The sequence below is a fragment of the Amborella trichopoda genome, chromosome 1 (genome assembly GCF_054954075.1).
Source record: "Amborella trichopoda isolate Santa Cruz 75 chromosome 1, AtrichopodaSantaCruz75HAP2 v2.0, whole genome shotgun sequence".
NCBI lineage: Eukaryota > Viridiplantae > Streptophyta > Magnoliopsida > Amborellales > Amborellaceae > Amborella > Amborella trichopoda.
In genome coordinates this window covers 5,450,486-5,522,574 of record NC_142336.1, presented here as the reverse complement: position 1 = coordinate 5,522,574, position 72,089 = coordinate 5,450,486, and the positions used below count along the sequence as shown (strand labels likewise).

General features: G+C 35.8%; 3 protein-coding genes, 1 long non-coding RNA gene and 2 other non-coding genes across 13 annotated transcripts; 5 read left to right on the top strand and 1 right to left on the bottom strand.

Annotated features, from left to right (window-relative positions):
* Nucleotides 1-20,806: 20,806 nt before the first annotated feature.
* Nucleotides 20,807-35,401, top strand: LOC18434920 (rhodanese-like domain-containing protein / PPIC-type PPIASE domain-containing protein). Of its 7 annotated transcripts, none has more exons than XM_006844983.4 (9): nucleotides 20,807-21,072; nucleotides 21,506-21,622; nucleotides 22,091-22,182; nucleotides 22,743-22,843; nucleotides 22,994-23,104; nucleotides 24,182-24,290; nucleotides 34,744-34,794; nucleotides 34,882-34,963; nucleotides 35,124-35,401. In XM_006844983.4, the coding sequence occupies exons 1-8, from the start codon at nucleotides 20,859-20,861 to the stop codon at nucleotides 34,960-34,962; spliced, it is 876 nt and encodes a 291-aa protein (XP_006845046.2). In that variant the 5' UTR covers nucleotides 20,807-20,858; the 3' UTR covers nucleotide 34,963; nucleotides 35,124-35,401. The 7 variants fall into 7 exon arrangements, with proteins under 7 accessions (XP_006845046.2, XP_020523301.1, XP_020523302.1 ...); XM_020667642.2 differs by having other exon boundaries at nucleotides 35,118-35,401; XM_020667643.2 differs by having other exon boundaries at nucleotides 35,105-35,401.
* LOC148783497 (uncharacterized) lies at nucleotides 29,274-31,950 on the top strand. The gene is made up of 2 exons (XR_016049726.1): nucleotides 29,274-31,313; nucleotides 31,404-31,950. It is a non-coding gene; the product is annotated as an uncharacterized LOC148783497 (long non-coding RNA).
* Nucleotides 35,402-37,568: 2,167 nt separating the features above from the next.
* On the top strand, nucleotides 37,569-37,641 carry TRNAA-CGC (transfer RNA alanine (anticodon CGC)). The gene has a single exon. It is a non-coding gene; the product is annotated as a tRNA-Ala (tRNA).
* A 106-nt stretch (nucleotides 37,642-37,747) lies between these two features.
* On the top strand, nucleotides 37,748-37,820 carry TRNAA-CGC (transfer RNA alanine (anticodon CGC)). Its single transcript has one exon. It is a non-coding gene; the product is annotated as a tRNA-Ala (tRNA).
* Nucleotides 37,821-43,383: 5,563 nt separating this feature from the next.
* Nucleotides 43,384-49,653, top strand: LOC18434921 (calcium-dependent protein kinase 2). Its single transcript, XM_006844982.3, has 8 exons — nucleotides 43,384-44,216; nucleotides 46,842-46,985; nucleotides 47,163-47,315; nucleotides 47,753-47,865; nucleotides 48,174-48,341; nucleotides 48,636-48,763; nucleotides 49,058-49,157; nucleotides 49,237-49,653. Exons 1-8 carry the CDS (start codon nucleotides 43,562-43,564, stop codon nucleotides 49,327-49,329), a joined length of 1,554 nt encoding a protein of 517 aa, XP_006845045.1. The 5' UTR covers nucleotides 43,384-43,561; the 3' UTR covers nucleotides 49,330-49,653.
* Nucleotides 49,654-50,020: 367 nt separating this feature from the next.
* On the bottom strand, nucleotides 50,021-55,450 carry LOC18434922 (zinc finger CCCH domain-containing protein 14). Of its 2 annotated transcripts, XM_088858713.1 has the most exons (4): nucleotides 54,972-55,450; nucleotides 51,778-51,847; nucleotides 51,283-51,374; nucleotides 50,021-50,727 (listed from the first exon to the last, which is right to left on the bottom strand). In XM_088858713.1, exons 1-3 carry the CDS (start codon nucleotides 55,138-55,140, stop codon nucleotides 51,317-51,319), a joined length of 297 nt encoding a protein of 98 aa, XP_088714839.1. In that variant the 5' UTR covers nucleotides 55,141-55,450; the 3' UTR covers nucleotides 50,021-50,727; nucleotides 51,283-51,316. The 2 variants fall into 2 exon arrangements, with proteins under 2 accessions (XP_088714839.1, XP_006845044.1); XM_006844981.4 differs by lacking the exon at nucleotides 51,283-51,374 and having other exon boundaries at nucleotides 54,972-55,439.
* Nucleotides 55,451-72,089: the final 16,639 nt, after the last annotated feature.

The window sequence follows — 72,089 nt, the reverse complement described above, 5'->3', positions numbered from 1 at the left end:
AAAAAGATAAGGGTATTTTTCTCTGATTTCGTCTTCTCGTTCCCAAGTCGACTCTTCTCTTGAATGGTACTGCCATAATACACGGACCAAAAGAATCTCCTTGTTACGCAACACTTGCACCTTTCTATCTAGTGTCAAAATTGGCTGCTCAATGAAGGATAGGTCCTTCCTGATCGGTAAAGGTTCATATTTTAAGATATGGGATGGGTCGGCCTGATATTTTCGTAGTGAAGATACATGAAAGACATTATGGACGTTTGCCAATTCGGGTGGTAAGGCAAGTCTATAAGCGACACCTCCGATTCTTTCAAGGATTTCAAATGGTCCGATGTAACGTGGGCTCAACTTTCCTTTCTTGCCGAATCTCATAATGCCCTTTATTGGTGAGATTTTTTAGGAAAACTCGATCACCTTCCTCAATTCAAGATCTCTCTTTCGGTTATCGGCATAACTCTTTTGCCCACACTGAGCTGTCCTGAGCCTTTCATGAATTAATGTTATTTTATCTGTGGTTATCTGGACAATTTCTGGCCCCAAAAGCTTTCTTTCACCAACCTCGTCCCAACATATGAGTGACCTGCATTTCCTTCCATACAGGGCTTCATATGGTGCCATCTGAATACTGGCTTGGAAGCGATTATTATAAGCAAGCTCAATCAGGGGTAAATGGTCATCCCAGCTTCTTGTAAGGTCAATAACACAGGCCCTCAGCATATCTTCCAAGGTTTGGATGGTCCTCTCCGATTGTCCATCAGTTTGGGGGTGAAAGGCAGTACTAAAGGTGAGTCTAGTCCCCATGGCTGACTATAGTCTAGCCCAAAATTTAGAAGTAAACCGAATATCATTGTCCGATACAATACTGACAGGAACTCCATGCAACCGCACTATTTCCTTAATGTACAACTGAGCCAGTCGATCCAAAGTGTACGTCGTGCGAATCGGTAGAAAGTGGGCAGCTTTGGTCAACCGGTCCACAATGACCCAAATGCTATCATATCCTGAATTTGTTCTAGGCAAGCCAGAGACAAAATCCATAGAGATGTGCTCCCACTTCCATTCTGGTACGGGTAAAGGCTGCAACAACCCAGCGGGCCTTTGATGTTCAGCTTTTACTTGCTGGCATGTTAGGCATTTAGACACAAATAATGCTACCTCTTTTTTCATATTATTCCACCAAAAGGTTTTCTTCAGGTCCTGATACATTTTAATACTTTCGGGATGTATCGTATAACGAGAATGATGTGCTTCTTCTAAGATAGCTTTCTTTACACTCTCATCATTCGGGACACAAACTCGACCTTTGAATCTTAGCAAATCCTCACTACAAATAGAGAATTCATCTCTTTTTCCTTGCTTCACCTCTTCTATAATTGTTATAAGCTGAGGGTCTTTCTTTTGTGCCAATCGAATCTGTTAGATTAATTGGGTTTTCGCCTTAATGTTGGTAATCATACTTACCACACCATTAATGGACGGAGTTGGATGCTAATCCACTATTTCCTCTAACAATCGCATTTCTTGGATCATTAGATGAGCTAAGACTCACGTAGATTTTCTACTTAGAGCGTCGGCCACAATGTTAGCTTTTCCTGAATGATAATGGATTGTACAATCATAATCTTTTAAGAAATCCATCCATCTTATCTGCCGCATATTTAAATCCTTCTGAGAGAAAAGGTATTTCAAACTCTTATGATCTGTGTATATTACGAATTGCTCACCATATAGATAATGCCTCCATATTTTCAAAGCGAATACTATTGCAGCTAGCTCCAAATCATGAATTGGATATTTTTTTTCATATTCTTTCAACTGTCTGGATGCATATGCCACTACTTTCCCATATTGCATTAATACACAGTCCAAACCTTTATGTGAAGCATCACTATAAATTACAAATCCCCCACTCCCCTCAAGAATAGTTAAAATAGGTGCTGAAGTTAATCGAACTTTTAGTTCTTGAAAACTCTCCTCACATTCACTTGTCCACTCAAATTTGACATTTTTCTGTGTCAATCAAGTCAATGGGGTTGCGATTCGAGAAAATCCTTCTACAAATTTTCTGTAATATCCTGCTAAGCCCAAAAAGCTTCGAACTTCAGTCACATTACTTGGTTGTTTCCAATTAACAACGGCTTCAACTTTTGAAGGATCAACTGATAGACCTTCCTTTGATATAACATGTCCTAAAAATGTCACTTGTTCAAGCCAAAATTCACATTTACTAAGTTTGGCATACAATTTCTTTTCTCTTAATATTTGCAATACCATTCTTACATGCTGCTCATGTTCCTTCTGTTTCTTGGAATAAATTAAAATATCATCGATGAATACCACAATAAATTTATCCAAAAAGGGCCTAAAGATTCGATTCATCAAATCCATAAATGCAGCAAGTGCATTGGTTAATCCAAAAGGCATGACTAAAAATTCATAATAGCCATACCTTATTCTGAAAGCTGTCTTGAGTACATCTTCACTTTTAATCTTAAGCTGATGGTATCCAGATCTAAGATCAATTTTTTGAAACACTTGTGATCCTTGTAATTGATCAAATAAATCATCAATTCTAGATAATGGATACTTATTTTTCACTGTCACTTGGTTCAACTATCTATAATCAATACACAATCTCATAGTCCCATCTCTCTTTTTGACAAACAGTACTGAAGCACCCCAAGGTGATACACTAGGCCTGATAAAACCTTTATCTAATAATTCTACCAATTGTTGTTTCAGTTCCTTAAGTTCTGCAGGAGCCATTCTGTAAGGTGCCTTAGAAATTGGTGCTACCCCTGGCAATAATTCAATGGAGAATTCAATTTCCCTGTCAGGCGGTAATCTTGGCAATTCTTCTGGAAAAACGTCGAGAAATTCTCGGATAACCGGAGTGGTATCCAAATTTATTTCTTCCTTCCTATCTTCTTTGATATAGGCAAGAAAGCCTTGACACCCTTTTCGAAGGAGGCGATAAGCTCGAATACAAGAGATTAAATATGATGGGGAGTCTTCTTTGACACCATTGAAGTAAAATACAGGTTGATTCGGAATACTAAAGGTAACAATTTTCTTATAACAATCAATACTTGCATGGTATGCAGAAAGCCAATCCATGCCTAAGATTACATCAAAATCTTGAATTTCCCATCGGTGTGGCTACCTCTAGAATGTATTCTAATTGTTCTGGTTCTACCTTTAAGTGGCATGCAAAGTGTTGTGACACAAATGAATGAGTAGATCCAAGATCAATCAAAACATGAGCTACTTTTTGGAAGATAGTAAGAGTACCTTGGATCACTGATTTTGAGGCCTGAGACCCCTTTCAAATTTCTTCACCTTTCTTGCCTCATTGTTAATCATATGTGAATTCAGTAAACTTGGCCTCGTACTGTGCTACTGTCCTATTTTCTTGGATTAATTCTAGAAATTCCATTTCTTTTTTGTCTCGAATAAAATCTGGGAAATACTTTTCATTAAATGCCTCTAGAAATACTTCCCAAGTCAAGGGTTTATTTTCTTTGACCAATACTCCTTTTGCCATTCGCCACCAGTGTTGTGCCTCACCTTCTAACATAAAGACTGCCAAGGCCACTTTCCTATCATCAAGACATTCCATTACCGCGAATATTTTCTCCAATTGCATAATCCATCCCTCGGCTTCCAGTGGGTTTACAGCACCCTTAAAAGAAGGTGGGTTCAATTTCTTAAATTGTTCGATATTACTCTCACCATTTCCTATAACTGACTGCCTGGGTGGATTGTTGTTTTCCATCTGATGTTGCATTAGAGCAACCATATTTTCCAAGGCTTTGTGAATTCCTTCCATATTGGCTTCAGCTATTCTAGATCTTGACTTTATCCCGGTCTGTACACACAATAAATGTGATTTTAAGTACATTCTTTTTAAATTTCCTAAGGATCTTAAACCTATTGCTCTGATACCATAATTGTCACACCCCAAGAATTTACAATACTGTTATTCCTGAGATGTGAGAGACAAAACATATATACATCTATTAATAGGACAAATTTACAGTGGCGTGGTCTTACAAAGTAACAAAAGAAAGCTAGCACAACAACAATATCTTCCAAGGTTGATCTTGACTAGCACTCAAAATGAATCCGCAGTTATCCTGAAAAAATGTTTACCACAGTTTGATGAGTTTGGCTACTCAGTAAGTGATCATCATAATCCTAAAAATAATCATGATTGAAAGATATCAATATTTTCCAAAATGAGATCTATTAAAAGAAATGCATCAACAGTTTCACTTTCAATAAATGCATAATTAAGTATAATCCGAGTAATTGAAATGCTTATAACACTTTTAACGGCAGTGCATAATTCAAAGGATTTCACAAAATATCCTACTGACGTCCCAAGTAGGTCACTTATATACCCCATCAGCGTCCTGATGGGTCCACTTAATCCCTATCGGCGTCCCAGATAGATCCACTTAATCCCTGCAGGTCCTCTTATACCTCACCGGCGTACCGGATGAGTCCACTTAATCCCTACCGGCGTCCCAGATAGGTCCACTTATACCTCACCGGCGAACCGGATGAGTCCACTTGCATACTTAAATTATTTCTAAATCTCTTTAAACATTCGAAAGCAGCAATATCATGTACTCAATATATCACTGAAATCATTAATATGAATTTCATTTAAGCCATTAATAACAGTCACTCTCTATAACATTTCAAAAATAACCAATCAAATATTTTGGGCTCAATTTTAGAAAGGTAGCAGTTCGTAAAGGCATTCTAGCATAATTGCCAATTTAATATGTATAGAAAAACTCTTATAAAAATTCAAGAATACGGAATTATCACAATTTATGGGATATCAATCCACAAATAAACATTTCACAACAATACTATAATCAATTGCAAAAATGTCAATTTTTTTTTAAATAATAAGGCAGTCATTTGCACATAAATTTTACAATGTCTAAATATTTAGAACGGTAGAAAGAAATATCACGATTTTACTAAAAGCAGAAATATCACATTTATTTCTAATAATTTGATAGTATCTAAAATTTTCTAACAATAGCCAAGAAAAATAAATAAATTTATTTTTCTAAGAATTTACAGCATTTAAAATTTCTAACATAGATAAAATATCACAATTTTTATTAAAAAGATTATTTTTCAAGATAATGAGGTCGTGTGCGCATAAAATTTATCGCACCTAAAATTCATGATAATAAGCAGAGATAATTATTTCATTTTATTTTTAAAAAGAATGGATTATTTTTCGAGACAATGAGGTCACTTACACATAAAAATGATAAAATAAAGATCCTAGACGGAAATATCACTATTTATTAAAAATAGATTGTTTTTCAGGAAGACGATGTCACTTACCCACAAATACTTGAGAAGGAGCTTCCGATAAAAATTCGGCTAGAGAGAGGAGTTCACTGTGTTTCGACCAGAGAGAAAAATCTCATAAGTTTTCTAGGGTGGGAGTGCTCACCTCCCCTATTTAAATTCTTATAACGTATTATTATAATATTTTATTACGCTCTACCTCATACCTGAGGTGTCGCGTTAAGCGTCTGCTTTTAACATACGAAAACCACGTCTGCTAAAGGGCGTTGCCAGCTGCAAGCAGCAACTGCAAAGGCTGCAAACAAAAGCAGCAGCAAAAGTTTAAACCAAGTAAAAAGGTTTGAAAATAGTGATGGTCCCCAAGGACCATCATACTAAATCAGACCATCACCTATTTAAAAGCATCTTTTCTCCTTTTTTTTTTTTTTTTTTTTTAATTTTAGGATTGTTACACGAGGAAAAGATTAATTCGTGGGAAAAGATGAAGACGAAGATGCACTGAAAATTTTTACCAGTAAATTATGCCCGAACTTTCTACCAAAGGTGTCAAAACCTCAAGCAAGGTGAAAAGTCGGTAAGTGACTATACTGAAGAGTACTATAAAATTTACAATAGTATGAAGATCAAAAAATAAGTCGTTACTTGAATGGTCTAAATCAAGGCATTCAGAATGAATTGGCCTTCAAAGATGTTTATAAGATGTCTTATGCCTATACTTTGGCCCTCAAAGCAGAGAAAATAGTCAATTTGGGCCTTGAGAGAAATAACTCAGTGACAAGAAACTCTACTTCAATACAGGGGCAGCAAGCTTTAATCTTTAGAAGACCACCTATAGGGCATGAAAACCAAGCCTCTCAGAATTTTTCAACTAGGCCAAACCATAATATGGGGAGAGGTGGTGTTGGGAGAGGGTTAGGAGCACTTAAAACACTCCGTGATATTATACAAATAGTGTGTTTCAAGTACCAACAGCCTGGACATATGGCATTCAATTGTCCCTCACGTCCATCCCTTGTCAAAGTTAATTTGGCTGAAGAAAATTATGAAGAAGAAGTTGATAAATGATACACCTATGAAGGCCAATGTGATATTGGGACGAGCTAGTTTTATGAAGGGACTGGACCTTTCAAAGGTGAAGTCTTAGTTGTCCAGCGAACTATGTTATCAACCCCAATACCTAACGAGGATGAGAAGTGGCTGCGACATAATATTTTTCGAACAATTTACACATCAGGAGGTAAGTTATGCGCAGTACTAATTGATGGTGAGAGCAATGAAAACATTGTGTCTAAAGAGATGGTGGCTAAACGTCAATTGAATGAACATAGGCACCCATGCCCATATCACATCTAGTGGTTCAAGAAATGAGGTGAGGTACTAGTTCTTACTTGTTGTTTAATCTCTTTTTCCATTGGTGCTAATTGTAAAGATAAAGTGTGGTGTGATGTAGCACCTATGGATGCATGTCACGTATTACTTAGTAGACTATGGCTTTATGATCATGACATGGTGCATAAAACTAGGCCAAACACTTATTCTTTTGTTAAGGATGGTATTAATATAATACTCCACCTTATGAAGCAACTTCCTACACCCAAATCCGCGGGTTCAAAGTTACTTAATGTTCAAAAACTAAAAGGGGACAGCAAGGATGTCACACCCCAAGAATTTACAATACTGTTATTCTTAAGATGTGACAGACAAAACATATATACATCTATTGATAGGACAAATTTACAGTGGCGAGGTCTGACAAAGTAACAAAAGAAAGCTAGCACAACAACAATATCTTCCAAGGTTGATCTTGACTAGCACTCAAAATGAATCCGTAGTTATCCTGAAAAAATGTTTACCATAGTTTGATGAGTTTGGCTACTCAGTAAGTGATCATCATAATCCTAAAAATAATCATCGATGAAAGATATAAATAAACTTTCAAAATGGAAGTCAATAAAAAATAATGCGAGCACTAGCATTTATAGATAACAATTTCACCTTCAGAAATGCACAATTAAACACAATCCAAATGATTGAAGTGCATATAACACTTTAACGGCAGTGCATACTTCAAAGGATTTCACAAAATACCCTACTAGCGTCCCAAGTAGGTCACCTATATACCCCATCAGCGTCTTGATGGGTCCCCTTAATCCTTATCGGCGTCCCAGATAGGTCCACTTAATCCCTGCAGGTCACCGGCGTATCGAATGAGTCCACTTAATCCCTACCGGCATCCCAGATAGGTCCACTTATACCTCACCGGTGAACCGGATGAGTCCACTTGTATACTTAAAGTATTTCTAAATCTCTTTAAACATTCGAAAGCAACAATATCATGTACTCAATATATCACTAAAATCATTAATATGAATTTCACTGAAACCATTAATAACAGTCACTTTCAATAACATTTTAAAAATAACCAATCAAATATTTGAGCTCAAATTTAGAAAGGTAGCAGTTCATAAAGATATTCTAGTATAATTGCCAATCTAATATGTATAGAAAAACTCTTATAGAAATTCAAGAATACGGAATTATCACAATTTATGGGATGTTAATTTGCAAATAAACATTTCACAACAATGTTATAATCAAATGCAAAAATATCAATTTTCGGATAATAAGGCAGTCATTTACACATGAAATTTACAATGTCTAAATATTTAAAAACAGTAGAAGGAAATCTCACAATTTTACTAAAAGCAGAAATATCACATTTATTTCTAATAATTTGATAGTATCTGAAATTTTCTAACAATAGACAAGAAAAATAAATAAATTTATTTTTCTAAGAATTTACAGCATTTAAAATTTCTAACATAGATAAAATATCACAATTTTTATTAAAAAGATTATTTTTCAAGATAATGAGGTCGCGTGCGCATAAAATTTATCGCGCCTAAAATTCATGATAATAAGCAGAAATAATTATTTCATTTTATTTTTAAAAAGAATGGATTATTTTTTGAGACAATGAGGTCACTTACATACAAAACTTATAAAATAAAGATCCTAGACGGAAATATCACTATTTATTAAAAACAGACTATTTTTTAGGAAAACGATATCACTTACCCACAAAGCTTCCGATAAAAAATTCGATTCGAGAGAGGAGTTCACTGTGTTTCGACCAGAGAGAGAGAGATCTCAAAATTTTCTAAGGTGGGAGTGCTCACCTCCCTTATTTAAATTCTTGTAACGTATTATTATATTATTTTATTAGGCTATACCTCATACCTGAGGTGTCGCATTAAAAGTCTGTTTTTAACATATGAAAACCACGTCCACTAAAGGACGTGGCAAGCAGCAAGCAAGAGTTTAAACCAAGTAAAAACTTTTGAAAATAGTGATGGTCCCTAAGGACCATCATGCTCAAACGGACCATGACCTATTTAAAAGTATCTTTTCTCTTTTCTTTTTTTTTTTGAAATGTTAGGATTGTTACAAAGGATATGAATGTAATTTATGTATTGGTTGCAAAAGAAAATTATGCACCGACTGCAATTTTTAGGTCTCTTGAACCTTTACTTGATAAGTATAAAGACTTGATGCTTGAAGAATTACCTGATGGTCTTCCTCCAATGAAAAATATTCAGCATCACATTGACTTGGTGCCCAGATCTAGCCTACCAAATTTGGCCCATTATTGAATGAGCCCCATGGAACATGAAGAGTTGCACAGACAAGTTATTGCTTTGCTTAAGAAGGGATTGTTTCGAGAAAGCATGTCATCATGTGTCGTCCCCGCATTACTGACTCCAAAAAAAGATGGGTCATGGAGGTTGTGTGTGGACAGTCGTGCCATCAACAAAATCACAATCAAATATCGATTTCTCATACCTAGGCTCGATGATATGTTAGATATGCTTAATGAAGCCAAGGTTTTCTCAAAGATTGATTTAAGGAGTGGGTACCATCAAATTCGGATTCATCCTGGAGATGAATGGAAAACCGCATTCAAAACTCGAGATGGACTATATGAGTGGCTTGTGATGCCATTCGGCCTTTCTAATTCACCAAGTATATTCATGCGCCTAATGACTGAGGTACTTCGTCCTTTTATTGGCAATTATGTTGTGGTTTATTTGATGATATCTTTGTTTTTAGCGCTAACCCACATGATCATCTTAACTACTTGGAACAAGTTTTTGATGTGCTAAGGAAGGAATTACTTATTGTGAATTTGAAAAAATGCTCATTTATTACTAACAATGTCGTCTTTCTGGGGTATGTTGTTTCATCTGAGGGAATTGAGGTGGATCAAGAAAAAGTGAAAGCCATAGCTGAGTGGCCGATGCCAAAGTCACTCACTGAGGTGATTCTTTTCATGGCCTAGCGACCTTATATCATCGATTTATCAGAAATTTCAGCATTCTAATAGCACCAGTGACTGATTGTATGAGAGCTGGAAAGTTTTCATAGAGTCTCGCTACTGAAAAGAGCTTCACTCTAATTAAACAAAAGATGATGCAAGCACCAATACTTGCTTTACCAGATTTTTTTTTAAGGTGTTTGAAATTGAAACTACTGCATCAAATGTTGGTATAAGGGCAATTATAAGTCAAGAGGGACCCTTGGCCTTCTTTAGTAAGAAATTGAATGATGCACGTAAGAAGTATTCGGTCTATGACCTCGAGTTTTATGCAGTGGTGCAAACCTTACGCTACAGGAAGCACTACCTTATTCATAAAGAGTTTGTTCTATACTCAAATCATGAAGTACTCCGGTATTTGAGTTCCCAAAAAAAGTTGAATGCGCGACATGCCAAGTGGATGGCCTTCCTTCAAAAATACACCTTTCTACTAAAGCACAAGGCTGGAACCCAAAATAAGACAGATGATGCTTTAAGAAGAAGGGTAGTGTTGTTTAGAACTTCGTCTATGGAAGTGTTGGGGTTTGAAGGGATAAAAGATCAATATAAAGTTGATTCAATTTTCAGCAAGGTCCTTGAAAGGTGTGTTGATGGGCGAGACCCTATGGGTGAGCCCCTATGAGTGAGCATCTCATGTATGATGGTTGTTTATTTAAAGATGTGCGGTTATGTATACCTGATTGCTCCCTAAGGGAGAAGATAATCATGGAACTTCATGGTGGGGGCTTGGGTGGACACTTTGGGAATGACAAAACTATAGCTATGGTTGGAGAAAAATATTTTTGGCCATGTATGCAACGAGATGTTGATCGATTTGTGACCCAATGTCGAACTTGCCAAGTATCTAAAGGTCACACACAAAATACAAGTCTTTATACTCCTCTTCATGTTCCAGATGCCTCATGGGTTGATATTTTTATAGACTTTGTACTTGGACTTCTACGTACTACAAGAGGTATGAACTCTATTTTTGTTGTTGTGGACTTCCACGTACCACACGAAGTATTGCGAATGTCTTTGTAAGGCTACATGGTGTTCTTAAATCTATTAAATCTGATCGAGATACAAAATTTTTAAGTCATTTTTTACGCACTTTATGGAAGCGCATGGGAGCCAAACTTCAATTTTCTAATGCCTATCATTCTCAAACCGATGGGCAGACCAATGTAGTGAATAAGAGCCTTGGTAACTTCTTGAGGAGTATTGTTGGTGATAATATATCTCAGTGGGACCTCGCTTTACCTCAGGCTGAGTTTGCTTACAACAGTTCAATAAATCGATCGACAGAAAAATCACCATTTGAGATTGTTAATGGGCGGACGCCTAATCATCTGTTGGACCTAGTGCCATTACCCATGTCCGACAAGATAAGTGATGATGTCAATGCTTTTGCTGAGTATATTCGAGATTTGTAAGCCCAAATCAAGAAGAAAATTGAGGAGAGCAATGCAAAGTATCAAAAAGCCTCAAATGAGCATAGAAGAGAAAAGATTTTCAAGGAGGGTGACTTAGTAATGGTGTATTTACGAAAGGAAAGGTTTCCGTTGGGAATCTATAATAAACTCAAGTACAAGAAAGTAGGTCATTGTCGCATCTTAAAGCAATATGGAAACAATGCATATAAGGTAGAATTACCAAAAGCATTGGATATCTCCCCGATATTTAATGTTGCTGACTTATTTGAGTTTCATGGAGACCCTCTAAAAGTCGCATAAGATGTAGTTGATATGATGAAGAAATTACCAAGGAAGAAAGATGATGAAATTGAGCAAGTTTTGAAGACTGAAAGCTTTCAAACTCGAAAGGGTTCCTATCGCCAATTTCTAGTCAAATGGAAAGGCAGCCCATACTCTGATAGCACGTGAATTTCTGAGCCAGAGTTTAAAAGAGCGGCTCAAGACTTATATCGCATATAGACTGAAGCCAACTCGTCGGAGTCGAGTTCCTTTCAATTGGAGTGGAATGATGCAGCCATGCCCCTTCGTGACTGGGCCAAAAAAGGGTCGCAAAACCCAAGAGAGAAAGAAAGGGCAATGACGTAATAAGAAGAAATTATTAAGGTTATTTATTAAGATTATTTTAATTATTCTTTTATTTAAGGAGTGAGCAGGGATAATTAGCAGCATGATTTTAGAGTTTATATTATGTTTATCTTGTATGGATTGGGTTAGTTTGAGAGATATAATTAAGATAAAGGTAAATTTAGAAGAGAGTTTATCTTTATCAACAATAACCAACTTGATAGGTTTTTTTAGGTAAAACATGAGAAGAAAAATGTGGCTATCTAGAAGCCCATGAATATGAGAGAGAGCAAATAGGGATTGGTGTAGAGATAAGCTTTTTATCCGTTATTTAATTTTAGTCTATTTAAAGGGACATCTCTTTTCATTGTAAATCAGTCTATGAATTGAATAAAATTTGGTATCTTGAAAGATATTGTTTTGGGGGTGGATTCCCTTGCAGACCTTTGAGATGATATTTTTCTCTTAACCTTCCTTCTTTTTATTGCCAATTTTCTGGTTTTATTCTCTCCCTGCATCAACTAACCACCCCAAAGAAATATTTTTAGGGAAATTTCATATAGAACCCTAATTCCTTGTATTATTTCATAGTAGATCCTCCTTCCGTTTTTCTTTCAAGCGGCATAAAAAAACTTTAATGATTTCACCCTACCCCCTCATCTCTTATATCTATCTTTTATTGACTTTTTATCATAAAAATTAGCCCCAACAAATCTTTTTATACCATTTTAACACATAAACGTTTTTAATAGGTAGAAAGGGAAAAATATGGTTAAAAACATTTTTGGGATGAAATGGTATAAAAAAAATTTGTTGGATCTAATTTTTATGGTCAAAAGTTAATAAAAAATTAGATAAGAGATGAGGGGTACGGTGAAATCCTTAAGGATTTTTTTATACTGCTTGAAAGAAAAACGGAAAGAGAATCTACTATGAAATAATATGAGAAATTAGGGTTCTATACAAAATTTTCTCTCATTTTTACCTCAATAACTCGCATTCTCCATCACTTTCTTTTTTGAAGAACAAGAGAGAAAGAGGATTGGCAAAAGAACTGCATAGATTTTTTTGTGGCAGTTATTAGAGTAAAGATAACAAAGGGTAAGGAAGTGAGGATGGAGTGAGATGATATATATACTTCTTAAAATCAATTATTTTTTAGGTAGGCTCTAATTTGATTGTTTAAAGCCTCGACTTTATATAAACTTTTCCCATTAAATATTCACAAAGCTATTTTAGACCAATGCAATTTATTTCCATCAATATTATGCTAATTGTAAAATTAGAATTGGAATAAACAATTTCAAAATAGAGGAGTTTGAAATATGGACCAACTTAATACTCCCATGAAAGATATTGGATCTGTATTTTATTTTGAAAAGATTTTGGACCGTCATGAAATTTCGTAATAACTACTGTCCTTTATTGGAAAATGCCAGACGATCAATGAGTTTTGTAAAAGCCCCTATCACATGTTCTAAAAAAAACTTCAGAAGTTAGAATCAAGGTTTTAAAAAAACAGATCAGTGATCTGGATCGGCCATCTCAAAAACTGTGTCAAATTAGTGGATTGATGATTTGGATAGGAGAAATGGCTGAATTAACTGGTTTTGACTTTAAAAATTTTCAAAAAATTATTAAAATTTCTTTAAAATTTAGTTTTTTATATTTCCAAAAAAATAATGGTGTTGCATTGTGATTTTTCTTTATTTTATCAAAAACATTTAAATAATGAAAACCTATCTAATGTGTGTATGTTGTCCATTACATTCATTTTGCAGTCAACAATTATTGGTCGTTTTATTAACTGTTTTATGGAAGAAATATCGTATTTAATAAAAACAAAACAATATACTTTATAAATAGTTCCTAGTGAATCCCCTTGTTTTTTCTATTAATTTTGTTTTTGTTATTTTTTTATTTTTCATGCTCTCTCGTGTTTTATGGGTTGAACATTGATGAACCATGCCCATTATGTTTAAGCATTACACTTTCAAACGCACATTGATTTGTGTTTTCCTTTTCATTAATGATATTTCTTTTTAATTTTCATAACTATCTAGTAGCGTTTCAAAACATGAGTTGAACAATTATTTTTTGAGCTTTTTATGAAACAAAAATCATTTCTTTTTTGAGATTTTTAGAAACAATTACATGTCTTTAATCATATTTTTGGGCTTTTCATACTTTTTGAGAAAAAAAAAATTTGAGAAAAAAAACATGTTAACCTACTTTGATTTGTGCTATTTTTAACATCTCATACATAATTATCCTTACATAATTTTTAGGGAAAATTATAAAAAAAACCTCAAGTATACTATCTATGCAACTTACCCCCAGCTAACGTTTCCTTTCATTTTTTTTCCCACAACTACCTTTTTCGCAAATACCCGCAATCCAAAAAAAAAAAAAAAGTAGACTAAACTACCCCCTCTCTCTCCTCGTGGCTTTTACCCACAACTCTCTCCATGAGCATTTTAAATGCTTCGGCAATGAGGACAATGTGCTCTGGCTATACAAAGACTCGCTCCGACAGTACACCTTCTAAAGCCAAAGCGCTCCGGCGGTTGGATAGGCCGCTTCGGCAATGAGGACACACGCTCTAGCAATGCAAGGACTTATTTCGACAGTACACTTTCTGAAGCCATAGCGCTCCGACGGTTGAATAGATCGCTCCGGCAATGAAGATAGGCGCTCCAGCAGTACAAAGACGCACTCCGGCAGTACACCTTCTAGAGCCACATCGCTCCGACGATTCAATTGGTAGCTTCGGCAATACGCTACTTGGGACCGCCATTTTTTATTTTTTTTTTGGTACAGGAAAGGCATTTCCATCCAAAAAATAACAATTTTTTACCTTGAGGGCTTTTTGTGAAGAAAGGTGGTTATGGGGAAAAAAGTAAGAGAAAAGGTTAGCTGTGGGGGGGTAAGTTGCATAGATAGTATACTTGAGGGGTTTTTGTAATTTTTCCTAATTTTTAATGTAATCATATTCACATAATTATATTGACATAAGTTTAACATAATTATATTAAGTTATTAGCATAGATAATATAATTAAATAAAAAACAATAATAATTTCAATATAATTATACTAATTATATAAAATTTCTTTTTATAGTTATATGTAATTAAAACTTAACTATATGTACTTTTATTTGTTTGTAAATTATTAAAAATATTATTAATTTAAAAAAAAAAAAAAATATTTCATAGATGAATTCATTTTGTAGATTAATATGTCCTTGTAAGGTATACCCACAACGGAGGATTGTGGGAGAAAAGGACACCATAAAAGGTGTCAAACAAGGTCACACATAAAAGCCTGTTGCTCATGAGGTAAGCCCGACGATAGGTGCGTACGTAAGTCGTGTAGGTGCGTATGTTGAGAGGTATGTAAGTGGTGTAGGTGGGCTGAGTGAAGTATGTTGAGAGATAGTAAGTGTTTTGTAGGTAGGCCCCACGATTGATAGTGTGTTGAGAGATAAAACATGCACAATAAGGGTGGGGCCCACGAGTGATAAGTGTGTTGAGAAATAAAACATGATAATGGTGGGCCCCACAATTTAAAAACATATGGAAGGTTCATTAAGAGCTGTTCGATTCTCTAACAAAGAAAATTGATATGGACCGGTTCGAACCTACTTGGGGAACACGGCCAGATCTTGATATATTACGGGATCTAAATCGTTCAAGATTTTTCGATCCGGATAAAAAATCAACAGATCTAAATGAAAACACCAGTTAAAATAGAATGGACTTGTAGAACTACTACCTTGATCATCTTCGCCAAAGGTCGTTCTCCCTAATAATTGGAGTTTGAAAAATTATCGAGTTGAAGTAGAATTGACTAGTGTATCGGAATTGGGAGGGGGGTGGTTCCAATTCAGGGAATCCCATAATCACATAGATAATATCGGTGTTTAGCCTTTTTTTAAAAAAATTAAATTGCAAAATATTATCCAAACCAAGTAGGCGATTCCTGAAATCGGACCACCAAATAGCCAAATGATGATAATACCCTGTTGTTTAGGGTTAGTACTATAGAGCTTATTTATTTTCATTGTGAACTCTTCATTAATGTTGCTGACCTTGAATAATCAAGGACATTTTCATCATTTGGCTCAAATGAACTAAGTGCACCAAATTGTTATGCTTGTTAAGCGTTCTCAATCTTGAATCAGGGCAATTTGGTTATTTTTACTATAATTTATGAGGTAATTAAGTATACAAACCAACACTCTTATTTTTGTATGGGATAATCTGACCTCCTTAATAATTTGTGAAGTGGTTTGAAGATTTGATTGATATTTTTCCCAAAAAAACAAACATGTATAACTCACTTTACTTTGGATTTAGAATTAATTTCATGCAAAGCAAAATGTCATTGTAACTTGCTGATAGATGTACCAGTAGCCAATGACTACAATCATCTTGTATTTCATATCCATCCGAGCAACTTCGATTGTTACAAAAGATAAGATGAATAAGGGGAAACTCAAACCTTCAAGTCTTGAGAATGATATTATTGATTTATTGAATCATTTCATTAGAAAATGTCAAGTCAGAGAGAAAATGGCATATCTACTAAAAATTGACCCTACTACAAATATCAAGATGGACACAAGCCATTTATAAAATACCAATGATGGTAAACTAAGTTTTAGAAATGGAGATCTTAGAATAGGAGGTAGGGCTGGCAATGAGTCAATTGACCTGGCCCTAGAAAACTATGGCCTGAGCCACAAAGAGGCATGAGAGATCTGGTCACCATGTCCTAAGGATAGGGCTGGGCCTGGCCTTGTCCGGTCTTTTTTTTTTTGTTTGTAGCATGGACCTCTTGATAGGGCTAGGGCTAGGACCTCTTCGGTCTGGTCTATATTGAGCTGGGCTCGAGTTGGCCCTTTAGGGACCAAGGCCAAGCTAAGGCCAACTCGAACCTAGCCCATTATTACTCCCCAGTTCAAATGGTCAGAATAAGTCATTTTATGATGGAAAGAGTTAAAATAAGGTTACCACTAACAGTAATCGCATATATCAAAATTTCGATAGAAAAAGAGTATTATGAAGTTGGAAAAACTTTGAATTTGATAATATTAATCTCGAGATGTATGGATTTCACGTCCTAAAAATAATGCATTTTGTTGCAAGATATCTAGACAATCTATTTTCAAGATTTTCAAGTGTTTATAGATCTACTTGAACAACACCGTTTTTTGAATTTTAAATTTCATAACTAGTGTTCAATATGGATTTTCAAGCCATTATAATATCTCTGACACCGAAATTTTGTATAGTATAAGAGAAGCCCCTTATATAACCTCACCTTTTTATTATTGGGAATGATGCACTAAGAAATTGTCACCTATCTCTAAAGATGTGATTATTAAAAGTTATTTTCTAACACGTAAGAAGTTGAATTTTCAAAAATTCTTGAGTCTATAACTTATTTTTTCTAGGAGATTGTATACAATGATACCATTTACCTTTGATACAAGGATGTCGCAATTACTTGCAACTATTTGATTTGAAATCAGAGAGCTTAAGAGTGTCACAAGGTTTGATAAATTTTCTTTTAAAATTTGATCTTGGTCAATGAAATAAATGCAGCCATCTAATTTCATATCCAATGGTCAAGATTAATTGTGAATACCTTATACCAAAGATAAATAATCTCTATGTGTTATTTATTTATTTTTCTAAAAGTATGAATAAAGTTGTTACAAGATCCCTTTTGAACTCCCCTACATAAGTATGTGAGTACAGGATATTTATTGAACTGGGATATAGGTAAAGGGTGCGGTTTGTATAGAGCCTAGGCTCTAAACAATCAAATTAGAGCCTACATTCAAATAGTATCGAGAAATATGGTTTCAAAATTGGAAATCTTTTTGATAGCCTTAAAATATATTTTCATCTTTATTTATAAAGTTTAAAGCAAAAAAAATAGTGTAGATCGAGAGATCTATGAAAACTTGAAAATATTAAAAATTGACGGTCCAAAAGTGCATTACAAAATACACTATTTCCAAAACTTGAAATCCATTTTTTTCTCATGTCCATGCATCTTGATATCGAGATGATGAATTTGAGGATATTTGAACATCAAAACAACATCTTCTAATGAAATTTTTGAGATAGGCTCAAGTTTGATTGTTTAGAGCCTCGGCTCTATATAAACTTTTCCCATAGGTAAAAGGCCTAACAAAATACACTTGCTTTACAAGAAAGTGGTAAAGGATGTGTGAGCTTTTGAGAAATATGCGGTTCTAGTTAAAAAAAAAAAAAAATTGACAAATTTTTAATGCGTTTTAGACAAGTGTTTTAAAACTCGGATCTGGTCGGTTTTTCAATCCACAAGCGTATTGTATTTTACACCAATATTTTAAGGAAAATGTTTATATAGAGCCGAGGCTCTAAACAATCAAATTAGATCTCACCTCAAAAATTTCACTAGAAGATGTTGTTTTGATGCTTGAATATCCTCAAATTGATCATCTCAATATCAAGATGCATAGCCATGAGAAAAAAAAATGGATTTCAAGTTTTGAAAATGCTACATCTTGTAACGCATTTTTTTACTGTCAATTTTCAAGATTTTCAAGTTTTCATAGATCTACTTGATCTAACACTAGTTTTGAAGCTTTAAAATTTATAATTAGAGATGAAAATATATTTTAAAGCTATCACAAAGATTTTCAATGTTGAAACCACATTTCTCGATACTATTTAAAGGTGGGTTGTACTTTGATTGTTTAGAGCCTCGACTCTATACAAACTGCACCCATATTTTAAAGAGAAAAGTTTATATATTAGAACTGTTGTTTTAATGTTGATAAACCCTATAATTCATCATCTCGACAACAAGATATATGAATATGAAAAACAAATTGTTTCTGAGTCTCAAAAATAGTGCATCTTGCAATAGATTATCTAGACCGTCCATTTTCAAGATTTTCCTATATTTATAGATCTGTTTGATTTTAAAGATTTTTAAAATTTAAAATTTTCTAATTAGATATGGAAATGGATTTCAAGATAATCCTAAAACATTTTTACAACAAAATTACGTGTCATGATAAAATTTGAAGGTGCACCTTAATTGGATTGTTCAAAGGTTGCGACCTTATAGAAACCGCACCCCTATTTTAAAGCCCTAATTGATCGAGTGTCTAAGAATCTAAAGTATATAAGTAACACTTTTGCATTGTAAACCGGTATTTTAAAACCCGGAGCAATGTGAATTTGACTTGCACTCACACACAAGCACGCATAGTGGAATGAGACTTTCAATATTTATGTTGCATAAGGTTGCAACCATAAACAATTAAAGTAAGGCACACTTCCAAAATTTATTATAACATATAATTTTGGTGTAAAAAATGTTTAGGATGGCTTGATAGTCCATTTCCATCTTTAATTATAAAATTTTAAATTTCAAAAATAGTTCAAGTCAAGTAAACCTATAAATACTTGAAAATCTGGAAACATACGGTCCAAACATTGTATTGCAAGATGCATTATTCTTGAAACTCAAAATCTTTTTGTTTTTAGTATTCATATATCTCGAAATCGAGATGTTCAATTGGAGGGTTTCCACCATCAAAACAAACTTTTCCAATGGATTTTTGAGGTTTGTCTTAATTTTACATTTTAATATTGCTACTTTATATAAAGTTTTGGGAAATTATAAAACATATCTTTTTGTTTTCAAATTTTTAGAAATAGATCTTAAAATTTTCAAAACCTCATCCATACCTATGTTCACCACTTTTTGTATTTTTTGACTAAAATATGCTTCACAAAAGTATTAGGTTTGTGAAGGCATCACAGTTAACTCGGAACCATGATGGTCATGGAGGGTTAAAAAGCTGTTTATGTGGGGGCTTAAGTCATCACAATTGTATTAGGACTGTGATGATGGTGCAACATTAGAACCATCAAAGTACTTACGAGTTAAGACAGGAGTAGAGGCCATCAATGCTATTTCGTCCTAATCGAAGTATCATTAGAATAAAAAAAGTATTGTTTATACACCATTTCATTCCGTTAATTGGATACAACAAGGGTAATCTGGTGCAACGAACAAGAATAGTTGGGTGGGTGGAATCTTTCTATTCTATACATAGCAATTCTTTAGCTTTTCAGAATAAATAGAATTGGTGGGATGATCACCTTGACTATAACTGATCTCGCACTACCGTGATGCCCTTCATGGTTTAATTAGAGTCGTGATAGTTGAATAACCGATCATGGTGCTTTAAATACGGTTATGTTGAACCGTGATGCCTTCACGGATCTAAGACTATTATGAAAGGTATTTTTATTAAAAAAAATATATAAACAATGGCAAAGAGGTTTTGAAATATTGGAAGTTTATTTTTAATAATCTAAAAAATTGGATATTTTTATGATTTTCTTAAACTTTGTTCTTTGAATAATATCATCAAGGGTGCACATTGTACGAGGTTCACGTTTATACCATGCAAACTTCTAAATAGCAATGCGGAGTACACCCTCATTCTCTCTCACCAAAATGTGTGCCCTTTATCACCTCTTTTTTTTATATTCTTTTCTCTCTCCCGTGCGTTTGCTTAGAGTCGTGGCTTTAAACAATCAAAATAGAGCTCACTTTTAAATAATATCGAGAAATATAATTTTTAAATTGAAAATTTTTAGGATAGCTTAAAATATGTTTTTATCTTTAATTATAAAATTCAAAGCTTCAAAAGTAGTATACATCAAGTAGATCAATAAAATTTTGAAAATCTTGAAAATTAACTGTCAAAAAATGTATTATAAAAAACAAACTTGAAATCTATTTTTAAAACTTAAAATTTAATTTTCTATTGAAATCCATTTTTAAAACTTAAATTTTAATTTTTTATTATGTCCATTAATTTTTTATTGAAATCCATTTTTAAAACTTAAAATCTAATTTTTTATTATGTCCATATATCTTGATGCATAGGATGGTTGGGCATCAAAACAACCGCTTTTAAAGTAGGCTCTAATTTGATTATTTAGAGCCTTAGCTCTATATAAACTTTTCCCCTTCTGTTTGTGCTTTGGGTCTCAATATTTGGATATCTAGTACTTACTCTCTCTATGCATACAGCTCCATGGTTCCAGCCATGTTGAGGAATCCCTCTTTAACTTTCACAAGCCTATGCCATTTCAGAGTTCAGTTTCTCTCTCTAAATTTCCCTACTTGGAGACGATCCCATTGCTCGCTGCATTTCCTGTCACCCTCTATTCACAAATACTCAATACCCAATTGCGCTTTCAGATTCAGTAACAAAATAATGGTGGGGAGTCCAAGGCTCAATCCTAGAGGTGAGAATAAATTACTTGCTCTCTGCTTTTTTCTATTATTTCTTCTGTTTATTCATCATTATATTATTCATTTTCTGATGGGTGTTTGAGTTTTTCAGTGTTGATATTTCGGTATTGTTTGCTAATTGGCACCAGTTTCTCTCTCTGAGTTTCATTATTTCTTCTGTTTCTTTATCATGACTTGCAGTTCTTTTCTTATTGATGTATGTGTTCTTCCTTGTCGATATTTGGGTATGGAATTCTGTTGCTTTCAAATGGGGTGGTGGCTTATTGTTCAATCTACATTGGGAGGGAGGGAGGGAGGGAGGGAAGGGATTATGTTCATGTTTTTTTATTTGGGTGTTTGTGTTAGAGAAATGGGGTGGTGTGTTATTGTTCAATCTACTTTTGTTCTGGTTTTCATTAGTTTTAATGGGATTGTTTGTAATGACAGTTGCTTTCAGTGCTGGGAAGTTTGAAGGACAGAATAAGGAAATACTTGTGCAACACTTGCTTGTGGGTGAACAAAACCTCGAACTTCTTCTTGAGCTTCAAAAGAGGATAGCTGGAGGTTGGGATTTTGAGTTTCTGGTATTTATAACATGAGAATTCCTAGTTTCTTTTTTTCCTTTTCACTATGCTTTCCTATCCTCATGAATCGGACAATAATATGTTATTCCACTTACTTCTATTGCCCATATGAACTTTGTTTGTTAGGTCCGTAGGAATTTGTTTAGGAGTTATGCTTATATGGACTTCTTGATGAGAGCTCCCTCTCTACAAAACAGAATTTGCTTTTCTTTTTTTTCTTTTTTTTTGGGGTAGTAAAACAGAATTTGTTTATTGTAGGTTATCTATAAAACTACTACTCATCTTATGTAGCCAATTTCAGTGACCTCGAGAATTTATTTATTGCGGGTTTCTCTCATAGTGAACTTTGCTTTAGTAAACATATTACTGGTTATTCAGTTAACATAATAAGAAAAACATATTGCTGGTTATTGCTGATATCTTTCATGTTTTGAATATATTATTGCAGGAGAGGATTTGAGTGATTTGGCAGTTGAATTCTCCATTTGTCCATCAAAAGAAGAGGGGGGAATGCTTGGGTGGGTTCAAAAGGGACAAATGGTATGTTTTCTTCAGCTATGTTTGATGCACTTTTCATTCACTCCTTGATAGAAGTATTGATTTTGAAAAAGTACAGGTTTCCAATATGATTCACATTTAATAAAATGTCTTTAGGAATCCTTTCATGCTGATAGATAAGAGAAGTATGGCTGAGAACTTTGTGAAAAATTCATTCTTCATTATGTATTTATGTGAAGTTGTGCATTATGTTTTTATGTATTATCATGAATGATCCTGAAACTTCAGTAATTCACAAAAGTCGTGTCATGCAAATCATCTTGATGAAATTGGTCAGAGACATAGTATGCAACTATGGATAAGCTCAACACCCTTGATAAGGTAAACGGGGTTTCTTCTGAATTCAAGACCCTATTTCATCAAGATGATTTGTCCGCTATGTCCATTCAACCTTAGACTTTGTTAATTTAAGGACTGGACACGTGCAGCATGCATCTCACTCTTTTTCTGCGTGCATTAATGTCTGTACAAATGTGCAGATAGCGATTGATTACCATGCATACATGTATTTTTTTAAACAATTCCTCTGCAAAATTTTGTAGGTGCCAAAGTTTGAGGAGGCTGCATTCAGTGCACCCCTTAATAAAGTAGTTAGATGCAAAACAGATTTTGGTTGGCACTTGTTGCAAGTGTTATCTGAGAGGTCAGTGAGTATCTTCCATTTCTTTCCTTAGAATGTACAATTCTTGTAGTTGGAAGTGTTGTGCCTATTGAAGCGACTTCTCAAGAAAAAAAAAGAAGCTTTAGTGTCTATTATTTATTCCCTCTTGACATAAAACTTCTCTATTTCTAGGGAAGGATCCCTGCTTCAAGACATTGGGCCTGAGGAATTTCATCTGAAAATGGAAGAACAAGATTTCATTGATGAAGCTCAGCTATTGGATGTTCGAGAACCTGATGAAGTGTACGATTATCTTTGTTCATAGTTTTCTTTGTTGTTTGGCAGAAAAAGCACATTCTTTTTTTCTCTCTCTTTATACATATATAGGGTGCTGTTCGTATAGAGCCAAGGCTCTAAACAATCAAAGTAAAGCCACCTTCAAATAATGTCGAGAAATGTGGTTTTAATACTGGAATTTTTTGTGATAGCCTTAAAATATTTTTTCACATCTAATTATAAAATCTGCAGCTTCAAAAATAGTGTAGATCAAGCAGATCTATGAAAACATGAAAATCTTGAAAATCGACAGTCCAAAAATGCCCTACAAGATGCACTATTTCCAAAACTTGAACTCTATTGTTTTTCTCATGTCCATGCATCTTGTTGTCGAGATGGATATTTGGGCATCAAAACAACCTCTTCTAGTGAAATTTTTGAGGTAGGCTCTAATTTGATTGTTTAGAGCCTTGGCTCTCTCTCTCTCTCTCTCTCTCTCTCTCTCTCTCTCTCTCTCTCTCTCTCTATATATATATATATATATATATATATATATATAAATGGAAGAGACTACAAAATTCCTATGGGCGAAAATGGACAGTATTTTCGCTCATAGGCTCGGCACCATCCGATTTTTTCGGACGGCGTGGATTAAAGACCGTCACGGACTTAGCATGTCTATGGCTTGACTTTTTTTCACAAATTTGAAGCAAAAAATATGGGGGGACTTCCACGGCTCCTGTAGATCTGTGGCGGTTTTTAGGCAAAACCTTCACGAACATAGCATGTCCATGAAGGAGGTGAAATACTGTAGCACTTCTCTTATAGGCAATTTTGAACAGTGTTTTTCCCCATGGCGGTTTATTGAATGGAGCCGCAACGGATGGAGCATGGTCCATTGCAGTTTCCACATGTTTTTTGACCGGAACAGACTACTATGTCCGTTGCAGTCTTTTAATCTACGGCGGCCGGAAAAATCAGACAGCGCCAAGCCTATGGGCGAAAATATTGTTCATTTTCGCCCATAAGCGTTGCATAGTGGCTTCCATATATATATAAATATATATTAAAAAACCTGACCTTTACATTTTTTGCGATATGCAGAGCTCAAGCTTCCTTGCCAGGTTTTAAAGTCCTTCCACTTCGCCAATTTGGAAATTGGGGCCCAGAGATAACAAATGAGTTTGATCCCAACAAGGATACTTATGTTCTTGTAAGTACTAAGTTTCCTAACTTGTTAGAAAAATTTCTTATCAAAGTGTATTTATAGTTTCCCTTCATTAATGGTACGACCATGTGGTGGCATATTTTAAAACTATAATAACGGCTAAACAATCATGACAAAGGCAAAAACATGCTCAAATTTCAAGGACTAGTGGAGAGTAAGCTGTTGTCACAATGGCTGTGTAATTTTCTTGTTTATGAAACCATGCATGTGTGAATACCTTTTTGTAGCCTTGTATTCTTCAGGTGTCGATGATCCGTTTACGTTTAATTGTATATTTGTAGCCAGTTGCAAAAGTAACAAGATCCCATATTGCAAGAAGTGATGTTTTCTTCAACCATGGATGATTTCCTGTAGAATTGAGACACAAATTAGCGAATAATTATTCTTTTATGTTTCCTAGGCAATTCAAAATCATGGCATTGGCTCCCAAATGGAAGTGATGGATATAATCTTGTAAAGACTTGAACCATTCTTAAATGAAGTCTGAAAATATAAAAAGAATATTAAGAAAAGGTACGATGGATTAATATGATGCTACCTCCAACTGATTTTCCTAAATGGTCTATTCTGGTCATAAACCAGATGATAGAAGGTTTATTGTTGGTATGTATAGTGCTTGGTCTTATCCCCTTATTGATGAGCAATATTACATTTGATGCTTAGAGACTTCCAACACATCAGCTTGGAAACTTCGCAGTCTTAAAAATACTAGATCACCAGGCTAACCCACCATTCTGATGCCAAGAGCATTGGGTAGGGCGAGAAATTCTTGTCAAAAGGAGAGTGCAACAACTACGAGAAGAGCTCAGAAACTCAAGAACTCGAAAATTCTTACACAAATACAATAAGAAGTTCAAAATTCGCCCCCCTATTTTCAGCCTACATATGACGCAGCAAAAATCATGAGAGAAATGAAACTAGATATAGAAGAAGCGATTCAACCACAAACACTTAGCAAAGAACACACCAAAACCTTCAGTCAAGAGAGAGTACTAGCAACATGTCACCTTTTTCTAAGGAAAGCATGATCGTGTTTCTTTGTTCAATAGAAGTCTAAATTTTGTCCTATATGAGTGGTCTCATTGCCCTTTCAATTAAAAATAAATAAATAAGTAAACCCTCTTTCCTAAACTCACGGAACTCGCCTCCAAGCAAACCTTTCATCAAACGCAAACCTAATCTAATTCCCACCTTCCTAGCCCTTGTGCCAGCAACCTGCATCGAATCCCTTCCAAGGACTACGTGGTCTGCAAGTAGGAAGAGAAGATAAAACTAAGTAATGATGCCTATACCCCTACAATTAGATAATGACTCACTTCAACAAGTAGTATCAAGTACCAAATACCATGCCAGAACTTGACAACACGAGTTTGGAGCATTCTACTCTTCAAGAATCTTCTTATCGATTACCCTGAAGTCAAGTTTTGAAATCCACATACTCTCTGATTGAGGTTTTCCCTCCCCTTTGAACAAGAGACTTCTGATATTTTCCTCACTGAGTCTTGATGACAAAACATCAAACATTTGCTGCACTTCATCTTTAGGTGCCTGTGGAATTTGTTGTTGCGTGTCATCAGTCCTTCTGTGTCTACCCTGGTCACCATGATACTCATAAAGGTCGACCATATTAAAAATGCAAGATGCATGAAGGTCCTTTGGGAAATCAATTTTATAAGCATTGATTCCCATGTTCTTCTGAACTTTACATGGTCTTACCTTCTTGAACATCAACTTATGAGGGTCCAGTTGGAAATCTTTCTTCTTGCAAATAAACCATCACGAGATCACCAACTTGATATTATATTCTTTGACCTTCAATGGGAATCCGCGTCTTTCTTATGTTTTGCATTACTTTCTTCTATCTTCTCATACACAATACACCTGTTTATGCTCTGGTGCAGCGTAACACCTAGTGTCATTACTAAGGTAGGCTTCAATTGGCAAAGGCACCAAATTAAGAACCTGACTAGGTTACATAGATAAGCTACCAATAGTTCAATTTTGGGAGTTAGTACAAGTCAACTCTACTTATGCTAGCAATTAAATACCATTGGCTGGTCAGCTTCCCTACTAGGCATTTAATAAGTTGCTCTAGCTTCTATTCACCGCTTCTGTCTGTCCATCAATTTGTGGATTATATGCATTGCTAAATTGAAGCTTAGTACCAAGTCTCTTTGATAGAACCCTTGAAAACTGGTTCACAATCACATGCACGGTCTGAAGCAGTTTGATTTGGGTACTCCATGGACACACTCAATTTCCTTGAAGAATAGGTGTGGAATGTAGGTGCCATCCGTGGTCTTCTTGCAAGGAATAAAATGAGTCATTCTTGAAAGCAATCTGACTTCAATTAGGACAAGAATCATAACCTTTAGAAAGCCCAAAACAAGAACCATACTAAGATCAAAGCATCACTAATGGCATGTAAAACCCGTATTCTGAGCTTGATCACACAACAATTAACAAATTGGCATCTGTTGACATAACAATGAACATCTTGGTGAAGCACAGGCCAAACTGTTTGTCTTACCAATGCAACCATCTTAGCTCACTTGTTTGTCTTACCAATGCAACCATCTTAGCTCACTTGAAATGGCCTCTTAGGCGTCCCTCATGAGGCTCTTTCAGTACCTTCTCAAGCAAAGAGCCTTTGGAGTCCACAAACATGGCCAAAAGAAGAGATATCCATCATAAAAACCTAGCATGTTGATTGCCCATTCCCTCGACACACCTAATAAATAGGTCCAATATATGGATTAGGGATTTAGATCATGAGTTATAGGGGATCTAGATTCCCCAGCATTATAGTATCTTATAGCAGTATGATATGGTATTGTATAATAGTTATTATAGTATATATTGTATAGTTGTATGCGGTCCATTTAAATATATTAGCATATAGTATTGTAGAACGTAATATATAGCATAGTATTGCAGTAAACTATAGCAATATATTATTGTGTAGTAGTGTGGTATAGTATAGCAGTGTATACTATCATGCTATACTAGTTAATCGCTCTCGGGGGCCTTTGTTTTTAACCAGATGGATCTTGGCCCTGTATACCTGATTTTTTGATCAAGCTCCCTACATATTGGGATCAAGAACCCAAGATTTTAATGTGTAGTGATCCCCGTCTCAAACATAAGGAGCTTCCTGCTCGTCACGATCCCGCAGTCCTGATCGAGTCCTGGATCTGATTTGATCCCAATCCCAATAACAATGGTGTAGGCCACTCAACCATGGACATAATCTTCTCCTTGTCCTCCTTGACCCATTTGCAGACCCAAGGAAAACAAAGCTATCTTTTAAGGAGCAGTTCTTTAGGTTCACTTATAAGTTCTCTTGATGATGAACCTTAAAAGACTTTTACGCAAACGCTCCATATGTTCCTTGAGGTTAGCATTATACAAACGAGTATCATGAAAACACACAATTACAAATTTTTCGTTAAATGAAGTACCTGAAGCATGACCTGCATAAAAGTGCTTGATACATTGGATAACCCGAAAGGAATAACTAGTCATTCATTAAGTCCGTCATGGTTCTTGAAAGACGTCTTCCATTCATCATTTAGCCTCATTCTAATGTGATGATATCTACTTTACCAGTCAATATTTAGAAGACCTGAAAACCAGACAACATATTCAACATATCAGCGAGTCTTGGTACGAGAAAACCTATACTTGATGCTTACTTTGTTGAGGTGCAGCTGTCTGCAAGCATCCTCCATGATCCGTACTTCTTTGGCATAAGAGCCGACATTGGAATGGGCTCATGTTCTTAGGAATCAGCTCCTTTTAAGTAAATGTTCCATTTTCCTCTTCAATTCTTAATGTTCAAGTGGACACATTTGACATGCAGCTTGATTTGGAAGATTAGCACCATGTACCCAGTTGATGCAATGTGGATATCTTGCAGTGGCGGTAAATCATCGAGCATAATGTCCTTGATCTTGATCATCCAGGGCTTATCTCCTCAGGCAATTCTTTCGCCCTCTGATCTCCGAAAACCAACTAAGTCTCTGGACTTTCTTCTAAGAATTCTTTAGTGGAAACATTAGATGGTTTCTCAACCCCTTTCATGAGCTGCACCCTCTCTGATAGATGGAAACTGACCTTAACCTCACCATGTATAAAAGTGTAGATATTTTTTCTGTTACTATGCATCATATCATTATTTTACATCCAAGGACGCCCTTGCAACAACCACATGAAAATCCAAGTGTTCATGTTTTGGAGGAGGCCAGGAGGGACATGAACCCCTCCTCCCCCATTGGAAGAGGTTGGTCATAGCACAGTGGAGCCAAAACTTCGGAAGCTTCTTCAGGAACAAAGGAGAACCAAATTAGGGATCATCTTGCAAGGGCCTTAGAACAAAGTTGAGATCTTGGAATTTGCATTGATGACACGAATTTGCACGGCAGAATGCAACATGATGATCTTTTAGATAGGTTATAGCTGAACAATTTTTTGAATGGAAGGAATTGCTGGGGGATAGAGAGGTTAAGTTTCTGAGTTTACAATTGAAAGGACATGCTTTGCTTTGGGGAAGCATGTCCAAATGGATAGAGAAAGGCATTGGAAAGATAAGGTTCTTTGGACAAGTGAAATCAAGTTGTGCCAAAAATTTCTTCCAACTGATTAGAATCAGTTCTCTATTAAGTGATTGCGTGCATGCATGAGCATACAGAGGAATTCTATCAACTCATGACCTAGAATGACTTGAGAGAGATTGAAGAGCAGACCATTGTTTGCTAGTTTTAACGGCAGCGTTTTAAAAATTGGTGATTGGGCTCGGAATCATACGAGCTGGATCAGAACCAGTGGGTGACCTGTCCGATCCCATGAGGGAATCGTAATAGGACCGGTTTTTGAGAATCGTCCTATTTTGTCAAAGAAGTGACTGATTATGTGACATAATAGATGTGACTCTATCAGTGATTCAAAAAGCGGACTGCCCAGTGCCTAGGCGGTCCGAAAGGCCTGGGTGCATCGCCCAGGCCTAGGTGGCCAATCTTGGCGGTTGACCTTGGGCGGTCCCAGCCTCGGGCGGCCTCCCAGGGCCTACGCCTCGCCCAGTGGTGGAAATAAGTTTCGGTGGGGGCAATTTTGGTCATTATTTTTGTATTAAAGAGCCAACAATTAGTGTTTTAGGTTCATTTGAAACCTAAAACTTCTTGGAGCCAATTTTAGAGAGATAGCCCCCAAAAAACTAGTTTTTGGTGAGTTTTTTAATATCGAAGGGTTTCTCCAAGTTAACAAAAATTGATCAACACATCACCCATTGATCTTAGATTTACTTTTTGATGTTTTGCAAAGTTATTAAGGGGTTTTTTAGAAGATTTTGAGTATTTAGAAGCATCTTTGAGGTGGAAGTTTGAAGATTAAGCAATCAAATTCAAAGTAAGTGATTTTTTTTTTTTCTTTAGTAAATTGCATTATTTTTTAGATGTCTTCTTCGGGATCTAATAGGAGTGGTGATCTCGGTTGGAAATATGGCTATAACCCAGATCCTAATGATAAAAATTGCATAAGATGCAAATTTTGTGATAAGGATACAAAAGGGGGCATAAACCGGTTTAAGAAACATCTTGCCGGTATCAGGGGGGATGTTGCCTCATGTAAAAAGACTCTTGATGATGTTAAAGAGGAAATAAACAATTTTTTGAACGTGGTTAAAATGAAAAAATATGAAAGATTGGCCTCTATAGCAGAGATTAGGTTTGGGGTTCGGGTCAATTATGATGATGATGATAGTGATGAGGAAAGGATTGGGGAGAGATGTCAAGAGGTTGAACAATCCATTATTAAGGGGAAGGGAGTTGTAATTGCTTTTGGTTTTAGGATTAAGAAGCCTCGGGTTAGGGGCCCTATGGATAGTTTTTTACCTTGGCTTAATCTTGAGGTTGCAGGAGAGCAAACAAAGAAGCAAACCATCATTAAAAATAGAATCAAGAAGGAAGAGAGAGATAGAGCTGTGTATTATCTTGCTATATGGTTTTATGAGGCGGGCATTCCTTTCAATACCGCTCGCGTAAGCAGCTTCTATGCTGCGGTAGAGGCAATTGGCCAATTTGGTCCTGGGATGAAACCCCCAACCGCATATGAGCTTTTTAGAACCTTTTTTAAAAAAAACAATGAGTGTCACGAAGGAAGCTGTAGAACTTAAGAAGGATGCATGGTTTCAGTATGGGGTTTCTATTATGACTGATGCTTGGAGTGATAGGAAGAGAAGAAGTCAGATGAATTTGCTTGTAAATTGTCCTGTAGGGATTTTTTTTTTAGGTCTATTGATGCCTCTAATCATATCCATGATGCCCATTACATATTTCAAGTGATAGAGAAGGGAATGAAGGAGGTTGGGGAACATCTTGTTGTACAGGTTGTCACAGACAATGCTGCTCCTAATGTTGCTGCATCTAATTTGTTGCGCATAGCTTATCCTAGAATCCTTTGGACACCATATGCAGCACATTGTATAGACCTCATGCTTGAGGCTCTTGGCGGTTTAACTGAGATATCAGGTGCAATGAAGAAGGCCAAATTAGTTACAAATTTTATTTATAGCCACCATCTCACCCTCAGTATGATGCGTACCTTTACAAAGAAGAAAGGGATTGTGAGGCCTGGGGTCTCGAGATTTGCGACTTAATACTTATGCCTAGATAGCATACATTCGAGGAGAGTGCAGTTGAGTTAAATGTTTACCTCGGATGATTGGAGAGCATGCAAGCGGTCTAAGGATCAAGTTGGAAAGAAGGTGAGGGATATTATCCTTTCTAAGGCTTTTTGGTGAGGGTTGAAGGGCGCTAAATCCTTTCAGGTTGGGAAGAAGGTGAGAAATAAATTTATTTTAATTATTTATGATTTTTTTTCTATATCTTTGCAGCCCATTGGTGGAGCCAACATGGGTGTAGTTCTCCAAATTTACAAAAGTTGGCCATTTGGTTCTTAAACCTAACCACTTCTTCATCCGGTTGTGAGCGCAATTGGAGTACTTTTGAAGGGGTAAGGCCGTAACTAAGGTTTGTATAATTTTATGAATAATACATGAATCATAGATATTAGATTTTAATTAGTTGCATTTGATTTTGTTAGATTCATGCAAAGAAAAAGAACAAGCTTGAATCAAAGAGGCTCAATGACCTAATCTATGTCAAGTACAATCGATTCTTGAAAGACAAGTTTGCTAAGAGAGATAAGAGACATCCCATCAGATCAAAAAATATGGACCATGCTATGGAGTGATTAGTTGATGATGATGAGGTCGAGGGGCATGAAGAATTGACATGGGACATGGTCATGGATGCTTCAGGGACATCAGCTGACCCTCTTAGACCACTAGATCTTCTGCACAGAGAACAAGGGTGGAGGAAGAGGAGGAAGAAGAGGTTGATTCAGAAGAGACGAAGGAGGACGAGGACAACCAATATGTCGAGGAGGGTGACGACTCCATCGACTCCGATGAATATGATGCCAATGCAGCTGACCCAAGATTTTCTGATGATGAATGAATGATGAATGTTGAATAATTATTAAACTTTGAAAGTTTGAACTTTGATTAAAGTATTGAACTATTGAAGATTCTTTTGAGTCTTCAAGTATTACTTCCATAGTTTCATAATTCAATTTTGTTTTATTCCTCATTGTGGTGTACTGCAGTATTGGTTTGATACTATTTGGTAACTTGGTTTGATAATTTGGTTGGTTGGAAAATTTTAAGTTTTAATTGGATATGAAGTATGAACCGACTTATGGATTATAGTTATGTTTATGGTGTGTGTGCTAAATGCTAATATGTAGTATAATTTGAATTATGTACTACAATACATATAACTGATACTGACATAACTGCAAAATCCTTTTTGGATTCAATTGGGCCGCCCAGGTTCTAGGCGCTCGCCTAGGTGCTAGGCGGCCTGGACCCCCCAGGCAGTCTAGGACCCTCCCTAGCGCTTTTTGAAACATTGTACTCTATGACAAAGTCCATGCACTTGTTTGGAGTTTTACTATTTACTCTTTTTTTTGACTTTTTTGGTAAAAAAAAACTGATCCACCATTACTTCGATTTCTCCTGATTTTCTCTACCAAAGTAATTTGTGTCAAAAAATCCAAATTGGTGCCCTTTAACAGATCTGTAACACAATTTCTCCAGTCAAAAATCATGTAGAAAGATATCTAGCATCAAAAATTCAACCATTTTTGGAAATCCAAGGTCAGTTCTGATAATTTATGAGTTTAATCCAAGATTCCTTTAGGGGTTCCTCCCTAGATGGTTTTATCCGCAATCTACTCTAGGAATTTCAAAATATGGAGTAGATGTCAATCTTTTATCATTTTTAAAAATAAAAATCCTTAGATTTTAAAACACCAATCATATTTTTCTTCTTTATTTTTCGCTAGATTTAGTTATTTATTTTGTAGACAGTGTTGTCTTTAAATCTACAACGGGTATTGCATGAGTTAAAACAATATTTTTGTAGCTTTTGAATTTTTTCACATTTATCTTTCTTGAAAAACTCTTGGATTTTTTAAAAGAATCTTGCATTTTGATCTTTTTTGGTAAACTTTGTTACTTTTCTTTTTGTTTTTTTTTTTTTTTTGAGAATGCTACTTTAGTTTTTTGTTTGGGATTTTTTTTGGTTAGGGTTTCATTGTAGAGAGTGTTATCTTCAAGCTACAATAGGTATTGCATGATTTAAAACAATATTTTTGGAGATTGCGAATGTTTTTAATCGTTTTTTATTTTCTGAAGAACCCTAGGATTTTTTATAAGTTCGTCAAAATAACTAATGCAGCAGTCCAATTTCTTTCACAAACTAATGTGAAATCATTTTTCCTGTGAATTTTACGAACTTTTTTTCCTAGACCCGTACAGCCAAACCTGTTGAACAAGTCCAGTTTGCCTATCTGGCTTGGAACCCTGTGGGTGATCAAGTTTGATCTGCCTGTCCAATATGAAAAATAATAGTAAGCAGGTTGCCATCCAAGATCAAGTCACCCCTCATGCTCTTGATGCCTACCAACTTGCAGTGGAAGTTGAAGAACATCAATGAGAATAATTATTGGCGGCCAAGGAGCTTCAAGGTCCGATTGGGAGGTCACAATGAGCTAGACATGGCAGTTCTTACCCTAACCAACATAGTACCCAACCAAACCTTCAACAAGGAAATGGTGGTAAAGGATGTGGAGCTGCTAATAAACAGCAAGAAGGAATCACATTTGTGTGCTTTAGGTGTGGCTATGGCCCACTGCTTATCCGGATGCAAAGAAGGGCCTTTGACCCACAAGCTCACCTGGTTGAACGACTTAGTGAGTAGAGGACCCCCTGAGGGTGAAGAAGTAACAATGGAGAGCAATTAGAACCAAACCCCAGGAGACTAATACTCTCTACCTAAACTCTCCCTACTTATTTAGTGGACAAGTATATACCCCTGAAATTCCATCAACAAGATTTTACCTATATAATTTTAAAACTCCATGAATGTCATTTGTGAAATGGAAAGTAAACTATACATAGGTTGTGTATGGTAAATGCTACACTGCTGGCACATACGCCATTGCCCATTCTCTACCTAAATAGTGCTTATGAACCGTACTTGGTTGTCTTTGTTTAGGAACTACAGTTAACCTCTACCATCTTTCTTTGAGAAAAGACGATGGGAGCCCCAATTGACTATGGCCTTCCATAATCCATATGATTACAGTTTACTTTCCTGTTTTGCTATTTGCTTCTGCATATTTAGTTACTCCATTACACTCCTTTAGATAGGTAATACATTACTAAAGTGCCATCAGTTTTTCATAATTATATTGTACAGTAAGATATAGTGTAAAGGGTGGATAACATCATTTAGGAAAAAAAAAACAACTGGTTTTGCACTTTGGATGAAAATATTGATGCGTATAATTTTGCACTTTGTCATTGCTACCTTGAGCGTAATTTGGTGAGTTTGGTTTGTAATGGCATTCAATTCTGGATGCCTGGATTCGTAGATGTTCTTGTAATTATTTGGCTTTATCACTTTCACTACCATGGGAATAATTCAGTTAGTTCGGTGCAAAATTGTGTTCAATTTCTAGATATTTGGAATCCTTGGTGTTTTTTCAGCAGTTGATGGGCAGTGATTGTAAATTTTGAGTTATTTTCTCAACCAGATGTCTTTTTATATTTTCTAAAGTTGAAGTGAATTGTTTACCCTTTTTAGATATTTCAATCATTTTCTTTTGGACCTAGTTTTTGCGCAGAAGGAATAATATAGAGAGCTTCCAATCAAAGATATCATACTTCTTGCACTTGTTAGCTAAATCATTATCTTTATAGGTGGCTTCCTTATTAATTTTACAGTCCAATGCTTTTCTCTCCACTTTTCGAGTGCTTATTTTGAAATTCATTACTTATGGATTCTGTTGGTTCTCCAATTATTCTAAATTGCAGTGTCACCATGGGGTAAGGTCTCTACAAGTTGCAAAATGGTTGCAATCACAGGTCTCTTTCTCTCTCCCTCACACACACATTCATTTTGGTTGTACTTCAGAGCTTTTTCTCTCTTTACTTATTTTGGCTGTGCTTCAGGGTTTTAAGAGAGTATTCAACATAGCAGGGGGCATACATGCATATGCTGTTAAAGCTGATGCCTCTGTACCAACCTACTAAGGTTTCTCATCCCGCCCATTTCCTCATATATTTATGGAAATTATATATGCATGTATCTATATTTGTGGATGTATGGTGTACTTTTTCTTCATGTCCTGGAAATATGTGGTAGTAACTTTCATTTTTTTCTTACCAAGAGAAGATATTATTGGCAGAAACAGTGGACAGAGTGACTGAGCAGATGGGCTTGCAGTTTTGCATAGTGAATGGTTCAACCGTTACATATTTGAGTGAACAGTTCACTCTCGGAGCATGTTTTGTTCCTAGGATCGGAAAGCACTGCAGATGCTGGTTTTTGATATGTGGCATGTAATACAAGTAGTTTCACTGCCTTTTTTTTAACTTAATATGGAAAAGAATGCAGAATAAATTGTGCATAGTTTAGTGAGATCAACTTCTTTATTTCTCTTTGAATTGGAGAAAGAAAGAATTCACTCCACTTCAAATGCTTCATCCATCAAGCTGAAATTTTTTCCCGAGAGAATCAAAGCAAGATATTGAAAAAGAGGAAGCTCGGATATAACTTGGAGTGGAGAAAAGAAAGTAGCGAAGAAATACAAAATGAGATTGGAAAGTAAGTGAGTGTGTGTGTGTGTGTGAGAGAGCGAGAGAGAGAGATTAATTTGGTTTCTCAACATGATGAGAAAAACAGCGCATTTTCTCCCAAAATAAAAAGGAAAACAGTGTTCAAAGGATGATAAATTTATCAACAAGAGGGAAATATCTTTGCTAAAGGGAATACTTGAGCCATCATAACAAACCAGTGTCTTAAAACTTGGATCGGTAGGTGCATCATTCACCCATAGATCCATGTTGGATTGCTAGATTAGTGATCTAGTTCAGGTTTGGATTGGTCTGAATTGTTGATTCCTAAAAATATTAAAATAAATGATAAATAGGGTTTTATGGGGCGGGAATTTAAGGGGACTTGAGCTTAAAAAAAATTGTAAAAGGGGAACTATTAAGTGGAACCCGGCTAGGAACCACACGATCCAGATTGATAATCCGAATCGGAAATTGCAAGGTTTTAAAAGGCTGTCACCTAACCAAATCAGAAACAAATAAATTAGTCTCTAGGACTCTCTCTGGGCCATACGTTGCTAACAACTGATGATATGGTAACGGTAAATTTGTAACAATGTGCTACAAATACTAAGACATACAAATAATAGCTTTATTATGCTTTTCACTAACATTAATGATGCAGAAACGCTATAAATATATCCGACGTTCCTTGTACTTTAATATTAGGGAATTTTATGTAAATATATCTTATATTTTTCAGAATTTAAAAGGTACCCCTAATATTTTATATTTTATATTCATGTTCTATTTTTTAAGAACACGTCTAATATTTCGATTTCTTGTTTATATATATCGAATTAAGCTCAAAATTTACGTGTTCGTCATGCTTGTTACCATAACGTATGTATAAAAAAAAAACAATTAAGCAAAAAAAATTTACCAAAAAGAATTTATAATTTTTGGGGGAATTTTATTTAAATAAAATTATTATTCTTGTATGTATTTTTTACATGTGCATGATGAGAAATATGGGCACTTAAATTTTAGCTTTACCCATATTAAATATTGAACCCGAACAATGTTTTGATCATGTGGACCCAATCCGAATATTGTTATTATTTAAATAATATTTAATATATAATATTTAAATATTTAAATATATATTTTCTATTTTTAGGTGGGGTCTAGTCAGGTTTGGGTCCCATTTTTTTTTGGGTCGAGGTCCAGGTCCAGCCAACCCCAACCAGACCCAACCCAACCTAATGCCACCCCTGCATTTTATGATTACCAGATAAGTATTTTTAGGAAAATATTTGGCTTTCCAAAATTTGGACGGCCGTATTAGAAGATTATTTTTCGATGCCTACATAGAGTGGATATGATTTTGTCTTTTTTTTTCTCTTAGGTTGGAATGGATGCTAGGTTGAAGGATTTTAATCTTCAAAATTTAGTCTTAAAAAAAGATTGCCGGCGCGAAACTGAATGCATAATATGTTCCCGCAAGAGTACATATTCTTTTGACAATGTTAAAAAAAAAAAGCAGTCTTTTGACTATATTTAACCTAGGCTTAGCGAGTTAACATTAAAATTTGCAGATATAAAAAGTTCAGAAGGTACGAAGTCAGAGTTAAATAAAAAAATTTAAAAAAATAGCTGCAATCCGAAGCGATTGTTACTTTTATTTTGGAAAAAAAAAAAAAGAAAGAAAGGAAAAAAGGAGTAAACATAAAATCAAGAGTCGCCAAGACCCAGGCGCGACTAGACCCGATTGGGGTCTGAATATGGGTCCAAAAATTAGACCCAACGGGTGGGATCCGGTTCTATGTAGACCCGACCCAGACCCCCACCCAAACCCAAACCCTAAAAAGTAACATATAATATTTAAAATATAAAAATATATATATTTTTTAATTATAACTTAGAGTCTGGTTGGGTCCGGGTCCCACAAAACTTTTTTGTCCTTGGATCCGTCTTGACCACGACCTGGCTCGACCCGTTACCACCCCGTAAAACACAATAAGTGTGTCGGCTTGAACTTCCAAAAGAACAAATTGCGTTTTGAACCCAGCCTATGTGTTCATGGGGGTGTAGCTCATATGGTAGAGCGCTCGCTTCGCATGCGAGAGGCACGGGGTTCGATTCCCCGCATCTCCATATCCTCTTTTACTGATACCGAAAATAGGCAAAGTTTTTTATATAGTTATTTTTATGTTACAAAGTTTAGGATACAAAAATTAATAATTGGCCGCTGTTCATTGGTGGGGGCGTAGCTCATATGGTAGAGCGCTCGCTTCGCATGCGAGAGGCACGGGGTTCGATTCCCCGCACCTCCATCTGGTTTTTGCATTATTTATTTTTTTAATACTTTTTTAATAGAGTAATTTTTATCAAATTCATTTTTTAATACTTTTTTAATAGAGTAATTTTTATCAAATTCATTTTTTATCGAGTCCTTTTAAGGTCCTTTTTGATCGAATGGAGTCAATGGACTTTTAAGGCTATTTTTAGTCGGATAATCTTTGTAATTTTTATTTTATTTTTTGTCTAATATTTTTTATGGTTGTCTTCAGTCGAATTATTATTATTATTATTTATTCTCCTTTTTTTTTTTTTTTTTTAAGGGTGAATCAGTGGGGAGAGGGCCTCTACCCTTTGTAAAAATTGAGCTTAGGATATAGCATTGCAAATCATCAAGCGCTAACCAATTAAGCCCAAGCTCTCTTCCTAAAAGTATAAATATAAGGGATTGTATACTATGAGAACATTTATCTTTGATACCTAGTCATTGGATGTCAAATCGAGTGGCTTGGGGCGCATCACAAAATTTGAGAAATTCTTTTTAAAATTTTGAGTCTGATCAATGATATTCTTACTACCACCTGATTTAAAATGAAGGATAAAAGTAATTTGACCTCTTTGTGTCAAAGGTAAATAGTCTTTTCATGTACTTTTCCCATATAGGACTTTTCCGATATATAATAAGTCCAATGGCATGATATCTTTTTAAGGTTTTTTTTTACCAAAACCTTTTTGTAAATTTCATTTTTATCCAACGTTTGCAAAACTACTTGGTGTTGCTTCCAATAATTTTGCTTAGTTCCAAGCACTAGAGATAGGAGTTGAATTGGCCCTTCTATTAAAGAGTTTTCCTTTCTTAATGCAAAGCAATCCAGGTCTCCTTATTAATGCCCTTAATCCTCTAGTAGACATTTTTGGCAGATTACACCTACTTTCGTAAGACTAATATGGTAATTGATTCTCTTGCGAAGAAAGCTATATCTATCTCAAAAGATATTGTATGAAGGGCTAAGCCCCCCTGATTTTCTTTCTCTATTGCTTATTTTTTATGTTGCACATATACCCTGCAACAGGGTTATACTCAATTGAGCTTGTATTTTTTTTAATCCCTTCTTAATAAAAAACAAGTAGGGAACCTTTTTACCCTACTGACTTACCCAAAAAAAAAGTTTTGAAGATCGTCTATAATAGAGTGATTTTTGTAAAGTATACAATAAGATCATTAACCTTTGCTATAAATCACCCCTTAGTCATTAGATGTTTCCAATGGAAGATGGGTCACCGGATAAATTTTCTTTTGAAACTCATGGCACGGAAGGGTCTATCTCTTATCAATGAAAAATAAGATGACAACTTTATACTATAGAAATAAGACTCACCTCAAAAATCCATTAGAAAATGTGGTTCCAATGTTGAAAAACCCTCCAATTGATCATCCCACCCTTAAGATACATAGATATGACAAAAACGATTTCAAGTCTTAAAAATAGTGTATCTTGTAATAAATTATATAGACCATCCATTTTCAAGATTTCCAAGTGTCTAAAGATTTACTCGATCGGCACTCTATCGCTGAATTTCATAGTTTGGGGCAAAAATAGATTCTTAGGCCATCGTAATAATTTCCATCGCTAAAACTGCTTCTTCCCCGAACTTAAAGGTGCACCTTTTTTTTATTATTAAAAATGGTCTCATACACCCAATAAAAATAGGATACGGTTTTTATGAGTCGATGTAGAAATGAGTCACCTCTTAAAAATCTATTTTTGAGATGAATTTTTTGACCAAATTTTAATATAAAGAATATGAAAAAAAATTTCATAAAAATATGTTTGAGAATTACAAAATAAATGAAGAAATTAAACCAAAATCAATCAGATAACCTACAAATAAAATAGATATTATCCTCGAAATTTGAACTTCACGGTGCTTCAAAGGAAGGATTTTGTATGCTCCCTCGGGAGCAGCAAATCTCCTCACCATGTCCATTGCCATTCTAATGCTCACCAAACCCTCAAAATGGACTTCTCTTCGGGGAGCACCGCAAACTTGTCCATGTTAATGACTATCTTCTCTCTCTTTCTCTCTCTCTCTACCATCCTCTCTCTCTAAATGAGGTGAAGTGTGATTGACCAAAATTTTCTTCCTCTCATAATCGGATATTAATTGAATCAATTATTTTTCCAAGATCTTTTCTCAAGTTTAATTATTTTATGTGTTATTTTTTTAATAAGGTGAGGTAGAAATAGGCTCTAGGGCCTCTATAAGAGATTCCCTCAATGTTATAAAATGGTGCAAAGGATCAAAATTTACCGTAGTCCTTATGTTATGTGTGGTTGCAGTATGTTGGTTTTTTAATATTTCCTTCACTCATGTCTATCGAGAAGCGAATGAAGTAAATTATGGGTTGGTCCAATGAGGAACAACTTTGCCGGATCTTTCAATATTTCTTTCTCTCATTATTTCAACCATCCATTTTTTAGTTTGAAAAGTCTACAATATACGTTCTTGTAACGTATTATTTAGACCATTCATTTTCTAGTTTAAAAAATCTACAAGATACGTACTGTTTTTTTTGGAGCTTCAAATCTTATAACCAAGAGCAAATAGATTTATAATATATTTTCAGGTATAGCCCTACATTTTATTGTAATGTCTAAGCCTAGTTAACAGTGATAACACCCTTTGAATAAAGGTGTGGCTAGTTTTAGGCCTAGTCTTTGCACTAAAAAATAGAGCCACACCTTAAAACCCCCATTGAAAATGTGATTATGGGGTGGAGTATCCCTATGATAGCTTCAAAACCACTTTTGCCCTAGTATAAATTTTGAAGTACAAAAAATTAGCTTAGATCAAGTATATTTGTAAACACTAAAATGGACAATTCATATGATGTGTTACAACTTACATGATACACTAATTAATAGAGACAATTATGGCTCTAATACCTACTTTTTTTATCTTTTTTTTTTTTTTTTTTTTTCTTTTTTTTCTTTTTTCTTTTTTTTCTTTTTTTTTTTTTTTTTTTTTTTTTTCATTTCAGAGCCATAATTATCTCTAAGGTTTATGAGTTGCCAAAGCGACATTTTCCAAAGTGGTTTTGAGGTGTGAATTTTTATTGTAAACTATATTTCTCGACACTATTTAAAAGGTGGGCTTTATTTTGATTGTTTAGATCCTCGGTTCTATACAAACCGCACCCTATAATTAATGATTGTTAAATAAGTGAAAAGTTTATATAAGTGTGAGGTTCTAAACAATCAAATTAAGACGCACCTCAAAAATTTTATTCAAAATGATTGTTTCGATGTTGAAAAACCCTCAATTCAATCATTTCAACCATAATATGCATGGAGAAAAAAAAAGTTTTCAAATATTGAAAAAAGTGCATCTTGTAATGTATCATCCAGACCATTAATTTTCTAGATTTTCAAGTATTCACAGATCTATTTGACCTACACTACTTTGAACTTCAAATTTTATTATTAGAGATAAAATTAATTTTTTAGGCCATTGTAAAGATTTATAATATCAAAACAAAATATTTCGGGACTATTTTAAATGTGCACTCTATTTTGATTGTTTAGAGCCTCAGCCTTATACAAACAACACCCCTTACATAATAGTTGAACCATACATATTCCTCTATGGCAAGGTTTAAAATGTCACCTAATCAACTCGGGAATAATCGACTCAACTCGAATAGAAGGGCACTTAGGCCAAGTTGGACTCGGGTGAGTTGGTTTGGGCAACCTTTTTTTTTTCACATGGGAAAATAGGTCATTTATTTTTTTATTTTTTACAACCATTAATCCATATACAATCCCTAATTTGATTAATTTGGATCCAAATTGATCTATCTTAGCCCCCAGAAATTCATGCTTTAGATAACAAAACTAAATTTAGGTAAGATTTTTTTCAAAAAAAAAAAGCCCCATCTTTGAGACAAAATATCATTTCTCTCTTATTTCTCAACCAAATCATCTAATTCAAAATGTTGGTATCAGAGACCCTAAAAGATCCCTATAGAAATTTGTTGAATATAAAACCATAATCGAAGCAATTGATAGTTCAAATTTTGGGGAGTTTTTAAACCCAAAATTGAAAATATTTTCTCTTTTTCATTTTTGCACCAAATCTGTGCGATAATGTTCCTATTATATTGATCTACAAAAGCCCTGATAATATTTTTGAATCAAAACAAAAAATCTCCAATTTCGGCTTTTTGTTTTTGAATTAAAACAAAAAATCTCTAATTACAAATTTTTATTTTTTTGTCCAGCATCTTTCCCACCTTATATTATCTAGATACTTTTTATTTTTTAATTTTACTTTGACTTTGTTATATACCTCCTATCACATAAAATAAAATTCAACTTTAGTTAGGAATATTCTTTTCTAGACTTTTTGTAATTCTTTTGCTTGTTTTCTTTGTTTTTTTTCCTATCCATTATTTGCCCGTGTCGACCGAGCTGAATCGCCGAGTTGGCCTGGAACGTACTCGCAGCCAAGTGTTTAAACTCTGAGTTGTGGTATGGACTGAAATTGGTGAGAGAAAGGAATATTGGGACCTTTGTGCAGTGGAAGGTGATTCACTGGTATGTTTGGTTCGTATTTTTAGAAAATATTTTCACACAAAAATATTTTTTTATATGGTCAAATGTTAGAATATTTTCATATCAATTAGTTTTAATGCATATTTTCACACAATTTGGCAACTAATAAATATAAAAATATTCTCCACATTTGACTACATGAGAGAATTTCTTCATGTGAAAATATTTTCAAAAAAACATTTTCATACGAACCAAACATACCATTATAAATGTTATTAATTGGTACAATAAACAGAGTAGACCGCTTTGGAGGTTGCTATCCATTTAAGCAAAAGCTCTGAATATTTGTTATGGGGATTTTCTTTTGAGAATGTTATAGAGATGCCAATGATAATGCATATGGTTTGGCTAAGAGGGGGCTTTATTTGGATTCTATTGTTGTTTTCAGATATTATTATTCCTTGATTTTGTTGTAACCTTCAATAACTAATAAAACTAAGTAATCTGATAAAAAAAAAAGAAAACTAAGTACTCTGGTCTAACAAGGGTGAGGATTTTAAATTTTTTCTTAAACAGTCACATGCCCAAGTAAAGGGGTTAAGTTATATTAGGTAGGCAGGCAAAAATTTTTAACTTATCATGTATTTTAAACCTAAAGTATTACGATGATGACTCTTGTCAAAGTATATATATATAAATATATATATATATATATATATATATATATATATATATATATATCAAAACTTATCATGTATCCTGAACCTCAATCTTAAACTCTTATTTTTTTTAAAAAAAAAAAAAAAAAAAATTGTTGTGGTATGAGTACACTGTAGCAGTATGCATCATGCTATTGGTGTGGTAAATGAAAATGTAATTTGCAAAGTACCACAATTAAGGATAAAAATATCATCTCACCGCCCTATCCGTAAAATCCGGCAATCCATCCCTTGTTCCCGCCAAACCCTCTGAACCCCTACTTCCAGCCCAGCTCAGCCCAGCCCAGCCCAGCCCCTGTCCTCTCTCCAAAACCATTAACCGTCCCAGCCTTTCTCTCTCCCCAACCAATTACACACCCCAACTCTCTCTCTCTCCTCCACACCATTTCAAAACCACATTTTCACCCTCTTTCCCTCATACAACTCGTAAGCCCACCACCTCTTCTCTCTTCCCTCCACCACCTCTGTCTCTCCTCCATATCTCCCTCTCTCTCTCACACCATGGGCATGTGCTTCTCTCAAGCCGGCCGTAAGGGCCCGAAACCGGACGCCAATGCGAAAGAACCCCCTTCCGGCCCCAAACCCGACCCCCCCATTGCCACCTCGAAACCAACACCAACCCCCCCACCTTCTAAGCCTCCCCCTATCGGCCCTGTGCTCGGCCGGCCCATGGAAGACGTACGCGCCACTTACATCATGGGCAAGGAACTCGGCCGGGGCCAATTCGGCATCACCCACCTCTGCACACATAAGGCAACAGGCCAGCCATTCGCCTGTAAAACCATAGCAAAGAGGAAACTTGTTAACAAGGAAGACATTGAAGATGTGAGGAGAGAGGTTCAAATTATGTACCATTTAACTGGGCAACCAAACATAGTTGAGCTCAAAGGTGCTTTCGAAGACAAGCAATCTGTTCATCTGGTTATGGAGCTTTGTGCCGGAGGCGAGCTGTTCGATAGGATTATCGCGAAGGGGCATTACACGGAGAGGGCAGCGGCAGCGCTGATGAGGACCATTGTGCAGATTGTGCACACCTGCCATTCAATGGGGGTGGTGCACAGGGATTTGAAGCCGGAAAACTTCTTGTTGTTGAGCAAGGACGAGGATGCGCCGCTGAAGGCGACGGATTTCGGGTTGTCGGTGTTCTTCAAGCAGGGTACGTGAGGTTCAGGGGGGGGGGAGGATCCCTCTCTCTCTCTCTCTCTCTCTCTCTCTCTCGCTCTCCATCCAAAAAACAGGAGGAATTGGCCGCTGTCACACACGCAGGAACACACACGCATATACTGACCCGACCCGACCCGGGAACATGCACCCTTATACGGCCAACCCAACCCGGGAACATGCACACATGTACGGCCGGCCCGATCCAGCACTGCAATCATTTTTATACTTAATTTTTTTGTCTTTGCTTTCTAGTAGGTTCGGCCTGTCCCAGAGCGGGCTAGGGCCCCTTCGGCCCACTTCGGGCCAGGTGCTTCCGGGTCGGCGTAGCGTTTTGCTTTTCAAGAAAATATTAAAGAAGGACCCAAAAGATCTCGTTCATTTCATGAGAGTTACTCTTCAAAAAGCTTGTCAAAAACTTTTCAAATTACCCATTTTCGAAAGGTTGATAATCCTAAACGATCAGGGGCATTTTAGTAAATTCGCTCTACTTAGGTAAATGGAACTAAATTATGATAATACCTCGGGTTGTTAACGTGGAAAAGTTTATATTGTAGAAGTAAAGGTGCACTTCAGAAATCCATCAAAAAACCCTTTAACCGATCATCTCGATATTAAGATATGGATATAAAAATAAAAAAGGATTTTTGGCATCTTGCATAAAGATTTTTATGTATTTACAGATCTACTTTGAACCATTTTTTTTGTTTAAAATTTTATAATTGAAAATAAAAATAGATTCTAAGACCATCCTACAAAATTTTGACACAAAAATTACATGTTATGATAAAATTTGGAGAGGCACGTCTTATTTTGCTTGTTTAATATTGCAATCTTATTTGATTGTTTAATATTGCAATCTTATGCAAACCGCACCCATAACAAAAATACCTCTTATTGTACAGCAATACAAAACGTTCTTCTTCTTTTTTTGGGCAAGCTTTTTATGCCTTCTCTACAGCATAAAAGTTCTATCCTCTCCCTTATCCAACCGTCTATTCTGAATGGAGGGTTAAGATTGCCCCAATCACAATGTCATGTCTCTACACTATTTTATTTTTATTTTTTTTTCTATAAACTATTTTGATGCCGAATTTTGGACATCTATTCCCTATTAAACTCCACTAGCAAAAAATATAACTAAAAAAAATATTTTCAAAAAAATAAAAAGACTAAAATACCCTTAAAAGTTTCAATGCGTATTTTGATCATTATATTTTATTGAAATTTTATTTTTAATATTTTTTATAGGTGCGCCCCAATGAGAAGATGGTACGTACCAATTTCATATTCATACAATTTGTATAAAAAAAACTAAAAATAAAATACTTTGAGACGTTGGATCTGAGATCAAACGGTGCGTGGCTCTCTTGATCAAAATTGAATGGCTGGATGGTAAGGGGAGGATAGAACTTCTGTGTTATAGGGAGAAGCATAGAAACTTTTTCCTTTTCTTTTTTTTTGTGAGACAACCTTGTTTCGTTTTTCCAAACAATTAAGGGTATTAAAGTAATTTGGCCCGAGTAATAACAAATGGGAAAGGTTTCAATACTTCCCCTGCAACATAGAAGATCTATGCTTCTCCTACCATCCAGCCATCCAATTTTGCTCAAGCGAGCCACTCACCGTTTGATCTTAGATCTGACATTTCAAAGTATTTTATTTTTAGTTTTTTGTTATACAAATTGTAGGAATATGAAATTTGGTACATGCCATCTTGAGCGCACCTATACAAAAAATTTAAAATAATTTTTTGATAAAATATAATGACCAAAATACCCCTTGAAACTTTTAGGGGTATTTCGGTTATTTTATTTTATTGAAAATATTGTTTTCATATTTTTGCAAGTGCAAGTTTAATAGAGGATTAGACGTACAAATTTTGGTGTCAAAATAGTTTATAGAAAAAAATAAAAAATAAAATAGTATAGAGACTGACATTATGATTGGAACAATCTTAACCATCCATTCAGAATGGACGGTTGGATAAGGGAAAATATATAAATTTTATGTCGTAGAAGAAGCATAGAAAGTTTGCCCATAACAAATTACCAAAATGGTTCCCAAACCTAAATTTGGGAATTTCAACAAATTTTTTTCTCTGGCTCGAGTGCCAACAAATTACCAAAATGCCCTTCTTGTGTAGAGTTCCATACCCTAACTCTAGAAATCTCTAACAATTTTTTTACGAGATACCTTAATGAAACTAAACATTCACAGTGAACCTACACTGCTAAGTGATGAGAGAGAGAGAGAGAGTTGCCTTTCAAAGTGAACCTATACTGCTAAGTGATGAGAGAGAGAGAGAGAGCATTTGTTATCTTTATATTTCTATGAGAGAGAGAGAGAGAGCATTTGTTATCTTTATATTTCTATGAGAGAGAGAGAGAGAGCATTTGTTATCTTTATATTTCTATGAGAGAGAGAGAGCATTTGTTATCTTTATATTTCTATGAGAGAGAGAGAAAGTGAGAGCATCAATTACCTTGATGTTTCAGAGAAACAGCTATGGACTCAAATGAGAGAGAGAGCATCAGTTACCTTGATGTTTCATGAGGTATAGTTATTGACTCATCTCTGTGAGAGAGAGATGTGGACTCATGTGACTGTTGTTGAACAGGGGAAGTATTCAGGGACATCGTAGGCAGCGCATATTACATAGCACCTGAGGTTTTGAAGCGAAAGTATGGACCAGAAGTTGACATATGGAGCATAGGAGTGATGCTTTATATACTCCTCAGTGGAGTCCCTCCATTTTGGGCAGGTGGGCAAGCCCCATAGTTTCTCTCACTAAATTTCAGTGCTAGAACCAAACAAGCAAAAATCAAGAGAGAGAAACTAGAAACATTAAAATTCTTTCATAGCCCTTTTTATCATCTTTTTAATCTAACAACTTGAAATGTATTTTCCAATACTCATGTTATTGTGTCAAATTCTACAGAGTCAGAGCACGGGATCTTCAACGCCATTTTGCGTGGCCAAATTGATTTCACGAGCGATCCATGGCCGTCGATCTCAGTCGGTGCCAAGGATCTTGTGAAGAAGATGCTTAACTCTGACCCTAAGCACAGGCTCACAGCTTTCCAAGTCCTCAGTAAGATCATTCCTTAGCTCATACGGTTCTCATTCTCAGTGATTTGTTCCTCGTATCTCAAAATTATTTTGCAATGAAGTTCGCTGGCTTGTACCCCTTCTTACCACCCATCTCTCTCTCTCTCTCTCTCTCTCTCTCTCTCTCTCATGCACGAGTCCATTTGCGAATGGTGAACAAAGAAACATGTTTCTAAGCTAGACTACCATAAACATAAGGATTTAAAATGATGAAAAAATATATGGGGACTTATCGCCTTACTGAAGGAAAGGCCTTTGTAAAGCATAATGGCGGATCAGAATTTATGCAGTTGATCCCAATTAGTTGAAAAAATGTTTTGACGATGATGATTTATAATTATCAGAAAGATAATACCACTCAAATGCAATTAAAAGCCATGTTAATTGAGTTCCTTCTAACTAAGAGCGTGCGGGTTGAAGGTCATCCATGGATTAAAGATGGAGAAGCACCTGATATTCCTCTTGACAATGCCGTCTTGAGCAGGCTCAAACAATTCAGAGCCATGAACAAGTTCAAGAAAGTCGCATTAAAGGTAAGGTCTCCTAAGCAATTCCCTAGCATAGTTCTCTATTTTCCAGCACAATATCATAACCACCCTAATTTTTGGTCTTTGTAAAACCACTGAACTTGCATTTTCCTGCATAACTAACAGTCACTGCAATGTTCTCATCAACAATTAACAGTGGTATAGTCCATATTAGTATAATTAAATGCGAATGGCACTATTTTTATTCGTAGTTACTCTGAAAATGAACGACAAATGCACAGAATTCTTTACAAATTATTGTCCATATCAAACTCAAAAGATTATAACATTTAGTGTATTAATGTGGTGGACAGGTCATAGCAGGGTGCTTATCAGAAGAAGAGATTATGGGATTGAAAGAAATGTTCAAGAACATGGACACTGACAACAGTGGAACAATCACACTTGAGGAATTGAAGCAAGGCCTCTCAAAACAAGGAACTAAGTTGTCAGAGTACGAAGTCAAACAGTTAATGGAAGCTGTAAGTCTTTCTGTCCTTTCACGGACGTATGCACGCATGTCTATATATCCATGCACAATTCTCTGGACATATGTAGATGTTTTCTTAACTAGGCATACCATATAAACATATTCATCCATAACATCACTCTGCACAAATGAGTACATAGATGCATTATTATACCAAAAACACAGTTTATCCATGGGGCTTATGAATGTATGCGTATGCATTAATAAATTTCCATGCGCACTAAAATGCACATCATCTTTTCCATTCAACTCCACTCCTTGTAATGTACGTTTTCATATTTTACAGGCAGATGCTGATGGCGATGGAACCATTGACTACGACGAGTTCATTACGGCGACCATGCACATGAACAGGATGGATAGGGAAGAACATCTCTACACTGCGTTCCAATACTTTGACAAAGATAACAGTGGGTATGTACAGATGTCTCTAGAAACAAATTACAATGATTCTGTCACAAACATGGCTCTGCTAAGAAAATAAAAAAGCTATATTCACCTTTGTGAGAGATGTGAAATCAAAATTACATCTGAAACTCAGAGACGCAAATAAATTTTCTCATCAGTTCCTTAATTGTTTACCTTGCATGAATTGAATTTCGAGTAGAGTTAGGGCAAATTTAATCTTAAATCCAGAAGTTTCAATCCCAATCTGAGCCTGAGGGGTTTCTTGATCTGAAACTTCAAACTTGCATTTTGTTCCATCAGGTACATCACCCCGGAGGAACTAGAGCAAGCATTATTGGAATACGGCATGCATGATGGCAGAGATATCAAGGACATTCTCTCTGAAGTAGATGCAGATAACGTAAGTCAAAGAATATCTCTCTCTCTCTCTCTCTCTCTCTCTCTCTCTCTCAGTTAAACTAGAATTTTGATGCATTTAGGATGGGAGAATCAACTACGATGAGTTTGTGGCAATGATGAGGAAAGGGAACCCAGAGGCGAACCCAAAGAAACGACGTGACAAGTTTGTCTGATCATATTTTTGATACCTGCCCATGACTTTTGAAGAAGCAATTGTAATATTAGTGGCGGTAAGGAGGGTTCATTCAATGTATTTTCATGGCGGGGTTTTGGTTAGTGAAATTCATGCACAAATCTAACTGATTTGGATGAAGGGAAAGAGGTGAGAGGGGGGAGAGGGAGGTGAGAGAGGGAGAGATTTGGGGGGAGGGGAAAAGGGGCCAGTTAAAACTTATATACTAGTGTGGAATGGAGAGTGGTTGTATCTGTTTCTGTTTCTCCCTTTATTGTCCCTCTTTCCATGTATCTTTCAATTGTTAAGGCAATGATTCAACCAATGCCTTCTAGCAGCACATCCTAAATGTTAGGGTTTCATAAAGGACATTGGACATTAACTATTTTCATAAGAATAACCATCCTGACATTGATGAGTAAGAATATTTACAAAATATCAAAAAAACAGAAGACAGATTACACGGATGAGTACTCTTTCTTCCTCTACTAAATATGACGGGTGCATATGGCAAGAAGGTCCACAAATATGGCACAAAATTTCAGTGGCATAAGTTTTGTAGCATGCATAAGTCACCATACAATTGGAAATACAAATGGGAATACTGAACGTATTATTCAATCTTGCCATAAACCAACACGTCAATGCACAATTGGAAGAACCATGGATGGTTTAAGCCAATACTAGAGATATAGCAAAGTCACCCAATTAGGCATGTCTCTTATTTCTTTCTCAGTACAGTGCCTTACTATCACTATAGATTCACATCCCATGACAATAATAGAAAAGGAATTCCTTACATCAAGCTTAAAACACAACACAGGTTCTACAGATCAACAAAAACAGAGTAAAACATCGGGCATAAACAGAAAAGGATTACCTGAAGCTGATAAAAAATTCCTTAATAAATGGTCAACCTGCTCATAAAAAACCAGTAACAAAATCACGCTATCTCCTGTTTTCGTATCAATACACAGGCACATTTGCCTCAACAAGATCAGCCGGGTAATTTGCTGAAGCTTCATCGGCAGGTACACCAGGTGGGTTTGGCTCTGAATAACCCTGAGAGTTCAAATCTGAGCTATTATTATTATTGCCATAAGAATCAAAGTATGAAACATTTCCTTTAGAAGAGTTTGAAGGGGTTCGAAGCTCTTTTTCCCCATGAGCAAAGTGGCACTTTTCGCCAAATCGGCAGCCCTCAGAAGTGCCGAAGCGATTGCAGAGCTTTGTTTTGTAGCCATTGACTGTGAAGCTTGGGTCTCCTACTGGTCCAGAGGGTTTCCTAATGGAGGAGGCAGCCGTGCCAGAGGAGAGAAGGTTTAGAGCTATGGAACTGACCCCTCCTGGAGCATAATGAAGGAAATGGCAAGCCTCCCCAAATTGACAACCAGATGTACTGCCCAGTAGTAACCAACTCAGTTAGGGAAACAAAACAAAAGAGCCACTAGAGTGTTTGTGTGTGTGAAAGAGAGAGAGAGTCTTGGTTCTGCAGTAAATATGGCTCTCTCTCTCTCTCTCTCTCTCTCTCTCTCTCTCTCTCTCTCTCTCTCTGCTTATGTGTGTGTCAAAAGAGAGAGGGAACTCGAATAAACAATCCTTATTGTATGTTGATTATCGTAGGAAAGGAGACAGAGAGAGCAGATAATTTGGATATAGAAATCTTCCCGGTATTTAGAATATCAGAATAGAGAAATACATGAGTATTTTGTAATTTTTTTTATAAATGTTCAATTAATGATGATTTTTTCTTTCCTTTTCCATTCACAAATCACCAAAAATTTAAATGCCAATTTTCCATAACACATTAATTTATGTTCTCCACTCATTAATAGTTGTTAATGTCTTAAACCCTGTCTTAAACCCAGATTAGCCCATCACAGATTTCTGTGACAAACTCCAGGTTGCCAAACAAATGCTCCTTGGAATCTCCTTTTCTCACTTTAAGCAGTACCTGGTCACCCAGTAGTCTAAAGTAATTTTTCACTTCAAGCCATTGAAAGCTGGTCTGAGAGTGAAACTGCTGCCTTGAAAGAAATGCTACACCTGAAATGACAAAATACTGGTCTGGTTCATGCACTTCCAAGTTCCTCTACCTTTTTTCCTTTTTCCCTACGAAACCATACTATAATCTAATGGACTATGGAACACCGTAGTCCATTGGTGTCATCACCATTCAATGAACTGAGGGGCAGTCATGAAGCGACAGCATAAGACCCACCAGACAGGCTATGATCCAGTGGTGCATCCCACCCTCTCTCCATCTCCATCCATAATTTTGTCCTACAATGATGACCCAATGGGCTATGGTTTACCATAGTCCACAGAATTATAAAATGCTTCCTCACGTTCCCATTATTATCATGATGTTTCAATGCGTCTTTTGCTTTCAGTGCACCCTATCAGACAGCGATCATAGGAAATACAGTCAGAGTCACCAATTGCAAACCTGAAGAACTTCATGCAGGGTTTTGGCTTTGCTCCCAAAGACATGTTCTGCTGACTGATATCTCTATTATCTGCAAAATCATATTTGAGCAGTAAGGGATCATTTAGAGCGAAAAATCATCAACTTTAGGCAGTATTTTTCTTTTAACAGGTAGTCTTATCTTTTCTCAGACGTATAAAATCCGAACTATCCCTATGTTTAGGAGAATGAATCCTAAAAACCACATCTGATGACCAATGGTATTTCCAGATCCATTCTGCACATAGTAGTTCTTACACTTCATTTGCAAGTAGAGATGAATTTACCATATGTTCCTCAGTTCATTGTGCTACTGCCATCTGAGTCATAGTGCAATGTATAGCTTGGATTTATTCAAATGACATAAATATCCCTATAATTATATGTGCAAACAGACAAAGACGTACATATACATGTCCTATGGCCTCTATCTCCAGGTCCATACGCATGTATATTTCCTGTGTCCACTTCATTTGCAAGTAGAGATGATTCTACCGTATGTTCCTCAGTTCATTGTGCTACTGCCATCTGAGCAATAGTGTGATGTATAGCTTGGGTTTATTCAAATGACATAAATATCCCTATAATTATATGTGCAAACAGACATAAAGACGTACATATACATGTCCTATGACCTCTATCTCCAGGTCCATATGCATGTATATTTCCTGTGTCCAGCACCATTTTCAAGTTCCTCCAAAACAGTTACTTGAAAATGTGATAATCCATGGCTCTTGATCTTCTAGCCACTGTAGAGAAGTCCTACAGTCCACTAGATGAAGGAATAGTCCAGCATACTCAAGGTGAGAATGACATCTATGATCTGCCGCATAACTCTATGTAGATATGTCTAACTGGAAGCTCATTGCTCACTGATCATAGTGCCCCAAATGTAATAAACAGGATGCGTTAGTGGGGCCAATTTAATCAAGGTGATACGCTGCACAAAGGAGTGCATGTTGCCTTTGCACCTCGCTTAGCCTAACCGATCTCACTTCCCATAGCTTCCTCCTAAGGTTACAAATAAAAAAGGGATGCACTCAGGTAAGTTGATCGGAAGGTCCTCAACAATCACCCTCCCATATTCACCACTCCTACAACCATAAATTAGCTTTTGCCAAGGGAACTCTTCGTGGTTCTCGACAAATAACTAAATATACAACAATGGAAAAATAGGAACTTGTTGTTAAACTCAAAATTTAAAGTAATATTTCTAAGACAAAATAACCACATTGGCAGAAAAAACACATCCTTTCACAAAACATAAAACTATTAACACCCACGGATGTTATATTTTGTTTGTCAATAAGTACTAGCTATCTGCCCATCCGCTTCACATTAATAGTTTTTAAAAATAATAGTAACACTAACAATAATTACAAAAACAAATCATACACATAATGGAACATCAAAATAGAAGAAAGGACATAAGGCTCAAACTTAAAGACTCATAAAGCTACGTCAGCACTTTGTAATTTAGCTCATACGAGAAATATAAACACTACTTTTTGCTTAGAAGCAAAACATCAAAGAATATCCATGTTAACAAGTGATGACAACGAAGAATGAGATCTGATTAAGTTCAACTATAAAATCTTTATTTTTAATGAAATCATCTCATCTTTATTACAAAGAATTTTGATCCAAGACCACCAACAGAAGTCCAGACTAGGAGTAATCCATTAACTTTTATTTTACAGAATAACTTATTAGAGATCACAAGATAATAGCTTTAATTTTTAGCATGAAAGTTAGACTATGAGAAAGGAATCAAATGATAAAAGTTTCCAACATCACCAGGGTTTTCCCTTTCTAGCCCCAAACTACATCAAAATGATCTCTATGGCATTTTCTTTACTCCTAAAAGCTCCATCAAAAATGCAAATAAAAAGAAAGGGACAAGCATGAATGGTTGGTGTATCAAACATGCAAAGGGCCTTTACAACCTCTTCATCCAAAGAAATGCGAAGACTTTCTCTTCTGCCAAAAAGGATCAAATTCTTCCTTTGATAAAAAAGACCTTCAATTCAACCTAGAGGCTCAGGCCCCAGCCAAATCATTCAGCCACTGTCAACAAATCAATGCAAACTTTATAGCCTTGAGTCACAATCTTCTCCTAACTAAAGCATGTAGAATGCCTGTATTTGGAACTTCAGGTAATTGCACAAAAGTTTGTAAATTATAAGTAAACTAGAAAATACCAAATAAAATTTTTACCCAAACCATGTATACAACATCATCATCATCATCCGAGCCTTATCCCAAATATTTAAGGTCGGCTACACGAATCATGTTCCTTCGTTCTGATCAAAGGCCAGACCCTCATTCAGACCATAAGTCACCATATCTTCTCACTACTTCCATCCATGTCCTCATAAAAATATGAAGCTAAGTTTTATGCTAGCCGCCTACCTCACACCTCCTCTTGCATCTAGGTTTGGACCGGCGCCACCGGCTTGGGACCGGCCATAAATACATAAATACATATGCAGCGTATGCCTACAAATGTTTGTGGCACACATAAATTATTGCCAAGATAACATTCACATAACGGTTAACAGAATTTGGAAAACATCAAATTCAACAGTGAATTACACTAACAGAAACCAAACATTATGTGATCATAAGCACATGGAATACGAGAGAGAGAGAGAGAGAGAGAGAGAGAGAGAGAGGCGATGAATACATATACACAGTTATACCAGCAAACTTCAAGAGAAGCCCAATATCAATATGAACTCGAACACACCAAAACCATCATAACACAATTCCATCCACAAAGCATAAATATCAAATCTAACTCAATTAACAAAGCACGGGGAATTCAATATCCAAAAAACCATGATAATAGACAATTTTTAAATGAAAACACTGCATCTGCAAAAATATCAAGAGAATGCCTAATCGGATATGATCTTCAGGACTCCATATACATTGAATTTTGGTTGTCGAATAAAATACATCACATTCCATCCAACCAAACATTAAAACCCAACACATGAAATTCAAGAAAACCATTGTACACCTGATGAAATAAAGCAAAAAAAAAACAGAAATGTAAAAGGTTACAATCTTTGGCATGGCTCCATTAAAACCACACAACAATCACAGTTTTCAACGTCAATGACAGTAATTGAAACAACTTACTGAAGGGAGAGAAACAATTAGAGGATTACCAGAAGCTCCATGCCTGAATCGACAGTTGGAGCCAAAAGGGCAACCTTCTGGAGTGTTGTAACGCCTGCACTCCATGTCCCCATTGCTCCATTCATGGGTCTCAGAAACCCTAGGGTTTGTACCAGACCCAACATCCTCAGAGCGGGGCCTCTTGATCATGGGCTCCATATATTCTTATAAAAGAGACGCCAGGTGAGTCTAGTTCAGGAATTGAAGAGAGATGCTTTCTCTCTCTAAATATTCTCTCTCTAGAGATTAAGATTCTCTCTCTAAAGATCAAGATTCTCTCTCTAGGGTTTCTAGGGGAGAGTTTTTGCAGATTCTCTCTCTAAAGATCAAGATTCTCTTTCTAGGGTTTTTAGGGGAGAGGTTTTGCAGCTGCAGAGTTGGTAGTGTATAGAGAGAGGAGATATTTTGGAAATTTGTTTTATGCGGATTGGACGGCATTTCCACGAATGCTGTCCATAAAGCATCCATCGTAAAGATAGAAGGGTACGGTTTGTATAGAGCTTAGGCTCTAAACAATCAAATTAAAACCTACTTTCAAATAGCCTCGAAAATGTGTTATTAACATTGGTAACCTTTATGGGAGATTTAAAATGTATTTTTCATCTTTATTTAAAGTTTAAAGCTTTGAAAATATTGTGGATCGGCGCATCTATAAAAACTTAAAAATTTTGAAATTGATGGTAAAAAAATGCATTACAAAATACATTATTTTTAAAACTTGAAATCTATTTTTTTCTCATATCTATGCATCTTGATGTCGAGATAATCAATTTGAAGATATTTCGACATCCAAACAACCTCTTCTAGTAAATTTTTTTATCTAGGATCTAATTTGATTGTTTAGAGCCTCGGCTCTATATAAACTTTTTCCAAAGATGAATGCAAATCTGTGTTCCATCTAAAAACAATTGAAACTAAAATGTAGAACTAGGATGCACCTCAAAAATCCATCGAAAAAATATATTTTAAAGTTGAAAAACCCTCTAATTGATCATCTCGACATCGAGATGTATGATTATGAAAGAAAAAATAATTTTGAGTCCCATAAATAGTGTGTTTTACAACACATTATCTAGACCATCCATTTTTTAAACTTTCATATGTTTATAAATCTTCTTGATTTTAACTATTTTTGGAGTTTAAAATTTTATAATTAGATATAAAAATAGATTTTAAGATAATCTTAATAATATTTTACGTCAAAATTATATGTTATGATCAAATTTGAATGTGCGCCTTAATTGGATTGTTTAAAGTTGCAACCTTATGGAAATCCATCTCAAAATAGATTTATTAAGAGGCCCACATTTCTACATATGTGGGCTTGGCCACATAGAAACAAGGTCCGATATTTTTTGTGTGGAATAAGGAAAAGGGGGCGATTTGTATAAGGCCGAGGCTCTAAACAATCAAAGTAAAGCAAACCATCAAATAGTGTTGAGAAATGTGGTTTCAATACTGAAAATCTTTGTGAAATATATTTTCATCTCTAATTATAAAATTTAAAGCTTAAAAAATAGTGTAGATCGAGTAGACCTATGAAAACTTGAAAATCTTGATAATTGACAATCCAAACATAAGTTACAAGATGCATTATTTTCAAAACTTGAGGTGGAGATGATCAATTTGACGATTTTTTGGCACTAAAACAACCTCTTCTAGTAAAATTTTTGAGGTGTGCTTTAATTTGACTAGCAAAATGTACGTGCACATGTTTTATAAAAAAAGAGAGAGTAACTAAAAATTTATGAAAACACGTAAAAAATCAATATTCTGCTTGGCCCAAAATGAGATGTATAGATGTATTTAGAATGTCTTTTAAAAGCCTTTTAGAAACTTTTTGTATTTTGAATTTGATGTTTCATTTTTTTTTTGGTAAATAAAAGTGGGTAAGTCAGTGGGGATTTGGTCCCTACCTTTTTATGAGAATGGAGTGAGAGACTTCATCGTGAACCTCAGCAATACTACAGCCCAGGCCCCAAACCATTCTCTAAAGTTGATGTTTTAAAAATTAAAAAGATCAGCCATTATTTCAGTATAAATCTCTCTCTCTCAAACTCACATCATTCATATTTCTGGTGACTATTTCTTGTTGAAATTAGGAATCTTGTAATTTCTTTTTGGTTTCTTATTTGAATGAATTATCTCCACTGTGCCGTCTACTCTGAGCTTACTCGAACTGAGAGCTGCTCAAGAATCATCAGGCACAATCCAGAGATCACTAACACCTCTATCCCCTGTACCTGGTGAAGCCCCAGTTGCTGGATAAGACGAGCTGTCCACTCTCAAAGCAGGGCTTAGCAAATTGAAATTGTTCACTGACATTGTCTCTGCTCGAAAAGCGAAGAAGACGTGTTGTGAGGATGAGGGCAACGACCCTAACAGATATTCTATAGGGAGCAACAATGCATACAGTTCGAGCATTAAGAAGTAATTCAGTTATGGGACATTGGCATCAACTAACTTTGTTGGTGGGTCTTATTACTCGGGAGTGAAGATAGATGGAGAGGATGAAGATTGAGTTTATTACAACAACCGCAAGTCGGATGTGTGCACTGTTCACCCGGAGGACCAACCATTAGCAAGCAAGCAATCGATATTGCAGTCTTCGAGGATGAGCATTCTCTCATGGAGGAACAGGAAGCTGAGTTTCAGATCACCAAGGACAAAAAGGGACCCACTATGAAAGAAAGCCCATGAGGAAGAGGGCGGCGACGATAGCGATTATGATCGGCGGCAGCTTAGTTCCTCAGATGAGTCTCTCAGACTAGGGGTATGCATGAAATTTGGTATCTACTATTCTATATTGTGTCTCTACTATATATCAAGGTCATTGAAGTTGACATATAGGGCCATTGTCTTCATATCTATTGACTGATAATTTTAATGTTGAAGTCAAGAATCTCAAGGGCCTCATTAAGTGCACATCCCACCATTTATATGCACATCACCCTAGGCATATGCATAGAAAACATGTGGGTGTCCTGTTATCCCTATAGGATACCATACAATTCCTCCTCTCTCTTTCCTACAGGCCCTTAATTAACACCCTGCGATTTCCTGATGAATGTTACTGTGTCTGGTATCCACTAATCTATCAACAGTAAAAATGAGTTGCTGATGGTATTTAAATGGTGCCAAATAAGACCTGAACAATAAAATCTATTTGCAGGCAAGAATAGTTGCGTTGGATGTGGGTGACAACGGCTGGAACCGCAGGAGAATAATCGTGAGATTCAACAGTATAGTAAGTTACTACTACTTGATTTGATTGAATGCGCCGAGATTACTTCAAATGATGTTGAATAAAAGGCACTTATTCTCGCTCGAGGTGCAACACTCACTATACATGTGATTTTCTCGAACCCCATCAAACCATATCTCTAACCTCATTATACAATATGAATTATCTTTCTCTATTTTACGCTCTTAAGTTTTCCCTCGAGTTTGTATCAGGCTGTTTACAAAATGATTATTTCCTTCTCTCAAATTCCATTAATGGATAAGATATGGTGTAGCTCATTTCAAGCACAGCAGATTTACGTTTTTTTGCAATTATTCTTTACATTTTTTTAGTTTGAAAGTAAGTTGTATTTTAGTCAAGGGTATGCTCTTTCGTGCATGCATATGGTTAAGGCGGAAGATGAAGCTGCTGTGAACCCGTCGTCAATCTCCGAGTTTGGAGATGACAATTTTGTAGTTGGGAGGTGGGAGGAGGAGGAGCTCATGAGCCAGGAGAGGCACATGAATCTCATGCCCATATATCGTCTTCGCGTCCATCAACTAAAGGAGCAGGCACGCCATGGGGAAAGCACATGCACCGCCTTCGTGATTGTGATTGCCGACTGGTTGCCAGCCAACCCCAACTCAATGCCCACAAAATCTCAATTCGACAACCTCACCAGAGAGGACTCTCGAGAGTGGCGAAACTTTTGCCAAATGAGGCCTACCGAGAATACTTCCCTGACAATATACATGTAACAAGATCAGTGCTGCTGCTTCATATTGTAAGGAGGGTGAGTTTCAGGTGTATGTGGCGAGTTAGAATGACCACTTATTCGTGCTCAAAGCCGAGCCTGAGGCCTACTAGATTATGGACATGCTTGGTGAGAGGCTCTTTGAGGGGTGCAACCAAGCCTATGTATTGAGGTTTGATAGGGATACAGTGATGTATAAGTTGCTTGAAAAGGAGGACTGTCGCACCCCAAGAATTTACAATACTATTATTCCTGAGATGTGACGGACAAAACATATATACATCTATTGATAGGACAAATTTACAGTGGCGAGGTCTTACATAGTAAATAAAGAAAGCTAGCACAACAACAGTATCTTCCAAGGTTGATCTTGACTAGCACTCAAAATGAATCCGTAGTTATCCTGAAAAAATGTTTACCATAGTTTGATGAGTTTGGCTACTCAGTAAGTGATCATCATAATCCTAAAAATAATCATGATTGAAAGATATCAATATTTTCCAAAATGAGATCTATTAACAGAAATGCATCAACAGTTTCACTTTCAATAAATGCATAATTAAGTATAATCCGAGTAATTGAAATGCTTATAACACTTTTAACGGCAGTACATAATTCAAAGGATTTCACAAAATACCCTACTGGCGTCCCAAATAGGTCACCTATATACCCCATCAGCGTCCTGATGGGTCCACTTAATCCCTATCGGCGTCCCAGATAGGTCCACTTAATCCCTGCAGGTCCACTTATACCTCACCGGCGTACCGGATGAGTCCACTTAATCCCTACCGGCGTCCCAGATAGGTCCACTTATACCTCACCGACGAACCGGATGAGTCCACTTGCATACTTAAATTATTTCTAAATCTCTTTAAACATTCGAAAGCAGCAATATCATGTACTCAACATATCACTGAAACCATTAATATGAATTTCACTTAAACCATTAATAACAGTCACTCTCTATAATATTTCAAAAATAACCAATCAAATATTTTGGGCTCAAATTTAGAAAGGTAGCAGTTTGTAAAGGCATTTTAGCATAATTGCCAATTTAATATGTATAGAAAAACTCTTATAAATATTCAAGAATACGGAATTATCACAATTTATGGAATATCAATTCACAAATAAACATTTCACAACAATACTATAATCAATTGCAAAAATGTCAATTTTTAAATAATAAGGCAGTCATTTGCACATGAATTTTACAATGTCTAAATATTCAAAACAGTAGAAAGAAATATCACAATTTTACTAAAAGCAAAAATATCACATTTATTTCTAACAATAGACAAGAAAAATAAATAAATTTATTTTTCTAATTTACAGCAGTCAAAATTTCTAACATAGATAAAATATCACAATTTTACTAAAAAGATTATTTTTCAAGATAATGAGGTCACGTGCGCATAAAATTTATCGCGCCTAAAATTCATGATAATAAGCAGAAATAATTATTTCATTTTATTTTTAAAAAAATGGATTATTTTTCGAGACAATGAGGTCACTTACACACAAAACTGGTAAAATAAAGATCTTAGACGGAAATATCACTATTTATTAAAAATAGACTATTTTTCAGAAAGACGATGTCACTTACCCACAATTATTTGAGAGGGAGCTTCCGATAAAAAAATTCGGTTCGAGAGAGAAGTTCACTGTGTTTCGACCAGAGAGAGAGATCTCAAAATTTTGTTTTAGGGTGGGAGTGCTCACATCCCCTATTTAAATTCTTATAACGTATTATTATATTATTTTATTACGCTCTACCTCATACCTGAGGTGTCGCGTTAAAAGTCTGCTTTTAACGTACGAAAACCACGTCCGCTAAAGGACGTTGCCAGCTGCAAGCAGGAAGCAAAAGCAAGCAAGCAAAACAGGCAAGCAAAAGTTAAACGAAGTAAAAGTTTTTGAAAATAGTGATGGTCCCCAAGGACCATCATACTCAAACAGAACATCACCTATTTAAAAGCATATTTTCTCCTTTTTTTTTTTTTTTTTTTTTGAAATTTTAGGATTGTTACATTCTTCCCTCCTTAAAGAAATTTAGTCCTCTAAATTTGTGTACTTGATTACTGAAAAAGATAGGGGTATTTTTCTCTGATTTCGTCTTCTCGTTCCCAAGTCGACTCTTCTCTTGAATGGTACTGCCATAATACACGGACTAAAGGAATCTCCTTGTTACGCAACACTTGCACCCTTCTATCCAATATCAAAATTGGCTGCTCAATGAAGGATAGGTCCTTCCTGATCGGTAAAGGTTCATATTTTAAGATATGGGATGGGTCGGGCTGATATTTTCGTAGTGAAGATACATGAAAGACATTATGGACATTTGCCACTTCGGGTGGTAAGGCAAGTCTATCAGCGCCACCTCCAATTCTTTTCAGGATTTCAAATGGTCCGATGTAACGTGGGCTCAACTTTCCTTTCTTGCCGAATCTCATAATACCCTTTATTGGTGAGATTTTTAGGAAAACTCGATCACCTTCTTCAAATTCAAGATCTCTCCTTCGGTTATCGGCATAACTCTTTTACCGACACTGAGCTGTCTTGAGTCTTTCACGAATTAATGTTATTTTATTTGTGGTTACCTGGACAATTTCGGGCCCCAAAAGCTTTCTTTCACCAACTTCTTCCCAACATATGGGTGACCTGCATTTCCTTCCATACAGGGCTTTATATGGTGTCATCTGAATACTGGCTTGGAAGCTATTATTATAAGCAAACTCAATCAGGGATAAATGGTCATCTCAGCTTCCTGTAAGGTCAATAACACAGGCCCTCAGCATATCTTCTAAGGTTTGGATGGTCCTCTCCGATTGTCCATCAGTTTGGGGGTGAAAGGCAGTACTAAAGGTGAGTCTCGTCCCCATGGCTGACTGTAGTCTAGCCCAAAATTTAGAAGTAAACCGAGTATCCCTGTCCGATACAATACTGACAGGAACTCCATGCAATCGCACTATTTCCTTAATGTACAGCTGAGCCAGTCGATCCAAAGTGTACGTCGTGCGAATCGGTAGAAAGCGGGCAGCTTTGGTTAACCGGTCCACAATGACCCAAATGCTATCATGTCCTGAATTTGTTCTAGGCAAGCCAGAGACAAAATCCATAGAGATGTGCTCCCATTTCCATTCTGGCACCGGTAAAGGCTGCAACAACCCAACGGGCCTTTGATGTTCAGAATTTACTTGCTGGCATGTTAGGCATTTAGACACAAATAGTGCTACCTCTTTTTTCATATTATTCCACCAAAAGGTTTTCTTCAGGTCTTGATACATTTTAATACTTCCGGGATGTATTGTATAACGAGAATGATGTGCTTCTTCTAAGATAGCTTTCTTTACACTCTCATCATTCGGGACACAAACCCGACTTTTGAATATTAACAAATCCTCACTACATATAGAGAATTCATCTCTCTTTTCTTGCTTCACCTCTTCTATAATTGTTATAAGTTGAGGGCTTTCTTTTGTGCCAATCGAATCTGTTGGATTAGTTGGGGTTCCGCCTTAATATTGGCAATCATACTTACCACACCATTAATGGACGGAGTTGGATGCCAATCCACTATTTCCTCTAACAATCGCATTTCTTGGATCATTAGATGAGCTAAGACTCCCGTAGATTTTCTACTTAGAGCGTCGGCCACAACGTTAGCTTTTCCTGAATGATAATGGATTGTACAATCATAATCTTTTAAGAAATCCATCCATCTTATCTGCCGCATATTTAAATCTTTCTGAGAGAAAAGGTATTTCAAACTCTTATGATCCGTGTATATTACGAATTGCTCACCATATAGATAATGCCTCCATATTTTCAAAGCGAATACTATTGCAGCTAGCTCCAAATCATGAATTGGATATTTTTTCTCATATTCTTTCAACTATCTGGATGCATATGCCACTACTTTCCCAATACACAGCCCAAACCTTTATATGAAGCATCACTATAAATCACAAATCCCCCACTCCCCTCAAGAATAGTTAAAATAGGTGCTGAAGTTAATCGAACTTTTAGTTCTTGAAAACTCTCCTCACATTCACTTGTCCACTCAAATTTGACATTTTTCTGTGTCAATCGAGTCAATGGGATTGCGATTCGAGAAAATCCTTCTACAAACTTTCTGTAATATCCTGCCAATCCCAAAAAGCTCGAACTTCAGTCACATTACTTGGTTGTTTCCAATTAACAACGGCTTCAACCTTTGAAGGATCAACTGATAGACCTTCTTTTGATATGACATGTCCTAAAAATGTCACTTGTTCAAGCCAAAATTCACATTTACTAAGTTTGGCATACAATTTCTTCTCTCTTAATATTTGCAATACTATTCGTACGTGTTGCTCATGTTTCTTCTGATTCTTGGAATAAATTAAAATATCATCGATGAATACCACAATAAATTTATCCAAAAAGGGCTTAAAGATCCGATTCATCAAATCCATAAATACAGTTGGTGCATTGGTTAATCCAAAAGGCATGATTAAAAATTCATAATGGCCATACCTTGTTCTGAAAGCTGTCTTGAATACATCTTCACTTTTAATCTTAAGCTGATGGTATCCAGATCTAAGATCAATTTTTGAAAACACTTGTGATCCTTGTAATTGATCAAATAAATCATCAATTCTAGGTAATGGATACTTATTTTTCACTGTCACTTGGTTCAACTGTCTATAATCAATACACAATCTCATAGTCCCATCTCTCTTTTTGACAAACAGTACTGGAGCACCCCAAGGTCACACACTGGGCCTGATAAAACCTTTATCTAATAATTCTTCCAATTGTTGTTTCAGTTCTTTAAGTTCTGCAGGAGCCATTCTGTAAGGTGCCTTAGAAATTGGTGCTACCCCTGGCAATAATTCAATGGAGAATTCAATTTCCCTGTCAGGCGGTAATCCTGGCAATTCTTCAGGAAAAACGTCGGGAAATTCTCGGATAACCGGAGTGGTATCTAAATTTATTTCTTCCTTCCTATCTTCTTTGATATAGGCAAGAAAGCCTTGACACCCTTTTCGAAGGAGGCGATTAGCTCGAATACAAGAGATTAAATATGATGGGGAGTCTTCTTTGACACCATTGAAGTAAAATACTGGTTGATTTAGGAATACTAAAGGTAACAATTTTCTTATAACAATCAATACTTGCATGGTATGCAGAGAGTCAATCCATGCCTAAGATTACATCAAAATTTTGAATTTCCAAGAGTATTAAATCAACCAACACTTCCTTTTCTTCTATCTTTATTACACATGATTTGTACATTATATTGGTGTTAATTGAATCTCCCATCGGTGTGGCTACCTCTAGAATGTATTCTAATTGTTTTGGTTCTACCTTTGAGTGGCATGCAAAGTGTTGTGACACAAATGAATGAGTAGATCCAGGATCAATCAAAACATGAGCTACTTTTTTGAAGATAGTAAGAGTACCTTGGATCACTGATTTTGAGGCCTGAGCGTCTTGCTCGGTAATCGTAAATACTCTTCCCTTCATCTGAGGCTTCGGAGCTATCTCTCCCTGCTTTGGAAGCTGTTGTGTCTGTAAGCTAGGACATTGTTTAATTTGGTGTCCCAATTTTCCACATTTAAAACAGGCTCCGGTATTCCAATAACAAGGGCTTGATCCATGATTTTTCCCACATTTTCTACATGGTTCTATTGGGTTTTGAAATGGCGAGGGCCTTGGCTTCTTGTTTGGCCTTTCAAACTGTTGTCGATTAGATGATGTAGGTCTAACATGACTGTTCTGATTTTTCGTCTTTTGGTAATCTTCAAAATCTTTTTCGACAATTTGGGCACGATCCACTATTTCAGCATAAATTCTTAATTTCAATACTGATATTCTGCTTCTAATAGCTGGCCTGAGACCCCTTTCAAATTTCTTCACCTTTCTTGCCTCATTATTAATCATATGTGGTGCAAACCTGGCCAATTCAGTAAACTTGGCCTCGTACTGTGCTACTGTCTTATTTCCTTGGATTAATTCTAGAAATTCCATTTCTTTTTGGTCTCGAATAAAATCTGGGAAATATTTTTCATTAAATGCCTCTAGAAATACTTCCCAAGTCAAGGTTTTATTTTCTTTGACCAATACTCTTTTTGCCATTCGCCACCAGTGTTGTGCCTCACCTTCTAACATAAAAACTGCCAAGGCCACCTTCCTATCATCAGGACATTCCATAATCTCAAATATTTTTTCCAGTTGCATAATCCATCCCTCGGCTTCCAGTGGGTTTAAAGCACCCTTAAAAGAAGGTGGGTTTAATTTCTTAAATTGTTCGATATTGCTCCCACCATTTCCTGTAACTGACTGCCTGGGTGGATTGTTGTTTTCCATCTGATGTTGCATTAGAGCAACCATATTTTCCAAGGCTTTGTGAATTCCTTCCATATTGGCTTCAGCTACTCTGGATCCTGACTTTATCCCCGTCTGTACACACAATAAATGTGATTTTAAGTACATTCTTTTTAAATTTCCTAAGGATCTTAAACCTATTGCTCTGATACCATAATTGTCACGCCCCAAGAATTTACAATACTATTATTCCTGAGATGTGACGGACAAAACATATATACATCTATTGATAGGACAAATTTACAGTGGCGAGGTCTTACATAGTAAATAAAGAAAGCTAGCACAACAACAGTATCTTCCAAGGTTGATCTTGACTAGCACTCAAAATGAATCCGTAGTTATCCTGAAAAAATGTTTACCATAGTTTGATGAGTTTGGCTACTCAGTAAGTGATCATCATAATCCTAAAAATAATCATGATTGAAAGATATCAATATTTTCCAAAATGAGATCTATTAACAGAAATGCATCAACAGTTTCACTTTCAATAAATGCATAATTAAGTATAATCCGAGTAATTGAAATGCTTATAACACTTTTAACGGCAGTACATAATTCAAAGGATTTCACAAAATACCCTACTGGCGTCCCAAATAGGTCACCTATATACCCCATCAGCGTCCTGATGGGTCCACTTAATCCCTATCGGCGTCCCAGATAGGTCCACTTAATCCCTGCAGGTCCACTTATACCTCACCGGCGTACCGGATGGGTCCACTTAATCCCTACCAGCGTCCCAGATAGGTCCACTTATACCTCACCGGCGAACCGGATGAGTCCACTTGCATACTTAAATTATTTCTAAATCTCTTTAAACATTCGAAAGCAGCAATATCATGTACTCAACATATCACTGAAACCATTAATATGAATTTCACTTAAACCATTAATAACAGTCACTCTCTATAATATTTCAAAAATAACCAATCAAATATTTTGGGCTCAAATTTAGAAAGGTAGCAGTTTGTAAAGGCATTCTAGCATAATTGCCAATTTAATATGTATAGAAAAACTCTTATAAAAATTCAAGAATACGGAATTATCATAATTTATGGAATATCAATTCACAAATAAACATTTCACAACAATACTATAATCAATTGCAAAAATGTCAATTTTTAAATAATAAGGCAGTCATTTGCACATGAATTTTACAATGTCTAAATATTCAAAACAGTAGAAAGAAATATCACAATTTTACTAAAAACAGAAATATCACATTTATTTCTAATAATAGACAAGAAAAATAAATAAATTTATTTTTCTAATTTACAGCAGTCAAAATTTCTAACATAGATAAAATATCACAATTTTACTAAAAAGATTATTTTTCAAGATAATGAGGTCACGTGCGCATAAAATTTATCGCGCCTAAAATTCATGATAATAAGCAGAAATAATTATTTCATTTTATTTTTTTAAAAAATGGATTATTTTTAAAGACAATGAGGTCACTTACACACAAAACTGGTAAAATAAAGATCCTAGAATGAAATATCACTATTTATTAAAAATAGACTATTTTTCAGAAAGACGATGTCACTTACCCACAATTATTTGAGAGGGAGCTTTCGATAAAAAAATTCGGTTCGAGAGAGAAGTTCACTGTGTTTCGACCAGAGAGAGAGATCTCAAAATTTTGTTTTAGGGTGGGAGTGCTCACATCCCCTATTTAAATTCTTATAACGTATTATTATATTATTTTATTATGCTCTACCTCATACCTGAGGTGTCGCGTTAAAAGTCTGCTTTTAACGTACGAAAACCACGTCCCCTAAAGGACGTTGCCAGCTGCAAGCAGGAAGCAAAAGCAAGCAAGCGAAACAGGCAAGCAAAAGTTAAACGAAGTAAAAGTTTTTGAAAATAGTGATGGTCCTCAAAGACCATCATACTCAAACAGAACATCACCTATTTAAAAGCATATTTTCTCTTTTTTTTTTTTTTTTTTTTTTTTGAAATTTTAGGATTGTTACAAGGACACACCAATGGGTGAGGATACCACCATAAGGAAGGATGAACACCAAGAGGAAGGTGAGGTAGTGAAACAGAAAGAGGAGCAGTTGGTATGTAAGGAGAAGGAGACACACAAGGGATACATAAAGAAGTTCTTATCTGCCATTCCATTGAGGGAGAGACGGCCGTCATGCTGCTGAAATTTGCTAGCTCCCAATGGGGGCAAAGCAGCAAAAGGCAATCGGTTTGGCTGTGAAGAAAGGGCGCATGGCAACAGGGACGCTGCTTCACCACCACCTGTAAATTGAGTTCCATTACACGGCGTTTTCGCAAACCGAATTGGCTAATGTGTAAAGAGAGCAATCGGTTTGGTTGCAGTATGAGTATGTATATCTCAATTTGTGTATTTTTCTTTTTCTGGGTCTTGTGCATCCTTCTTTTTCTTTTCTTTTGGTTTGTTTATCCTCTTTAGAGCTTAACTTTGTTATGACGGGACAGAAAATGGCAGCCCATATAGAGAGAGAGTGGTTTTGATGGTTCCTAATGTTTAGCAGGAAAATGACACTGTTCTAACCCTTTGATTTGAGTGAGTGTATGTTCCCTTCCTTTGTAATATGACTCTTGATTCCAAGCTGTAATTGTGTTCACTGATGGTTTGACTTACTTCAACCCTTATAATTCTCACGACCTTTAAAAAAGTTTATAAATAGGAGTAAGGTGCACCTTAAAAATCCATTAGAAAAAGAGTGACTCCAAGGGTTTGTGTGGGTGATTTCCTGGGGAATAGGAAAACATTAAGTGAGCTAAAAATAATTAAATAAATAAAAGAAAAAAGAGGATGTTTTACGGGCGGGGGGGGGGGGGGGGGGGGCACTAGGCCACTACCAATACTATCCCAGAATTAGTTTGGTCCTGACAAATTATTGGTCCAGATCGATCCAAACCAACAGTCTTCGGGTTTTGAAACATTGCTGCAAACACATAATCTTCCTCTAAAAACCATCACACTATCTATGACAAAAAAGAAGTAATTTCTCTCCCATAGGGGTGACAATTAGGTTAAGTTGACCGGACATAGGTCCAAGCCTAGACTCAAATATTACACCTGGTGGATCCGATTTGGGTACCAATGACCTCGACCCTACCTGGATCTGGGTCCATCCCCAACCTTGTCAAGTCAGGTCGGGCCTTGTAGAAGGTCGACCCAACCTAATAGTCATATATGCTATATGTATGTGTGCAACCCTACTCATATTATGAAATACTTAATCATAAATACTTCTCAGGTCCAAGTCATGGATCATTTGGGTCGGGTCAAGTATGGGTTCAATTGCAACCCAACCAAGTCATGGTATACTTAAGTCTGACTTTGCCCGTTAACACCCCTACTCTCCTATCCAAAAAGAAGTCCATGCGCTTGAAAGATTAAAAAGAATGACAAGCTTTTTATGCTTTCCCTACAGCATAAAACTTATATACTTCCCCTTATCCAATCGTCCATTTTGAATGGAGGGCTATGATTGTCCCAATCACAATGTCCTATTTCTACACTATTTTATTTTTAATTTTTTTTCTATAAACTATTTTGACACCAAATTTTAGACGTCCAATCTTCTATTAAACTCGCACTAGTGAAAAATATAAAAAAATATTTTTAATAAAATAAATGATCAAAATACCCCTAAAAGTTTCAAGGGGTATTTTGGTTATTATATTTTATCAAAAATTTATTTTTAATATTTTTTATAGGTGTGTCCCAATGAGAAGATGACACATACCAAATTTCATATTCATACAATTTGTATAAGAAAACTAAAAATAAAATACTTTGAGACGTCGAATCTAAGATCAAACGGTGAGTGGCTCTCTTAACCACAATTGGATGGCTGGATGGTAGGGTGAGGATAGTTCTTCTATGGTGTAGGGGAAGTATAGAAACATTTCCCTAAAAATAATAGATTTCTCTTATACACAACTACGTGGCTTCACTCGGAAGGTATTATAGCTTTTGTGGGCTTAAATTCGTTTCTAGTGAAGGAGATGGATTGTTTGTGTGTGTGTGAGAGAGATAGAGAGAGAAAGAAGGAGAGAGAGTCTGATGGATTAGAGCACGTGAGTGCTTTAGTGGGTACTGCACTGGCCAAGTGTGGCACACCCAATACAACATCTGTTATGAAGTGCGAGTTAGATCGAGTATAAACTTTAAAAAGAACAAAAAGTAGACCCAAAAAGTAAAAGATAGTGAGAAAAAATATCGGTAAAATATAAAAATTAAATAAATAATAACTTCCCAACACCAAGTGGGGCGGTCTACAAAAATTTAACATCTTTTTGAAAGAGTATATTGCAAACGACCTTTTAGTGTGCATGTGCACCCGCACATAGTACACACATTTTTTTTGTTTGGAAGGCTTGGAAACAAATTGATCCCAAATTATGTTCAAAACTCCAAATCGTGGTTTGCGGTTTATACCAAACGCGCATTTAATTCTTGATTGTATGCATAAGGCACAATTCCATGTAGGGTTAGCAACAAGCCTGGTCCGAGCTAGTCATGGCTTTAGCTGAACCTTAGTTCCTATAGGGTCAGTCAAAGCCTAGCCTAGCCTTATCATGGGTCAGGCTGGGATTGATAGACTCAAAGAAAGAAAATCAACTATATATAAATATATAGGAAAAATTTATTGGATCGTGATCGTCAGATCGGCCTATATTCAATCTGGACCATTGAGCTCATATGTTCATATGAGCTAGTGAATTAATTCTAGTTTTTTCCATATATATATATATATATATAAGAGAAGAAAGTATTTAGTTCGAGCTAGCCTTGTTGTAGCCTAGGCCCGAGCTTGGCTAGATCTCTTGGCCCATGGTGGTCTAGCCCTAGCCCGACCACCCTTGGACCACATTTTGTAATCCAGGTTCTTCAAGGTGGGCCCTTGCTAAATCGGGAAAACAAAACCACATATTGGCAAAAAGAATCTAATAGCATGTTTTCATTCCCACTGATACCACTCCAAGAACACCTTCATAAAACAAACTCCTAAATTATTTGAAAAAACAGGGATTGCCTTTCCCCACTTAATTACCCCAAAAAAAGCAGACAAAAAAAAGTTCCCATAGTCCGCTATTGTTTTAACCAGCGTTTTAAAAAACGCCGAGTCGAACCGGACTCGCCCGGTTCGACTCGGAAATAGTGAAAAAGGAACCGGATCGCCCGAAAATCGGAAATCGTCCGGTTCTAGAGAGAACCGGACGATTCTGTACAGTGAATCGCCGATTCACTGTACGGAATCGGCGAGTCCGAACAGTGAATCGGCGATTCCGTACGGCATTTTTTTTTTTTTTTTTTTTTTTTTTTTTTTTTTTTTTTTTTTTTTGGTAATCCATGATAGATTTTTTTTGTAATCCATGATCGAATTTTTTGGTTTTTTGTAACCCATAATAGAATTTTTTGTAATCCATGATCGAAATGTTTGTTTTCTTTTCTTGTAATCCATGATCGATTTTTTTGTTTTTTTTTTTTTTTGTAACCCATGATAGAATTTTTTGTAATCCATGATCGAATGTTTTGTAATATATGATCGAAATGTTTGTTTTTTTTTTGTAATCCATGATTGAAATGTTTGTTTGTTTTTTTTTAATCCATGATTGAATTTTTTGTTTTTTGCTTTTTTTGTAACCCATGATAGAGTTTTTTGTAATCCATGATTGAATTTTTTGTAATCCATGATCGAACTATTTTTTTCTTTTTTTGTAATCCACGATTGAATTTTTTGTTTTTTTTGTTTGTTTTTTTTTGTAATCCATGATCGAATTTTATGTAATCCATGATTGAATTTTTTGAAAATTTGTGATTTTTTTTGTTTAATCCATGATCGAATTTTTTTTTGTAATCCATGATAGAATTTTTTGAAAATTTGTGATTTTTTTTTTAATCCATGATAGATTTTTTTGAAAATTTTTTTTTTTTTTTTTTTAATCCATATTATTCAAAGAGAAAACGAGAGAGATGATGATTCTGAGGCCACCCTATCCCAGCCATATTATTCACATATCGAGTCCCAACAGCAACAGTGTAGGGATGAGCACGAAATACTGTAAATTAAATGTTGAATGGCGGTTCATGCAGGGAAAGAACATATCAACATTCGCATATTCATTCAAAAACATGAAAATTCTTAATGGAGTACCCTCATTTTTTATTGAATTCCTAAAAACCAATATTTATAATGAATTTTAATAATTTTTTCGGATTTTTTTGAAGCTTTATTCTGACCGATTCACCCGATTTCGATCCGGATCGCCGATTCGCCGATCCGGATCGGTTTTTGAAAAGCCCGATCCGGGTCACCGATCCGGTTTTTAAACCATTGGTTTTAACAATATGGACAAAAACTCTTTTCCTACTATGGACAAAACCAAAACGACAAAAGGATAGATATTGGTGCATGTGTTTATATCCAATGATGCCATTGATAAAAAAAATAAAAAGGTGGGATGTGGCCATAAGGACCTTCAAATGATGCCTCGCTATGAAAAAATGGGAGGTATGTGGTTGCATGTTTATTTGTGTTGAGAATTTTTAAGATCTCTTGAAAATATATTTTTTATCTGTTAATTATAATATTTTAAAAAGTTAAAATGGTGTAAATCAAGCAGATCTATAAACATCTGAAAAATCTAAAAAAATAGACGGTCCAGATGATTTGTTACAAGATACACTATTTTTAAGACTTAAAATCTGTTTTTGTCCCCTTCCATATCTATACATCTTGAGGTTGAGGTAATCAATTGGAGGACATT

Excerpts from the sequence above, each read along its gene's own strand:
- LOC18434920 (XM_006844983.4), top strand. The coding sequence starts at position 20,859 with ATGGTTCCAGCCATGTTGAGGAATCCCTCTTTAACTTTCACAAGCCTA. Across the intron at positions 24,291-34,743 it reads ACAAGGATACTTATGTTCTT|TGTCACCATGGGGTAAGGTC; the intron begins GTAAGTACTAAG and ends TCTAAATTGCAG. Across the intron at positions 34,795-34,881 it reads CAAAATGGTTGCAATCACAG|GGTTTTAAGAGAGTATTCAA; the intron begins GTCTCTTTCTCT and ends GCTGTGCTTCAG.
- LOC18434921 (XM_006844982.3), top strand. The coding sequence starts at position 43,562 with ATGGGCATGTGCTTCTCTCAAGCCGGCCGTAAGGGCCCGAAACCGGAC. Across the intron at positions 44,217-46,841 it reads GTCGGTGTTCTTCAAGCAGG|GGGAAGTATTCAGGGACATC; the intron begins GTACGTGAGGTT and ends GTTGTTGAACAG. Across the intron at positions 48,342-48,635 it reads TCAAACAGTTAATGGAAGCT|GCAGATGCTGATGGCGATGG; the intron begins GTAAGTCTTTCT and ends CATATTTTACAG.
- LOC18434922 (XM_006844981.4), bottom strand. The coding sequence starts at position 55,140 with ATGGAGCCCATGATCAAGAGGCCCCGCTCTGAGGATGTTGGGTCTGGT. Across the intron at positions 51,848-54,971 it reads ATTCAGGCATGGAGCTTCTG|ATAATAGAGATATCAGTCAG; the intron begins GTAATCCTCTAA and ends ATGATTTTGCAG. Across the intron at positions 50,728-51,777 it reads CCCTGCATGAAGTTCTTCAG|TACATCTGGTTGTCAATTTG; the intron begins GTTTGCAATTGG and ends ACTACTGGGCAG.